This window comes from Lampris incognitus, chromosome 4 (assembly GCF_029633865.1).
Source record: "Lampris incognitus isolate fLamInc1 chromosome 4, fLamInc1.hap2, whole genome shotgun sequence".
In the NCBI taxonomy this organism is placed as follows: Eukaryota; Metazoa; Chordata; class Actinopteri; order Lampriformes; family Lampridae; genus Lampris; species Lampris incognitus.
The window spans coordinates 44,830,448-44,902,536 of NC_079214.1; the positions used below are offsets into that span (position 1 = coordinate 44,830,448).

At 42.4% G+C, this 72,089-nt stretch overlaps 1 protein-coding gene and 2 non-coding genes across 3 annotated transcripts; all 3 read left to right on the forward strand.

Moving 5' to 3' along the window:
- The first annotated feature begins 3,589 nt into the window (after window positions 1-3,589).
- Window positions 3,590-55,325, forward strand: LOC130112044 (cytoskeleton-associated protein 5-like). Its single transcript, XM_056279346.1, has 45 exons — window positions 3,590-3,634; window positions 3,811-4,004; window positions 4,792-4,998; window positions 5,214-5,385; window positions 7,927-8,068; window positions 8,442-8,536; window positions 8,617-8,730; window positions 8,838-8,942; window positions 9,043-9,132; window positions 9,849-10,013; window positions 10,210-10,338; window positions 12,591-12,734; window positions 14,049-14,063; window positions 16,605-16,700; window positions 16,856-16,966; window positions 17,227-17,319; window positions 17,843-18,028; window positions 18,351-18,445; window positions 18,533-18,590; window positions 18,789-18,914; window positions 19,234-19,373; window positions 22,084-22,258; window positions 23,197-23,310; window positions 23,750-23,878; window positions 26,010-26,204; window positions 26,582-26,714; window positions 26,844-26,941; window positions 27,578-27,697; window positions 30,651-30,800; window positions 31,634-31,837; window positions 34,346-34,481; window positions 34,853-35,046; window positions 35,172-35,344; window positions 35,938-36,105; window positions 36,538-36,649; window positions 37,155-37,328; window positions 40,964-41,151; window positions 41,321-41,393; window positions 41,531-41,719; window positions 47,041-47,154; window positions 47,292-47,366; window positions 47,578-47,740; window positions 48,289-48,405; window positions 54,570-54,679; window positions 54,962-55,325. The coding sequence occupies exons 1-45, from the start codon at window positions 3,590-3,592 to the stop codon at window positions 55,169-55,171; spliced, it is 6,036 nt and encodes a 2,011-aa protein (XP_056135321.1). The 3' UTR covers window positions 55,172-55,325.
- On the forward strand, window positions 31,203-31,316 carry LOC130112177 (small nucleolar RNA SNORD67). The gene has a single exon (XR_008810208.1). It is a non-coding gene; the product is annotated as a small nucleolar RNA SNORD67 (small nucleolar RNA).
- LOC130112178 (small nucleolar RNA SNORD67) lies at window positions 34,135-34,248 on the forward strand. Its single transcript, XR_008810209.1, has one exon. It is a non-coding gene; the product is annotated as a small nucleolar RNA SNORD67 (small nucleolar RNA).
- Window positions 55,326-72,089: the final 16,764 nt, after the last annotated feature.

A 72,089-nucleotide genomic window follows, 5' to 3' on the forward strand; every position in this document is an offset into this window, starting at 1 on the left:
ATGCCGATATTTTTACATTCAGTATTTGTCGATAACCCAAACTATCTGTTAAATTAGGTACTTGAAATACAACCCTTACTTAGTATCATACTGTAACCGGTTATTTGCCCGGTGCGGGATTCGATACGGAGAGTACTGCACCACAAGGCGACGTCACTAACCGCTCGGCTAAAGGGTTAGACTCGTTAGCTAGGGGCTAACGTGTCTTATTAGTAGTTTACAATACCAACCAAAGCGTCTCAGCTGAAAAAAACGCTGCGCCTCTGAAGCCCTCTCAAGCGCTCCCAGCTGGGCGTTTTCAGTTTTTTGTCTTCACCATAATAGTTAAAAGAAGAGGCAAGTAGAGATGAGGAAGTGAATTTGTTGTGGTCGGAAACCTGCGAAACAAGCCAATAGAAGGCCCATATCGAGAGATACTAAAACATCAATAGCAAAACCTCAGTGTTTTTGTTCAGCAGTAGAGGAGGCGCTGACACAACTGCACTGAAATGTTTCATTCCACTCTGGGATTTGGAGTAGTCCAACAATACTGTAGTTGCCACAATACCACAAAAGTCCGTTAATCAAATGAAAACGACAAACTAAGGGTGTGTGTCCTATATAGCGTTCTTCTCTGGCAGAAAAGAGCTGGCAGGGCGCTGGCGTGTCCATATACACAAATCCGGGGAAGTACCGGAAGTAAACAAGCCGCCATTACTGCGGTTGCATCTCCCTACAATAGGCACGCGTTTGAATGCAAGCTGTCATAAGAAGTGTACAATTTTCTACTTTTACCCAGTGTCGGGCGTTACTTTCAAAATGTAATGCATTACATACTACTGGTTACTTTCATTTGAAAGTAACGAGTTACTTTACACCATTACTGTCTGTGTGGAGTAATGCGTTACTGATTACACTACCTTTGCGTTACTTTCACCAAAATAACCGCAGAAGTACGACAAGGTATTATAAAATGGGAGAGGGTAATGTTGTTTCATAGCAGGTAATCAAAGCACAGAAACTCAAGTTATTGCAGTTCATTACAAATCCCGTGGTGAGGATATTGTCATAATCATCATCATCATCATACGCGGTCACTCAGGGTCGAGTATGACCGTCCTCCCTCTGGGTCCTCAGGTGGGTGCAGAGGCCGATCCTGGACCCGCATAATGGGAAGACGCCTGCGCGTGACAGCTTACAACGGCAATGTGTACTATTCACAGAAGATTTGGGAATGGTTGCAAACGCCATGTTGTTAAGATGGCGACAGATGTACTCTTAGATTGCTATCATTCCCAAATCTTCTGTGAATATGTCTTTACGCAGGCTCAATAACCAGGTAAGAAAATCAAAGAAAGTTGAATCAGTTCATCTGGATATAACGTTATTGACATATACGTTTAATCATTCATGTGACTTCTTCAGTCTAAACTGACTGCAGGTATCGCCACCCTTATAAACAATACAGTTGCATAATGACCGAAACCAACGACCGGTTTCATATGGGAGTGACCATTAACTAGAGTTTCAATGCTTACAGTTAATTTGTCATTTCAGAAACTCACCATTTAAAGTGAATTTAGATGTTTAAATTGACCCTCATTAAAGTCAAAGAGAACTACTTTGAGTCCACAAATTTTCTTTACCATGTACTATTCGGGTAGATGTTGCTGGGAGCAGATGCTCAAGTAAACCTTCTTCAGATGCCAGATTTTCTCCATTGTCCACTCATGGTTGCACGGCACAGCCACGATAATGTGTTCATTTGAGGTCCATATCAGGAAGTTGTAATTTGCTTTGTTTGCACAATGCATTGCTACTTTGACCAGGTAATGGTAGCCTAAATAGCCTAATCCTGATACAGTTTACCTAAGAACATAGTGTAACTGGTTATTTTCTTGCCCGGTGCGGGATTCGATACGAGGTGAACTGCACCACAAGGCGACATCACTAACCGCTCGGCTACTGGGTCAGACCCGTCAGCTAGAGACTAATGTGTCTTATTAGTAGTTTACAGTCGCCACCCCCCCCTAATATGGAAAGCCATACGGGAAGCATCGCCGTTACCCTTAAATGATCATCAGAGGAGCGCTTTAAAAACTATGTCAGTGAGCAAAAGCTCATTGTAGCGAATTCGGGGGACAACGCAACCACAGGATCTGCCGCGAGCCGGGAAGCGAACCCGTATCGCCCGCGCCGCAGGAGACATCGCTAACCGCTCGACTAAAGGGCCAGACTCGCCAGCCAGCGTGTCTACTAATCCATGCACGTTACACTACCCCCCTCCTTCGGGAAGCACGTCTCCGCCCTTAAGCATATCAGCTTCTTTACGCTTCAGGGCGCATACGCTTCCGATGGCCTTACGGTCGCTCCATCCCACTCCTGACACCAATGTAGCGAATTCGGGGGACAACGCAACCGCAGGAACTGCCGCGGCCGGGAGGCGAACCTGTAATCGCTCGCACCGCAGGAGACATCGCTAACCGCTCGACTAAGGGATCAGACCCGCCAGCCAGCGGCCAGCGTGTCTTCTTATCCATGCACGTTACAGTATTTTGCATATTGCCAACAGGACATGGGGAAAGTGCCTGCTTTGGAGTGTTTCCATGATTGATGGACGAGGACAAGTTTCGACAATTTTACCGTCTCTTAATTATCATCAGCTATGCTTTCTCTCCTTTATCTTTCGGAGCTCTTGAAGAATTACGTCCCTGAAAAAAATAAATGGATAATAACAGCTACACTGGACCAGTCACAGTTGTGCCACTTTATCAACAGCTAATGTTGATTTTAGTTGATATAACTTCCTTGATTATAACCTCCCGCACCAATGAGTTTGAACACACATGCGATTAGAGAAAAAAACACATCGAATAAGAATATTATTATTATTATTATTATTAATATTAGATCGACATAGGACTCTTATTATACGTATCGTGAGCGCCGCAGCGTCCCGTTTGCGTCGCTGACGGAGTCGTTCTTTCGCTTATCATTGGTAGTTAAACCGGAAGAGAGTCTGTCCAATGAATTGCCACCAACGGCATGCAAGTGAACCAATCAGCGGATGATATATTCCAAACGATTTATTTCAAATGAAAGTTAGGAAGTGAGCTGAATCAGTAGTCGCCGGACACCGAAGTGTAAGAAGAAAGGGAAAAAAACACGGTAACTTAAACTTTTATTGTTAAGTTTTCAAATATCGTCCGATTTTGGTAAGGCGACGTTTTGCTGTGTTTCATTGTGCTAAATACGCGTCCAGCTCACTCTGGTTCCTAACGGTAAAAAGTGCGACACTAATAGCCATTTTAGCATGCTAGCGTCTGTTGCTTCAAATTAAATGCATGCTAGTTCCTTTTGATATTTAAAAATATCCATAAGTTTACATTGTTCATGCTATTGTGCATTGCCTCCCAAGCGTTTGTAACTACATAACCGTTATGTAGTTATGATGATAAAACCCAAGCGATCGTCAAGTTAGGGTTAGCTTAACTAGTTTACATGATAGAAATGTTTCTGCACATTGCAATTCACTGTTCTGCATTGTCCTCCTTTGAAAAAACCCGTGTCTTTGCCATTTCAGTCTGACAGGAAATTCACATAGGTAACCATGGAGTGGATGAATTTACCAGTCGAGCAGAAATGTGAGCACAAGGTAACACCGCCCTGCTAATGCCAGTATAAATACCAGTTGTTGATGCAATTAACCAGATTGACGCCTAACCTCCTTATCAGTTTACTGGAATTTATTTAAATGTTTCATTTTTTACAATTAACCTTCTCCAAATTTATTTGAAACAGTGCAGTTACCTTTTTGTTATTCTTTGCTAGATCTGGAAGGCCAGATTATGTGGTTATGAGGAGGCCCTCAAACTGTTTCAGAAAATTGATGATGAAAAGAGCCCAGAATGGGGGAAATTAATTGGGTTCATAAAGAAGTTTGTGACGGAGTCCAACGCAGTTGCCCAACTGAAGGGACTGGAAGCTGCACTGGCTTTTGTAAAAAATGCACATGTAGCCAACAGGTAGGACAAGCATGCTTCACCCCCAACAGATTTGACCAGTTGCGATGACACGGAAGCGCTATAGCACTTCTCAGTTTCTTTTATATTTGTCATTAAAAGATTACCCTAGGGCAATCAGTTTGCTGCAGAAAAGAGTAGAATATAAATAAAATGCCAAGTGTGAACACACCCTGTTCACACTTGGCATTTTATTCAACTTGTATCTGGATATGACTATGCAAATTATATTTACACATATTAAAAATGCATCTCTGGTAGCCGTATAGAATGGATTACACACCTGCAGCCCTTTCTTGTACAATGTGATATCTTTTCATGAATGCAGCCTGTTTTTTTTACCCATCTGGGAGGATTGGAGAGACTATGGGCTATGTGTGAATTGGGTAACTGTAGCTTGAACCCATTTCCAAAGTTTATTTATAACCAGTGGAATTACAGTCCTCCCTGCAATGCGTCTTTTTGGTGTATTAACACCTAGACATTTACTCTAGTAACTTTGATCGGATTGCTATCCAGTCACCCACAATGCATTTTGATGACAGGTGTAAATGCAAATGTTTGTAAATGTAAATCATGATGTACTCTCAATTGATGGATATCCCTGTTAATGTCAATATTACGCATTGCTTGCTCCTCTAAACATTGGCAAACAAAGATGTAGGAAGATGTGAACATGCATACCAGTTGCACACATGAAAAATTTGGAATGAATATTTACAGCCTGAAATGGAAACTTCGTCCCCTTGCCTGTATTGATAAACATTATTTTATCCTGTACCATCCACAGGACAGTGGGAGAAGTGGTGAGTGGCGTAGTGTGTAAAGTATTTAATCAACCCAAGGCTCGGGCCAAGGAGCTGGGGATTGATATTTGCCTCATGTACATCGAGATAGAGAAGGCAGATGTTGTACAGGAAGAACTTATCAAGGGCCTGGACAACAAAAACCCCAAGATCATCCTGGCCTGTGTGGAAACCCTACGAATAGCACTCAGGTGAGAGTTAGACTGCACATGGAGCAACCCCCCCCCCTGCCTCCCCCAAAGGTGATGACTGAAATACCAACCTGACATGGGAGAACACCTAAACATGCTTGCCCCAGGGCCCTGTGGTTGATTAATCTGTTAATGCTTATTTTTGTGTAAAAGTCAGACTGGGTCACACAGGAACAAAGCTCCTCGGTACTGACTTCTGTGACTCTTTTCTACAGTGAATTTGGAGCCAAGACTGTGTCTGTGAAGCCCATAATCAAAGTGTTGCCAAAGCTGTTTGAGTCCAGAGAGAAGGCGGTGAGGGATGAAGCCAAGGTGTTGGCTGTAGAGGTCTACAGATGGATCCGAGATGCATTGAGGCCTTCACTCCAAAATATAAATGCTTTACAGGTTAGCATGGCCTCTTCTTTAACCAGTTAACACATTGTTTGTCTGGGGAGTCAAGCTTTGGCTATCACTAGAACTTTGTTTTACAGTTTGCAGTCATTGAACATTTGTAGCAGTTTTAAAGTAGGGGTGGGCAATATGGGTCACATCTTCTTTTGAGATTTATGGCGGTTGGCAAACAAGGGTCTATTGTCAGTAAATTGCGGGGATACATTGCGTCCTCAATATGTCTGGAGATCCGATCGCTCAAGCCTGGGACGCATTTGTACACATCGCATTTTAAGTGTAAACGAATGTCAGTTGACTCGGCAGTCAACAAAGCCTCCTTTGGGTTTAGAGTTTCTGTGTTTTTTTTTTTCAAAAATAGCATACATACGTTCATACATTATCCCAACCGGGGTCGTGGGAAGCTGGAGCCTATCCCGGCAGTCATTGGGCTACGGGGGGGGGGACACCCTGTACTGGCTGCCAGTCCATCACAGGGCCAAGGGTAACATTCATATAAATTAAATAAACATGCAGCATAAACTGCACTTAACTTATCCTCAGCTTGTAGCAACATTTGACCTCGTTTGTAATTTCTGACACGCTTCAGACCCACAACTAGAAAAGCCTCCGCCCGCTTGCACATTAAAGTTCAAGTTCATTTAACCAGTGCAGAGCTCGACCCGCTGGAATAATTTAAAAATCTGTGCCTGAACAGATGTGATCTGGTTGAGGCTGACAGGGTTCGGGTTGAATATTACAAACTCCAATGTTACGAAATTTTCATTTTCCAACGTAGTTTTAAGAATGAGTTTCAACTCTTGCTGTGTATTTTTTTTTTAGCAGTAAATAAAAGGCAAACATTGGAGCCTGACTCACTTAATTTTCCTCATCAGATATTTGTCTCTATCTGGCATGACATGCATTTGCTGAGTCCATGAAATTTTAATAATGCAAAACTATTTACCCACAATAGACTACCCCCCCCCCCCCCTGTCTCGGTCATTGCTCAACCCCCTCTGCCAATCTGGGGAGGGCTGCAGACTATAATGCCTCCTCCAATACATGTGGAGTCACCATTGTTCATTAATGTAGTTCGAATTCAGTTACTGCACACCATGCCGCCAGTGGCTGTTTTGGAAAGCAGCCTAGATTAGATGTACATTGTGCATACCCAAGAACAGACCAAAGTAGCCTACTTTCATTGTCAATTAATGGCTTAAAACAGAAAGAAAATTGAATATATTTGACACCAAACTGACAAGTTGACAGAATCTTCTTGTTGCACTGATCATGTAGGCCTATTTTTCTTAGATTTTGTTTTTAGTTAGGATACCTGGTGGAATAGTAGTAAGACTGGCAGTCGATGATTAGAGCTGAGAACCAGGGAGAAATTTGCACCACATCAGAAACTGACAAGCAAACATAGTCCCAGCAGATTGTTTATTAAGGTAGCACTGCAGCAAGAATATGACTTCATTACAGAAGAAACCGCCCCGTTGTAAAATGTCACTTAAGAATCGTCAAATTTCAGACTATGAAACTGCTGAATGATGAAAAAAATATATAAGGTGTACCCAAGTGGCCACTGAGTGTGCAACTCCCATAATGCATTCGGTTGTTCGTCTGAGAAGTTGTTTTGAACTTTGACTCCTGTAGATTTTAAAATTGATGGTAAAATTCTGAACCAAACAGCTGTTGCACAAGCGCGATGAACAGTTTAATTTCTTTTATTTATTCTGGAACATATTAGCAAATGTTGCAGTAGGGGTCTGGTGAGAAAGAGGGAGGTGCCCTTTGGTGGAATGGCAAAACCAAATGATGTGCTGAAAAGAAGGGAACTGTTGACTGCAATTGTGATTCAATGTGATCGACAGTACTCTTAATCCTTTCACATTGGTCAGACATTTGCTTCACCTGTTATTAAAAAAACAAAAATGGCTTAACGGGCGTCCGGGTGGCATGGCGGTCTATTCTGTTGCCTACCAACACGGAGATCACCGGATCGAATCCCCATGTTACCTCCGGCTTGGTCGGGCTTCCCTACAGACACAACTGGCTGTGTCTGCGGGTGAGAAGCTGGATGTGAGTGTGTGTGTGCTGGTCGCTGCACTAGTGCCTTCTCTGGTTGGTCCGGGTGCCTGTTTGAGGGGGGGGTAGCGTGATCCTCCCACATGCTACGTACCCCTGGTGAAACTCCTCACTGTCAAGGGAAAAGCAGCTGGCGACTCCACATGCATCAGAGGAGGCATGTGGTAGTCTGTAGCCCTCCCCGGATCGGCAGAGGGAGTGGAGCAGCAACTGGGGCGGCTCGGAAGAGTGGGGTAATTGGCTGGATGCAGTTGGGGTGAAAAAGGGGCAAAAAATAAAAAATTGGCTTAATGTAGCGGTAAACAAGGTGAAGTTTTGCGGTAAACTTCGGTCTTAAGTATTCTTTAGAATCAATTGCAATGGCACTGAATGAATATTTTTTCAGTACTTGGGGTCACTAAATACATTTTAGTTACTGTAATTTAATGTCATTTGTACTAGTTAAACAGAATATTCATTTACTTCCAGCTTAAGGAACTGGAGGAGGACTGGCGTCAGTTGCCACCAGGAGCTCCCAAACAGAGCCGCTTCCTTAGATCCCAGCAGGACCTGCGGGCCAAATATGAGCAGCAGGAAGAACTGGCCGAATCAGAGGCTAACCAAGCCAATGGTATGCAACTCACTTGTTTCTCTTTTGAAACGCTGGGTGAGTCGGATGGCATGTTTTTGAGTGAAGTGCTTCCCATTGTTTGTCTTTTTTCTTGCTTTTTGTACTCATATTGTTCCCTAATTCATACTGTCCTTGCCAAATTTGATATTTCAAGGAATGTCGATACTCCTCCATAGATATTCAAGGAATCATACTTTTCTACTGTAAAAAGTTTTGTTTATGCCCTTCTGTCATTATTTTAACATTTCACCAATTCTTTGTGCAAACTTTTTTGTCAAAAAAACAAAAACAAAACTTGACTGACAAAACATTTATCTTTACATCTGAGCTGAGACATTATGACAAATAACATGCTTGCGCTCTCTCGTTGAAGAAATTGAGGACGCAGCTCAGCAGTTGGATCCCTATGAACTCCTTGAGCCAGTGGAGATTCTCTCAAAACTGCCCAAAGACTTCTATGAGAAAATTGTAAGCTATGCAGATTGTTTAGAAAAGCTTTCCAGCAGGTGCCTGTGGCAATGGGAATTGAAGCTTTTGTCTCTCTGCAGGAAGCAAAGAAATGGCAGGAGAGAAAAGAGGCACTAGATGTGCTGGAGGTGCTTGCTAAAAATCCAAAACTAGAATCAGGAGACTATGGGGATTTGGTGCGAGCACTGAAAAAGGTAATCCAGTCTTTATGCTGCATATAAGTTAACCATTGTACCTGCTTTTTGCTGAACATTTCTTTCTCTTTGCATAATATCTTTGCATGTGTGCATACCTATTCTAGGTCATCGGTAAAGACACCAACGTCAATTTGGTCTCTTTAGCAGCAAAATGCTTAGCAGGATTGGCATCAGGTCTGAGAAAGAAGTTTGGATCATGTGCTGGCCTTGTAAGTTTCCACATGAATCAACAAGTGACAAATCACAAGACAGACTAACAGACATAATGTGACAGATGAGCAGTAGATGACATTTCGTTCCTTTTTCAAGGTGGTGCCAACTATTTTGGAGAAGTTTAAGGAGAAGAAGTCTCAGGTGGTGCAGGCTTTGCAGGAGGCCATTGATGCGGTGTTCCTGACTGTGAGTGTGTTTGACTGAAACTTCATTCGAGTAATTTTTTCCCTTCCAGCATCAATCAAAACTCTGTTTAATGAGCTGCTGTCAAACAACTGCTAAGACCAATTTTCATGTATCTGAATGAAAATTGCGTCTAATTGGCTGGACTATTTCCCTGGATTTTTATCCACAGCCTGGTGCTTTAAGTGTCTGAAAAATCCATGCCCCCCCCCCCCCAACAGTTAATGGTATTTGGTGACACAAAGGAAATTTGCTCTGGGGTTTAATGAATAGGTTTCTCTACATGTTTGAGTTTCCTTTAGAACACGTTTCACAGCTAAGTTTTCAAGGCCACTTGATTAATGGTTAATTAACCTTCTGAGCAAAGAAAATTAAGGGCTAATTAGAAGGGCAATGCATTTCAGCTCCGTGAACTGTTGTCATGTAATAGAAACTGTTTTGTTCCAGGGACCACACTGGCCTATGCCGACAGTCTTGGTCTGCCAGCCAATGTCAGTTAGTTTCTCAGGTCTTTGTTAGTGCTATTGGTTTCAAGTTTGGAGTTTGCAATTTGTAACAGTTACACTCAGTGCAGCCAGTGTAGTGAAATGCTTACTGAAATGCCACTACAATTAAATGTTTGTTCTTGACTATGAGGTAAAAAGAAGTCTAAATGTTAGGCAAAAAAAATATAAAGGATGATTAACATTATTACATCAGTGATTGGTTTTTGTCTCCAGACCACTCTCCAGAACCTGAGTGAAGATGTTCTTGCTGTGATGGACAACAAAAACCCTTCGATAAAGCAGCAGGCTTCCCTGTTCTTGGCACGAAGCATTCGCCTCTCCAGCCCTGCTACCCTGCCAAAGACCCTGATCAAACCCATCTGCTCTGCCATGCTGAAGGTTCGCTGCTCTGATTTCTACAGCTAAACTATTCCTGATATAAATTGGCTTTCATAAGGCGTGCCTTAATCAGTTGCTCCAATTTAGTTGCCTTGGTTGTAATCCATTAAATGTTGTTGTTTCAGAGATACTGTATGAGCTTAATGATGCTTCCTATTAATGTTGTACTCATTCTGTCTCTTTGTCCCTGTGGTAGCTAGTAAATGATTCTGTTCCAGAGGTCCGTGACGCTGCTGTTGAAGCTCTGGCAACCATAATGAAGGTTGTTGGAGAGCGGGCTGTTAACCCCTTCTTGGTTGATCTGGATAAAGCAAAGCTGGATAAGGTGAACTTTGGCTTTTTCTCTTTTTTAAAAAAAATGTCTTTTTCCCTTTTTCTCCCAATTTAGTGGCCAATCACTCACTATTCTAGTTCAATCACCCACCCCCGTACTGCATGCATTCGCCAACTGCATCTCTCCAGCCGGCAGTCTCGAAGGAGACTCCTCGCCACTTCCGTGACAAGGTGAATCCAGGCTGAACCACTGCTTTTTCCGACACACACAGAGACGCATTCATGTGACGAACACAAGCCGACTCCGCCCCCCTCCTGAAGACAGCATTGCCAATTATTGCTACTTCATCGAGTCCGGCCATAGTCGGATCTGACGAGACTGAGGTGCGAACTCTGGTCCCCAGTGGGCAACTGCATCGACACAAAGCCGATGCTTAGACCGCTACACCACTGCTGACCCGAGCTTTGGCTTTTTAATACAAGCTTTCAGAGTTTGCAAATAATTAAAATCATGGAGTACAATCCTAGATTTTGGGGAAACTTGAGAGGCGTTAGATTCCAACCTTAACACTCAAGCATGAAATCCATACTTTTCATAGTCGTATGAGGTATGGTAATTTAATGATCGTGACAGCCCTAGTATTCACAAGCCATTAGGTCCGATTATCAATACTAGACAAACATTTCAGAGATATGTTACTTACAGCTTGGTTTTCTGACTGCTCAACACAGCTCTTTACAGATGGAAGAGCCCCATCTTTAAGCTCCAGCCTAGCCAAAAATTCAGCTTCATACTGGGCTCTGTTGAGGAAAGAGTCCTGTGAAGTGGCGTGAACAGACACGTTGGTATATTGCTGTTGGCCCGAAAAAAAACTATCCAAAGTTGTCTGGTGCTTTCTTTATGAAAAGCAAACAAATCGAAAATCCGGCGTTGAACTGTGCCCATTTTGGGTAGCAGTCCTCTGTCAAATGAAGGGTACACAATTAAAAGTTGGGGTTGTACTGTGTGATAAAAGGAATAGTGATAAAAGGAATTTTAACCACTGAGTCTTCACTTCATCTTCCTTCGGAAGTCCATACAAAGGGAATTTGCCTTCGCACTGAAGAAAATAGCATCTTCCCGACATTGCGATACGCACTAACCAAACTCTTCCCTGCTTCCACTCAACCAAGCTTTGTTTGAGTCCTCCCTGCCCCCACTATACCTACTACCTAACTTTGTTTGAGGGTGGCCCAAACTAGCTGCTAGGTGGGCATTATGAAAATGTGTTACATAGTGACGTAGATAAGTGATGGAAGAAAACGCTGGACTACAAATGAGGCGTTTCAGGCAGTGTTTTCTGCCACAGAGAATAACTCCCTTTGGCGAGGATTTTGGGCTTTAAAACAGCAGACGTTTTACTCGAACCTCCCAGCTACACACTAAAGGAAAGGGGAAAAACCCAAAAACATGATATGACCTCTTTAAAATACCAACTTCCAGTTGAGCCCAGCCCACTTCCGCCCCCCACATTCCAGGTACGGATACAGATAATTTAGTTTGTTGAACAGATACACATAATGTTGTACTTGTTCATCCCTATTATTTAGTAATTATCACTGTTTTATTGTCCAGCATTATACAGTATGATGCATTGTCTGTGTGTATGCCAGAACCAAACTTCATTTTCACATTCAATAAGCCATAAAGGGCTAATATTTTTGAAGTGTGATTTAAAGGGCTGTTCCGTGATATATATGTTCTCCTGAAAGTGTAAATATCAGCAGGGGATAGTGAGTTGCAATATTTTAAAAGTAAATGACTCACAAATTGCACCTTTTTAATGGTATTTACACCATGGTCCGTGAGAATACTTGTTTCTGATTGGCTGGAGGGTGTGCGTTAAAACCGTATAACACACTTAGTTTGGCTAACATTTAATCATTGTTCTAAATTCATGTGCTGGCTGCAAATGTGCTGTGTAACCACCATACCAATACCAACATGCTGATTCAGTAGCAAGCCCAGTAAACATTTAAAGTTGGCTTGGAGGCTATCTTCTGCTTTATAACCTTTTAATTCTGAGTCCAAAACATAAAAAAAAAGTGAATGCTTTTATTTGACTTCCTCAGTAAATGACCATAGTATAAGCAGGATAATCTATGACAAGGTGTGCATGAAAGAATTTTAATGCATGATGCTGAGGCAACCACTCTTTTTTTTCTTTCATTCATCCCCACTTTCCTTCATTTATCCCCACTTTCACACCTTGTTCAACTGCTTTAGTCTTTATTTTGATTTGGTCTGACTTCTTTCTTCCTCAGATAAAAGAGAGCACTGACAAGATGGAGGTTGCAGAAGGGAAGAGAGGAGGGGAAGATAAGGTGAAGACTGCCCCAATAGCACAGCCAGGGCCTAAGCCTCTAGAGAAACCTTCAAGGCCCCCAGAAAAGGCCCCTCTGGCTAAGGTGAGCTTTGAATTTGTAGGCAATTTTTAATGTATATATTTTCTCACATGTTTAAGGGAAAATTCACCAATTTTCAACCTCTGTGTCTGCGACAAGGATTGCATATGAGAAACCCTTGTATTTGTTTCTGATTGTTTTGGCATCGCTGGACCAGCAATGAAAGTTTGTTTTTGTTTTTGTTTTTTTTTTTTACTCCAAGTGACGTATTGTAGCACAGTTTATGGCAATAAAAATTACAGCCTAGCAGGGTTTCTAATACTCTAATCTACACTAAACATGCTGTTTAAAATTAAAAAAAAAAACACGTCTTTATTCCATCAGTTAAGCTACGTTTGCGATGGTGTAAATGATGCCCCACAACACTAACAGAGAGGATTTTATGGATGACGATACAGGGACTTGCACACAATGCCTTGTGGTACATGTAGGTGCTTTGGGAAAGACTTTGTGAGCAGGAGAACACCTTTTTTGTCCTGTCCCACCCCTCCCCATCAGAATTGCTATGTAGGTTTGCACATACATTGAATTTCACTCTGGTTTCGTGGCTCTCTTTGTACTTAGCACAGAATAATAACACAACAATCTTCAGATATATACACAAGGATGGACTATGTACAGGTGAAATAAGAGGTGATAAAGTGCAATGATGCAGAGAATATATCAAGAGAAGCTGAAATAAATAGCGCTAACCACTGGGCGGCATGGTGGTCCAGTGGTTAGCGCTGTCACTTCACAGCAAAAAGGTCCTGGGTTCAAACCCCGGGGTTGTTCAACCTTACGGGTCATCCTCTGTGTGGAGTTAGCATGTTCTCCCCGTGGCTGCGGTGGGTTTTTTCCAGGTGCTCCGGTTTCCCCCGCCATCAAAAGGACATGCATGTTAGGGTTAATACTCCTGTCTGTGCCCCTGACCGAGGCATGGCAAGACGAACTGGAGTTGGTCCCCAGGCACTGCATGGCGGCCGCCCACTGCTCCGAGCTACACAGCTAGGATGGGTTAAATGCAGAGGAAGAATTGCCCTATGGGGATTAATAAAGTAGTAAAAGAAAACAATAAATATTAGCAGGTTACTTACATACATGCCTGAGGTAGATGGACATGACAGAGTGTACCAATATATGTACAGTACAGTTATATACAAAATGGTTAGATTTATTTGACAATGTTAAGCATTCAATTGAATGACAGCCCATGGAAAGAAACTGTTTTTATATCTCGTTCATCTTTGGTACAGTGCTCTGTAGTGCCTACCAGAGGGGGAAGAGTTGAAACAGGTATGATGGGTCTGCATAGATGTTGCCTGCCCATTTCCTGAGTCTGGAGGTGTAGAAGTCCTGAATGGTGGGCAGGATGGCACCAATGGGTGTTTTTTTGTTTTTTATGCATACTTAACTGTCCATTGTTGTCTGTCCCTGTCATGTTTGGTGGCCGATTCCAAACCGGACAGTGATGGATGTTCAGAGGACAGACTGGATTATTGCAGTGTAGAACTGAATCAGCAGTTCCTGAGGCAGGTTGAACTTTCTGAGCTGGTGGAGAAAGTACATCTGCTGCTGGGCCTTTTTGATGATTGTGTCTATGTTGAATGGCCACCTTAGGGCCTGGGAGATTGCGGAACCCAGAAATCTGAAGGTTTTCATTGCAAGACCGTGGGTGCGGGGCGCTCCGCTCCTCTCCTCCTGAAATCCACTGTCATCTCCACTGTTTTGAGCATGTTCAGCTCCATGTTGTTATGGCCGCACCAGAGGACCAGCTGTTCAACCTCCTGTCTACATGCAGATTCGTCACCATTCAGGATAAGGCCAGTGTGATGGTTGTTGTCCGCAAGCTTCAGGAGTTCACCTGAGGTGCAGTCATTTGTGTAGAGGGGAGAGCACACATCTCTGGGGTGGGGGGGTGTTATAATAAATATTTCATGTAATGATAAATATATAATTTTATTATATTCTTATTATAATATAATAAATATAATGTATTATAATAATTATATATTAAATTTATATATATGTATATATACACGTGTGTGTGTGTGTGAGAGAGAGTGTGTGTATGTATATAGTGTATATACACACACACACACACACACACACACACACACACACACACACACAAACAAATATGATTATAAAAAAATTTCAAATAGTGTTGAGATCCCAATTAGGCTAACAGCTTTAACAGCTTGCTTTGGTGTCCCTCCTCCTGACCTGCCATTATCATATAAAGGAGACCTGGTAGCTTTCACAACTCTTCTGGCCAGATGCCTCATTTTATTACGGTGGAAATCACCCACTCCTCCATCTCACTCAGTGTGGCTCAGAGACATTTTGTATTTTATTAAGATGGAGAAAATAAGATGTGTCACAAAGGGTTCAACAACCAGATTTCCTAAAACATGGGCTCCTTTTCTTTTCTTTAAAATTGTTAAGGAACTGCAGTCACTTGACACCTCATAAACTTGGGGTAATCTATTCACATGTGTGGTGATATGGGTGTATCCCTAACTATTTTTTTACCATTATATTGTTTTTCTGTATAATCTGTAATTTCATTTTATAATATTGTTTATTTGTCTTGAGTAAACTGTGTTTTCTCTAATTGGCTAGGCGGCCAGGCTATATAATAGGTTTGTTTGTTTTTGGGGTTCTTTTCTGTTGCAATTTTGTTGCTATTTTTTTCTGGTTTTTTTTCCCTATGTTAATATAAACATTGACTTCATGTATGTATGTACAATATTATGACTGTAAAATTTCAGTAAAAAAAAGTTGTAAAAATTATCAATTATATAAATGTAAATTGTAATATTATTATATATTATAATAAACATATTTTATCTAACAAGAAAAGCGCTATATAAAAATGCAGTCCATCCATCCATCCTTTAATTTTGTGCAGCAATGATCCAGACGTTTTTGGGTTTTTTTTTGTCCCTTATGAGACATTTAACATGCTATCTGTATTTTGACAGTTCGTGGTTGAGGTTTGCTCAGTTAAAATCCCCAAGGATAACAAGTAGGGAGTCTGTATATTTGTGCTCCATGTTTGTAATTTGATCAGCCAGGTGTTTTAATGCCTCTTTAACACAGGCCTGGGGTGGGATATAGACACCGACCAGAATAAATGATGAAAATTCCCGCGGTGAATAGAATGGTTTAGAGAGGGCTGTATGATTTCTTCAACACACAGACAGCCATACACCAACCTTCATTTATATGCCCCCCCCCCCTTATTATTTTCACCTGATAGCTCCGTTTCGCAGTCCGCATGAAAGACTTGGAACTGCAGCAGATGAAGTATACTGTCATTATATGCTTACTAAGCCAGGTTTCAGTGAGACACAATGGCAGATCTGGAAAAGTCAGAGTTTTTTCTTTTTATGAATAGGAGTTTGTCCATCTTGTTGGCCAGAGAGCAGACATTCACCAGGTCGATTGACAGGAGGGCTGTTCTAAGTTCTCAGTGTCGCAGTTTAATGAGCGCTCTGGCTACATAGTCTGCACAGGGCTGTACATACCAATCAAGACCTCGGCAAGACTTGTTAAAACATTCAGTTAAAGTTGGTATAAAAGTCTTCAGTTTGTCCGGTGGACAGTTGGAGGCTTAAAAGTTCTTCCTTGCTGTATGTGATCAATGAGTTGACACTGGAAACAAAAACAAAGAACAAGAGCATGCAGAACCGAGGCTACCGTCCACGATGCCATCTTGATGTATATGTTTTCCATCAATATAGTACGCAATGAGGCTTCAATCCACTACATTACTCATCGGTACTGATTGCACATACAAAATCATCGGTGAAATTTCCCTTTACGTTTAATTTGTAATTTTGACAGCATACCTAAAGGTGTGTGTGTGTGTGTGTGTGTTTTTCCTAGAAAACCAAGCCCAAACCCACCAGCGACCGGCAGTCACATAGGGGACAATGTAGAAAAACAACAGAGACCAAAGAAGTGTCGGAAACTGAGCTGTCTGTGAGTGAGAACTTAAATATTTAATATAGATTGTATAAAATATTTAATATAGATTATATGAGGAAGAATATAGAAAAACTGGCCTGATGTCACATGATAGTTTGGTTTGACTAAGTCAGGTGGTACTTATGTTGACTTGCTTGTTCCTCTTGCAGATGGAAGTGTGTGAGGAGAGAGCTGCTGCTGTTCTCCCTGCCCTTTGTGTCCAGCACCTGGACAGCACCAACTGGAAGGAGAGGCTGGCTAGCATGAATGATTTTCTAAAGGTTTGCTGCTGTGCTCAAGTTACCGCTTTAATTTTGATAACAATTCAGTGTCAGATGAAATTTTTAGATCATGTGTTTGTCTCCTGGGCTTTTTAGCAGCAAATTCATTTACAAATGGTAGGAATTTATCTTGGCGGGATCCTCTTCAAAAAGACCCAAGGACATAAATTCAGTATTTAAAAAGCTAGTATCTAACTAGGTCTATGGAAGACTACCAACATAAGAATATCAAAATAACTAATCCTGCACATTTTGTGTAGGCTGTGGAGCAGATTGACAGTCATCAGATGCCCTGTCAGGCTCTGGTCCGCATGCTGGCCAAGAAACCAGGCTGGAAGGAGACTAACTTTCAGGTACTGTATATTGATGTTTGGTTTGCAAATTAAAGGGCATTTTAGAACTCTGTTATCTTAGCTTTTTATTTTATTTTTATTTTTTTAATACAGATTGAGATGTTATTGGCAATCTAATTCACTGATGGTGGTCAGGCTGGTTTGAAAAGTGGTTTGTACGTTGGTGATCCAAGAGCTGAAGTTCATTCTACACTGGCACTGTATAGGTCTTGGCTAACTGTTTAAAATATAAATGGAATGCGAATAATCGTCATGGTTTCCAAACTTAAATCTGCATGGAGAGGAAGAAAAATCGAGATTGTGATAACAAATTTTATCTTGAAAGTTTTAGTCGAATGAATTGTGGCTACAAGCCTGGTGTCTTTAACTTTTTTTTTTTTAAATTTAAAGCCCCTTTTTTCCCCTGTCAACCAGCCAGGCACATGCACTTAAGGAGTCAATGCCCACTTGCACAGACAATACATTTTTTTTGTTCTTATCGTTGAATAGACAGTTTTATTTTTTCTACTGTTCGCTTTTGTAGGTGATGCAGTTGAAGCTCCAGGTAGTGGCAGTGATTGCTCAAAGGGGTAATTTTTCCAAGACATCTGCCTCTGTGTTGCTGGATGCTCTGGTGGACAAGGCTGGGGATGCCAAGTGTGGACAGAAGGCCAAGGAAGCCCTGACTGCCATCGGGGAGGCCTGCTCTTTACCCTGGACCGCTGAGCAGGTAAGAACAGCCCTGTTTGGATAGGTCAACTTTATTTGTATAGCCCTAATCACTGTTATGATCCCAGAGGGCTTCACATTAAATTCTCAAAAAACAGGTAAATACAGTAAATAACAAGGTTTATTACACCACGTCCTTAGACCCTCTGTTTGGATGAGGGAGATGTTATACAAAAAAGAAGGGTTTCCCCCCCAGGAAAAAGGTGGGAGAAACCTCAAGAGAATCAGAAGGGATCCCTTTTCTAGGACAGATAGGTGTGCGTTGGTGGTAGTCAGTTAATGGATCTTTTTTTGATAAATGCTTCTTTTTTTTTTTTTTAAAGGTTATTTCAATGGCCTTTGCTCAGAAAAACCCGAAGAATCAAGCTGAAACACTGAACTGGCTAATCGACGCCATAAAGGAGTTTGGTTTTGCAGGGTAAGCTGTCAACATCACTTGGCAGTGTCTGCTGTGTCTTATCTTTGCTGAGTGTGACTGAATGAAGCATATCCCTTTTCCCTGCAGGATGAATGTAAAAGCTTTCATGAGCCATGTCAAGATTGCTCTAGGAGCCACCAATCCTGTGAGTGGATCTCCATTTTGAATTCAGCCTCCTATTCTAATCTGAATAGAATATGTTCATCTGTTTTGTGTTATTTGTCTTTGAGCTCAATGGGCTATACTGCTAGTAAGATTTGCTTGTTTTAGAAGTTGAGTATTTAAATACTTTGCCATTGCCTTATTTTCTATAGTAACCTGTGTGCATGTTGTGTGCATGTAGGCTGTGAGAACTGCAGCCATATGCCTGCTTGGTGTAATGTACCTGTACATGGGAGCGCCACTGCGGATGTTCTTTGAGGATGAAAAAGCTGCCTTGCTCTCTCAGATTGACGCAGAGTTTCAGAAGGTAAGTTGGATAGCCTCCTCAAACAGGGTAGCAGAATCCAACAGAACATTTCCCAAGTATTATAAAATGGATACACTGGCGTCCCGGTGGCATACCACATAAGGCTGAGTCCTTACCGCAACGGCCTGGGTTCGAATCTGGCCCGGGCCCTTTGCTGCATGTCATCCCCTCGCTCTCCCCTGCCTTTCATGTCTCTCTCAACTATCACTATCCAATAAAGTCGTAAAATGCCAAAAAAATATCTTGGATAAAATGGATACACTGCTAATGCTTTTTTGACATGAGTGTGAATTACATCTTATCTCTCTTTGTTCCTTAGATGCAGGGCCAGACCCCCCCTGCTCCCACCAGGGGCTCCAAGAAAAAGACAGAGGACCAGGAGAAAGGAGATGAGCTTAAGGAGCAGGAGGAAGAAGGAAACGCTGATGTCATGGATCTGCTTCCCCGCACTGATATCAGGTTACTATGGCAACTTAAATTCATTCATTTAGATTCCACACTCCAGGGTATCACTGATGGTAGTGGTACCAGAACTAGTTTATTTATTTATTCCCCTTTTACACCAAACCATTTTGGACTGCTTTGAATTTGTTTGGACTGATATGGTCCTTGGCTCAAAATGCTGGTAAATCAGTCCTGGGTACAGCATAGCAGTCCTCCTGGGTATTGACACATCATTTTTCCTGATATCATATCGGTCGTCTTCTTACAGAATCTCACCACATTTATTGCTTTAAATGTGCAACCAATGAAAATGCATTGTAGTGTTCCATCGTGGAAGATAGAAACCTGCTGTGCTTTCATGTGGCCGAATATTCCTCCCTATTTTGCTGCACTGTAAAGTTGATGGAATAATTACAACTTCATGTTGTGAAATGAAAGCCTATTAATTTTTTAAAAATCGAGTTACACACGATGGTTCATACTAACGAACGGACGGACTATTTTGCACGATGCTCGAAACACACACACACATATATATATATATATATACACTCACTGGCCACTTTATTAGGTACACCTTGCTAGTACCGGGTTGGACCCCCTTTTGCCTTCAGAACTGCCTTAATCCTTCGTGGCATAGATTCAACAAGGTACTGGAAACATTCCTCAGAGAGTTTGGTCCATATTGACATGATAGCATCACGCAGTTGCTGCAGATTTGTCGGCTGCACATCCATGATGCGAATCTCCTGGTCCACCACATCCCAGAGGTGCTCCATTGGATTGAGATCTGGTGACTGTGGAGGCCATTTGAGTACAGTGAACTCATTGTCATGTTCAAGAAACCAGTCTGAGATGATTCGAGCTTTATGACATGGCGCGTTATCCTGCTGAAAGTAGCCATCAGAAGATGGGAACACTGTGGTCATAAAGGGATGGACATGGTCAGCAACAATACTCAGGTAGGCTGTGGCGTTGACACGATGCTCAGTTGGTACTAAGGGGCCCAAAGTGTGCCAAGAAAATATCCCCCACACCATTACACCACCACCACCAGCCTGAACCGTTGATACAAGGCAGGATGGATCCATGCTTTCATGTTGTTGACGCCAAATTCTGACCCTACCATCCGAATGTCGCAGCAGAAATCGAGACTCATCAGACCAGTCAACGTTTTTCCAATCTTCTATTGTCCAATTTTGGTGAGCCTGTGCAAACTGTAGCCTCAGTTTCCTGTTCTTAGCTGACAGGAGTGGCACCCGGTGTGGTTTTCTGCTGCTGTAGCCCATCTGGCTCAAGGTTCGATGTGTTGTGCATTCAGAGATGCTCTTCTGCATACCTCGGTTGTAATGAGTGGTTATTTGAGTTACTGTTGCCTTTCTTTCAGCTCGAACCAGTCTGGCCATTCTCCTCTGACCTCTTGCATCAACAAGGCATTTTCGCCCACAGAACTGCTGCTCACTGGATATTTTCTCTTTTTCGGACCATTCTCTGTAAACCCTAGAGATGGTTGTGCGTGAAAATCCCAGTAGATCAGCAGTTTCTGAAATACTCGGACCAGCCCGTCCGGCACCAACAACCATGCCATGTTCAAAGTCACTTAAATCACCTTTCTTCCCCATTCTGATGCTCAGTTTGAACTGCAGCAGATCGTCTTGACCATGTCTACATGCCTAAATGCATTGAGTTGCTGCCATGTGATTGACTGATTAGAAATTTGCGTTAACGAGCAGTTGGACAGGTGTGCCTAATAAAGTGGCCGGTGAGTGTATATATACAGATGCAGGAAAAAAAAGTTTAATACATGGCAGTATAAGCCTGTTTCGTGCGTCGCACACTCATCAAAACTTTTTTTCCTGCATCTGTATTGATATTCCGCTCCTCATTAGTTGAGCACTTCTATTAACACCATTGACGGTTTCGGGGGGAAAAAATGCTATATATATATAAAACTTTGTTAAAAGAAACACTCGGTAGAGAAAGTGCTCAACAAATAAGGAGCAAAATAATCCTGGATTATATATATTTATAAAGCCAGTGAGTCAAGTAAATTCTTTATGAGACAGTATAAGCTTGTTTCATGTTATAAGCAATCATCAGTTTATGGCATGAAACAAGCTTGTACTGTCTCATAAAGAATTTACGTAACTCACTGGATTAATTTTGCTCCTTGTTTGTTGAGCACTTTCCCTACCGTTGAATGTTTCTTTTAACAAAGTGATATATATATATATATATATATATATACATGTGTGTGTGTGTGTGTGTGTGTGTGTGTGTGTGTGTGTGTGTGTATTTTTTGAGCACTTTTATCAACACCATTGATGGTTTCTGAAAAAAAATATTATCAAGGTGGATGTAAGAAAAAAAAATGTAATTCATATCAGAACAAGCCTATTTCATGTGCCTACATCTATCTTAATATTCCACTCATTTGTTAAGCACTCTTACCAACACCACTGATGGTTTCAGGGGAAAAAAAACACTATATATATATATATATATATATATATACACACACACACACACACAATGTGTGTGTGTGTATGGCAGCACTCTGATTTAATGAACGGAAATGGGTGTGTGCATCTGAAATCTGGCTTTCCAGGAAAAAGCTTGAATCAACTTGGTCTTATCAACAATCCTAGGATTTTGGTATAACAGAGGTTTTAGTTTTGTGATTGAATATCTGGTTGCTTTTTCCCATTTGACATTTTCATTGCAGTGGCAAGCTCACAGGGGAAATGGCGGCCAAGATCGGGGACAAAAATTGGAAGATTCGGAAGGAAGGTCTGGAAGAGTTGGCAGCGGTCATCTCTCAAGCCAAGTTCATCAAGACCACAGTGGGAGATCTGCCTACCACACTCAAAGCTCGCCTCGGTGACTCAAACAAGATCCTGGTGCGTAGCATGGTTGTCACCACAACTACAAAAGTTAACCAGGATGTAGGTCTACTGAACAAGATGCACTAGAACTGGCACACTTCTATGGATGTCAGATTATATGGTTGTTCATGGTTTTTCAGTTGTCTAAATTTAACTTGATATTTTAATACGTAGTTGTACCTCAAAATATAGAGTTATATGTATATTAATGTTGGCTACACATAAAAAAAGTAAATGAAATGTGGTTACAAGTGCTGCCAATTGCAGAAAATTACTGCAGAGGTCAGTCAAAATCCAGTCTTCTGTTGGTATTCTCTGGTTGAATTATTTCTTTCTCCATTGAAGTTGTAAGGATAAGATTCAAGAAGTTTTGTCTGTCACAATGTCACAGAAATTCTTCTTTGACATGGCTCATACATCAGACAACACAAAACAGACAAATTAAAAACGCACGAGTAAAAAGATGAAATTTTTTTAAATAAGGACAAAGGTTAAAAAGACGTTATTTAGCACTTTGTGGAATCATTAAAGTACTTATTTTGATTTATTTAGGGTTCTTATGGCTTAGGTAATTAAGGCCTTTTTGTGGGTGTTTTTCTTGGCCAGGGGGACTTTTTAACAGCGGCCTGACGGGAGTAACGTGACCTATTCTTTTCCCTGCTGGTTTAAAAGCTTTTTGCACATTGATATTGTTTGTAAGGTATTTGAGCTACACTTGATCCAGCAGACATGATCTTTCAGCTATTTTTAATAGTAATTATTCAAATTCCTTTTCTACGGGAGATGAGCTATAGGCTATTATGCTTAGTAACTTGGACCTCATTTTTGCAGTGCTGCAAATGTAAAATAATCTCACACGAATTCTTCACCATCACAGAAGAGTGGGCAGTAGATGGGTCTTGTACCTCAATTCCTATAAGCACGTGTGCCAGTCTTATTTTTGAACATTTCAGGTCCAGCAGACCCTGTCAATCCTCCAGCAGCTGGCAACGTCCATGGGTCCTGGCCTCAGGCAGCATATCAAGAGTCTGGGCATACCCATCATTACAGTCCTTGGAGACAGCAAGGTACAGGGAACCTGACTGTTTTGACATCTCTTCCCACAAAGCAAGAATAGAATGCATCTGATTTTGTTTTCTCATAAAATTGCAATGTTGATCACTTTCCCTGAAATTGTGTAAATGCTAATAATGTCAGTAGTGGTAGTACTACTACTACCACTACTACTACCTTCGGCTGCTCTTGTTATGGGTCGCCACAGCGGATCATCCGTTTCCGTCTTTCACATTATATAAAAACACATGTATATTAAGTAAAAGACGTTTTGTAGGCCATACTTTGAATAAGAAGGCAAGTCTGTGTCTACAGGGTGAATATAAGCCCTGTTTGTGAGAGGGAGAGTGTGCATGTTCTCCTTGATAATGGATAGCTTTCGTCTTTCATATCCCCGTCCACTATTGGAAGCTTTCTCATTGAGGGATTCCCCTGTTGTACTTTATTCCTCAGAGCATGGTCCGTACCACGGCTCTGGCCACCCTGACTGCCTGGGTAGAGCAGACAGGCATGAAGGAGTGGTTGGAGGGGGATGAGTTTTCTGAGGAGCTGAAGAGAGCGAACCCCTTCCTCAGACAAGAGGTAGGACTATTGGTCCATCTTACCTGTTTCTAGATTAAAAACAATGTGTGAGGTTAGTCGCGGTTGGCAATATTCCTTGTGGTAAATGCCGCTAGAACAATACTGGTGATACTTACTAACTGTTGAAACGGGTGTTTTTATCACTAAATTAAACATATTTCATTTATCCAGCATTTCGCAGATCAGGTTAAATAAATAAAAACATGCTACATTGCACCTTTTGAGCTGATAGCACATCAACAACATTGTTTGAGTTGGTGTCACTGTTTGGCTGCCATCAAACAGTTAATGGGTTTCTCCAGCAGGGGCATTCCAAAAAACAGTCAGAATCCAATATGCTGTGGAGGGATTATCGTGCACTATTAGAAGGGCAAATAAATCAGGATCCCCGCGGACCCTTAAAAAGTTTGTTTGTTTGTTGTTGTTTTTTTTTAGTTTTAAGATTTTAAAATATCTGTAATTTTAGGAATTGAGGCATTAAATTTACTCTTGGGCAGAATGAATGAGTCTGATCTTTTTTTTTCCAGTTTTTGTTTTGTTTCCTATTCCACAACATCCCAACAATTATTGCAAACAATGTACAATGCATTTGCGCTAAATAGCATACACTACATCACCAGGGGCAGTGGGACTCGGACACAGTAGCTAGCAGGCGACAGATGAGGCGGCAAGCAAAAATAAAATGGGCTAATGTAAATGAAATCTGAAATGGTTGAAGGATAACAAATATCGTGGTTGGCTTAAACAGTTCAGCAATTCTTAAGAGGCATGATATGAACTGGAGTTGCAAACATTCAAACTGATGACATCTATCCATTATCCGAACCACTTATTCTGCTCTCAGGGTCACGGGGATGCTGGAGCCTATCCCAGCAGTCATTGGGCGGCAGGCGGGGAGACACCCTGGACAGGCTGCCAGGCCATCACACAGGGCTGACACACACACACGCACACACACATTCATACCTAGGGACAATTTAGTAATGCCAATTCACCTGACCTACATGTCTTTGGACTGTGGGAGGAAACCGGAGCACCCGGAGGAAACCCATGCAGACACGGGGAGAACATGCAAACTCCACACAGGACGGACCCCCAAGGTTGGACTACCCCGGGGCTCGAACCCAGGACCTTCTTGCTGTGAGGAGACTGCGCTAACCACTGCGTCACTGTGCCACCAAACTGACGACAATGGGTTGTAAAGCGCTAGTCTCATGAAATCTGAAAAGCACAAGTGCTATGCTAGCACTCGAGAAAGCACCGTTGCCATCGAGTCATACGTATGTTGCCTGTTGCTAGCTTGACTGCTGATGATAATGTTGGAGCTAATTTGTCTGCTGCAAATATACGTCTGCCTGAGCTACAGGCTCCACAACTACCACTGCTCAGCTGAGCAGTCAACAGACAGCACATTGAAGGCAGTAATAGCATGGGTACTGAGTCTCAAAAAGAAAGCAGACAACTTCACAGAAGTAGCAGAGAATACTGCAGGGATGAAAATGGCAATGCTGATAACAAACTCCAACACACTGAGGAGGCGAGCAAAGGAAATGAGAGCAGTTGCGAGTGCTAGATGGTGAAATTGATAAGATGGCTGATGATGAGCTGCAACATGTCATGAGACAAAGCGTCCATTGACAGAGAGGGTCAAAGACACTTCAGATTCTTTGTGCCAAAGAGGGTCTGAAAAGGAAATACATTTATGTTTGGTTATGTTAACTTTTCACCTGTCTTTATATTGCTTTTACATTCATATTCAATAAAACTCAACAACAGTGTATACTGTCTAGTTTGTAGGTTTTTTTTTTTTTGGTCATGGAAACGGTATTTTTTTTTCCATTTAGAGGTATTAAAAATGTCTTAAAAGTCATTAAATTTGTACTTTAAAAGTGTGCAGATACCCTGAATCGCTTGAGTGGTGAAAGGCAGTAATAGTTATAAACTCTGTTGTTAGCAGCACAACTGTAAAAATGGATCCGCTATGACAAGTCTAGAATGTATTGGTGTTTATGTAAATGCACCCCAGTACTGTTTCTCCCTGCCATTTCTACCTCTGTTTTGTTTTTCAAAATGAGTCTCTAAAACTATTTAATGTCATTTTATTTTTGTTTTTTTTTTTTTCAACCCTCAGTTGCTTGGTTGGCTGGCAGAGCGGTTGGCCACTGTTCGCTCAGTGCCCTCTGACTTGCAGCTCTGTGTGGCTCCACTGTATGCCTGCCTGGAAGACCGCAATATAGATGTGAGGAAGAAAGCCCAGGACGCCCTTCCCATCTTTATAACACACCTGGGCTTTGATAAGATGAACAAAGCTGCAGCAAAGCTTGCGGTGGGTAGTATGACCGAGATAAGGGCCAATGCTTAGTTTTATGAATACAGACGCCATTGTTTTGAACAAATTTATCACTTCACATTTATCATTTATCATTCACATGAGTATTTGTCTCTATTCTGTGGTGGAAGGGTAGGTATTGCATCCCGTTTTTTCTAGTTTGTGGTAACAAATAGCACACAAGATGTATGATTAAGTCAGGGAATATGAACTGTTGAAAGGGAGCAGCTACCCTCTGACAAATGTTGCTCAAATTAGTCCTTTTTTTCAAGGTGTAACTTGAATGTATTGCATGTTTATTGCAGTTCAGTGGTCAATGTTTTTTTTTTTTAAATCTTTTTCCTAAATTCCTATAATGACTCTTCATTGTGTAGCCTGCATCTAAGGACCAAGTGGTGGCTTTGCTGGAAAAAGCCAGATCCTCTGTGCCAGCTAAACAGGCCGCTCCTGCCAAAGCTGCCCTCGCCAAAGCGCCTGCCACTGGCTCTGCTGCCAAACCTACTACAGGTGGGATAATTTAACATCTGCTAAAGATGGAAATGTGTCCTTTTCAGTAGATTGCACCAGCTGAATGGTCTGTGTCCAACTGCAAGGAACTTTATGATCAATATTTCATCCTTCATCTTCCCATTGTAGCAGCAAATGAGGCAGATCCAGTCGTCTTGGATTCAGAGGTCAGCGAGGAGAAATCTCACTCCAAGAATGCCAAGACAGGGTCTGCACCAGCAGGAAAAGTAAGTTTTCAACTAGTGTTGGTGTTTGAAAAATTACTTTTTCAGTTTGTGACAGTTGGTCTTGGGGAAATGTTTATTGGCTATCATGACAACCAGTGGGTTTTTTTTTTTGAAAGGTTGTTGTGTTGACTTTGTTTTTGGCTAACAGAGGTCTCAGAAGGTAAACTACAGCTTCGGAAGGAGTATGAAATATAGTGTGGAGAAAGAGGCTGGTGTCAGCAATTATCTAAGCTCCTCCAAAGGAAAGAACTGCAGACTGGTACTATAAGCCTGCATCTTATGCAATACACAGGAATTGGCACACATTGGAATTAACTTCATGGAAATCCATCACTTACTCTTTCACTTTCCTACTGGTCTTTGTTCCTCTCCCTATCCTGTTATCAACTTAGGGACACTCGGGCTGTTAGTATGCGTGTGGGTTAGTTTCTCTGTCCTCGATCTGGTTTTCAACTCTGCATCTCTAAATGGCAGCCTTGGAAGATGCACTGAATTGGTTGATCCTCCTCGCATGTCATAACTGTCTTTTGATATTTCAGTAGCTGCACTTCAGGACACTTCTGTATTAGTCTGTTTTTGGTTTCAGTATGAGTCTGAAGATTCTCCTGCCTGCTCTCCTCCCCCTTTCATCTCTAGAGTGCACTACCTGGAAAGAAGCCTTCTGGAAAGGCTAACGATGAGGTCAAGTCTGGCCCCCTCTTCATTCTTGTCCCCAATAAGAAAGAACTTCGTGTCAAAGAGGAGAAAAGCTTGAAGGTAAGTAACTGAAACTTTTTAAAGGATTTTTAAGTTTTTTGTTTTTTTTGGGGGGAGGGGGGGCACTGTTCCTTCAAACACTACCATATCACAATCTCTGATTCAAAAAAAAAAGAAAAAAGGACTGGTTGTTAAAATCCCTAGTGTTTGTACTGCAACAGATTCAGTGGAGATTAAACTGGAGATGTCTGCCAAGGTGACATTGCCACCACCAGGACACATCATCAGTTGTGTACCTCAGCATCACAGGGTGTTTCGGCCTTTTATCACAAGACACCCTCCGCTGAGGCAGGCCCACCACAGGTTGATCGGTCCTGGGTGTGTGACCTGTGGTTAGCTGTTCACCCTGGCAGCCCAGACGGCGTCTCTCCTTTTGATCCAGATCCAGTGGCTAGTCCTCTCAGCAGTGTTGGCTAGCTCTTTGATCACTCTCCTGTGGGCCTGCCCCCTGACTCCTAGTTCCCTCAGGAGTTTTGCTGTGGAGCTGGCAACAAAGCCCCTACAACCCACCTCCACAGGGCGCACCTTCGCCTTCCAGCCTCTGTCCCCTGCTTCGGCTGCTAGGTTGGCGTACTGCAGCTTCTTACGCTCGTACGCTCGTACGCTTCATCGACTGCATCCTCCCAGGGGACTGTCAGCTCAATAATGTAAGCGAGCTGATTAGAATTGGACCAGAGGACGAGGTCTGGTCGCAAGGTGGTTGTTGCAATCTCTGTCAGGAAGATGAGCTTCTGGCCTAAGTCCCCTCGCATTTCCCAATCCCTGGCTGAGTTTAGTGAGCCTAAGTTGGGAAGTGAAGGGTTGGCCTTCAGTTTATCCCCCTCCCGAACGAAAGCTGGAAATCGCCGGGGCCCTTCCTGGTTGTTGAAGGGTTGGGCATTGATGGAAACCCTCTTGCAATCGAGTTCAGCTGCCAAGAACCTGAGCACCTGATTGTGTCGCCAGGTGTATCTGCCTTGGGTAAGGCTGGTCTTGCAGCCAACCAAGATGTGCTTGAGGGTTGCTGGGGCTGTACACAGGGAGTAAGATAGATTCTCTCCAAACCAGAGATTTAGATTTATGGGAGAGGGCAGGACGTCATATGTGGCCTTGATGATGAAACTCAGCCTGTTTGATTCCATGCTCTAGAGCTCACTCCATGTGAGTTTCCTCTTTTCAACACCCTCCCACCTCATCCAGCGGCCCTGTTTGGCTTGTGCTAGGGCTTTAGCACATCTGGCTGCTTCTTCCTGTCGGCGAACCTCCTCAACCACCATAGTTCGCCGTTCGGTAGTAGTCGCCTTTTGCCAGGTAGGTGTTTTTATTCCCAGGCCAAGGCCGCCTCTGCCTTGTTGAACATGGCCTACTACGTCTCGGTGGCAGAGGGCAGATTTCGCCTCCAGTACAGCTTCAGCCGGGGTCCATTTCTTCCCTGTTGCTAGGGTTGGAGCAACTCCTCTCACTACCGGGTCTCGGGATTCTGTGAGGGACATGTCCAGCCTCACTTTGGCACATTTGAATTCCTCAACCAGACTGGAAATTGGCAGTGTGAGGGCTCCATTGCCGTAGAGGCCAACACTGCTGAGGCACCTTGGCAGTCCAAGCCACTTCCTCACCTGCGAGTTCACTAGCCTCTCCAAGCAATTGGCTTGAGATAGTGAGACTTCGTACATGGTTATTGGCCACATGAGTTGGGGTAGCAGCCCAAACTGAAAGCACCAAAGCTTCAACTTCCCGGGCAGTGCAGTGTTGTTGATTTGCCTGAGGCCACTGATTGTATCCTGGCAAAGTTGCTCCAGTTGCTGGGTGTCTTTTGAGGTCTGCATTGTACCACTGTCCGAGGCTCTTGATGGGCTTCTCCCGGACCGTGGGGATTGGTTGATCACTAATGCAGAACCGTTCATCTGCTAGTTGGCCTTTGACAATGGAGATGCCGCGAGATTTACTTGGTTTAAACTCCATTCGTGCCCACTTGATGTTCTCCTGGAGTTTCTGCAGCAGGCGCCTGGTGCATGGTTTTGTTGTTGCTATGGTGGTCAAGTCATCCATGTACGCCCGGATTGGTGGAAGACGCAGGCCATTCCTGGACCTTTCGCCTCCCACCACCCATCGAGATGCACGGATGACGAGCTCCATTGCCATGGTGAACGCCAGAGGGGAAATAGTGCAGCCCGCCATAATGCCTATTTCCAGATGTTGCCAAGTGGTGGTGGTGTTCTGTGTTGTGACACAGAACTGGAGATCCTGAAAATGGGTCTTGACCAACTCTGTGATATCTACTCATATTTACTAGTCATTTTATGCTTTTGGAAAGTAGAAATGTTACACCCAGCCTCACTGATGACGAAGTGGATCAATAACCATCTCGTAGATGGATGCCAACAGTAAAATTTGATGATTGATGGTCAAAGATTTATGGCTCTCTATTTAGACATTACAATCGACATCAGACATTTTTTGGTGTAGTAATGTAATGGCTCTGTCATGCGTCAGGGTCAAAACATTTATTTGACTAGGCAGATGTTGGAGATGACAGTATTATTTACAACATCAGGTATGAGTTGGAATTTTTTAATATTGAATGGAGCAATGTCTCTATGAAGCTCTGATATGACTTTTGAAGATGTGACTCAAAAGCTCAAAGGAAATTCCAAAATATCAGAACTTCCTAGACAGTGCAAAAGTTTAAGCCTCTTGATATATGGAAAGCTTAATTTGTCAATAAAGTTATGCGACAGAAACCACATTTACAAATTTCTCCAATAACTTATTTTCATTAGCCTTTTTTTTTTTAGAAATCTTTGTTAGACGTGGTCCTGCATATAGGAATATATTAATTAAAGGAGACACCTGATTTACATTTGAATGGCTTTTTTTTTTCACTTTTCAAAAGTTTCCAAAATTTCTCTTAATATTTGGGCAGATTTACTAAGATCTATATTATCGCATGACATGTTTGCTGTTGGTGTTTCAGGTGCTGAAGTGGAACTTCACCTCTCCCCGTGACGAATATGTGGAGCAGCTCCAGACTCAGATGGCCCCCTGTGTCGCCAAGTGGCTGCAGGAGGAGCTCTTCCATCATGACTTCCAGCACCACATCAAAGCCATCAATGCCATGATGGAGGTAAGACCTAACGATACAGGTCGTCAGTACAAGAGATGCATCAAAATTTAAGCAGTCTGCGAGTATTGTCCAAAGTGAGCACCAGCTGAGGAAAACTTAAACCAATGATAACTTGGATATTTTCTTTATATTTTGCCGGGATTACTTGGTTTAACTTGATTTAGTGTGGGCTTTCTACCGCATTCTGAGTAAGCTTATGTCACATGACATGATGCATCTCTCTAATGGCAACAAAAATGGCAGAATTATGGAGCTGTTTATAAAATGGTAAAAATTTGGAAATGTGGGGAAAAAAGCATTGGATATTTGGGGGAGTCCTCAATATCTGTATTTGTTTTTTTTTTCTCGATGCAACACCAACTAGTAAAGTACAGTACACTTCACTGAAGAAGGAGGAGGGTGTGTGAGAGTGATGAGTTGCACTGTCTAGTCGGAACATTGGTTGCAGTGGCACCAATGTCCCGATCTGACCCTTGTTGGGGACACACCATGTGCACAGGGGCCATCTGACCCACCACACTCCCCTTCCTAAATTTGAGTGTTTTTTTATTTTCATGCGCAACATGACGTGAGCTTGTCTTACATCGTGTGTGTGTGTGTGTGTGTGTATATATTTTTTTTTTAGTAAGGTGTTTATGGTGGATTTATTTCTACCCAGAAGAATTGTAAAAGTGGTGAATCTGGTAGCTCAGCCAAATAACTGCTGTATATTCTTTTCTTTAGCTTTTTCCCTACTTCATCCTTCATGCACATCATAAAGCTGTATAATTCTGAGTAGACTTGTGTAAATGCTGACTTGTGACATCCCTAACCATAATGTGTGACCGGTGCAGAATCTGGAAGCAGAGAGGGATGCTGTGGTGGCCTGCCTGGACCTGGTCCTCAAGTGGTTTACGTTGCGGTTTTTTGACAAAAACACCACTGTGCTGATGAAGGCCCTGGACTTCCTTAAGATTCTCTTCCTTTCCCTCAGCAAACAAGACTACTGCCTCAGTGATATGGAGGCCAATGCCTTCATTCCCTACCTCATCCTCAAGGTCTGTGTCTGGCTCTGCCTCTCTAACTTTCTATGGGTTATGTACTACGCATTAGTTTGAAAGTTGTGGTTATCATTTCCCCCATATATTATGTAAAGACCTAAACCCCATTTACGCATTGCATTTTATGCAAATTTTATCCTGATTGTGTCCGTTTTTATTCACAATTTCATTTACTGATTTTATCAAGATAGTGTCTCTGGAAAATGGATAGAAACTGATTGTACTCAAAAGTACTTTTTTCCTATCACTTTGAAATTCTTCTTGCATGTTGCCTACTTTTATTTATCTATCATCTTCCAAAGAATTGAGTGATGGAAAGAGCACATTGTAGGAAGAGTGGAAAAAATTATGTATGGGATTCTCAGAAACTCTTCCATTTACACTTGGCAAAACTGGTGAAATTTGATCAGCGCAGTCAGCTTGATCTTTGAGCAACCACGAAGCAATATAATGTCATGTGTAAATGGATTTCATCATAGGTCTTTTGAAATGGCATCCAGTTATTCATCATCTTTGGTCAGTCGAGAACTGCACCTCCTGTTTTGGGTTGTGCTTATAAGACAATTTTTTTGTCTTATCCATACGGCACTGAACAAATAAAATATCCTCCGTGTCGTATAATCTATTTGTAATCATCTTAGTTTACCATTTTTGTCATTTTCCATGTGTCCAATTGTATATCAGCTTTTCATACCCCTTTTCCACCAAATTAGCTCTGGTTCTTGATTCTTGGAACCTTCGTGCTATCTAGTCAACCAGCCCACATTTTCAACAGTTTTGTAAATAAACGATGCGTCATAAACGGAGGGTTAGGGTTAGTTAGGGTGCACAATGCGCGCAGTTTATTTTAATGTCGCCATCAAACTGATGTAAAAATCACACACCCAAGGAGTTTTTTTTAATATGCTTTTTTATTTGAAAAGACTGACACATTTAATATGCTTCTTTATTTAAAAAGACTTGCGTGTTTTCAAAAGACCTCCTTGGTTAAGCAATTCTTACATCAGTTTGGTGGCGATTTCAAAATATGATTTATTTTAACTAGCACCCCATCCCCCAAACAGTTTTTGTTTTGCCTACATCTTTTTTTGGATCCCCCCCCCCTTTTTTTTTTTTTCCCCTCCTCAGTTGTACTTGGCCAATCACCCCACTCCGAGCTGTCCCGGTCGCTGCTCCACCCCCTCTGCTGATCCAGGGAGGGCTGCAGGCTACCACATGCCTCGTCCGATACATGTGGCGTCACCAGCCGCTTCTTTTCACCTGACAGGGAGGAGTTTCACCAGGGGGACGTAGCATGTGGGAGGATCACGTTATTCCCCCCAGTCCCCCGCCCCCAACAGGTGCCCCAACTGACCAGAGGAGGCGCTAGTGCAGCGACCAGGACACATACCCACATCCGGCTTCCAACCTGAAGACACGGCCAATTGTGTCTGTAGGGATTCCCGACCAAGCCAGAGGTAACACGGGGATTCGAAATGGCAATCCCGGTGTTAGTAGGCAACAGAATAGACTGCTACGCTACCCAGGCATCCTGTTGTGCTTACATCTAAAAAAAATTTGTGGTTTATTTGTTCTTGTGTTCGAGTGTCCCCAGCCTTGGCCAAATCTTTGAATAGTTTAGCATATAGCTTACTCTCTCATGCTGCTTTGTAGTTTTTCTTGAAACTTGGGAGATGACGAAATCGTTACCAAGAATTGCGTTTTGTCAGCAGACCACTGGACACTTTATCCGACGATTTCTCACTTGACTTCTCCATTGTTGCCTTCTCCATTTCTTTCCAACCAAGAATATGACATGCCAACAGATGGTCGTCACAGTTCTCATTTCACGTCTTTCTTTTTTTCTTTTTTTTAATTTCCAGCTGGAAACCAGCTTTTTGGGTTCTGAACCAATTTATTTTTGGTCGAAATGCTCTGAACAGTTCAAAATTAGGTGAGCAGAACCTGTTCCATGTTGATGGAAAAGGGGTACAAGTTGTAGAAGCTGATCTGTGGCAAAGCAGAGTGCATCAAAAATGGTGGGGAATGCTTGTATATTTAGTTATAAGTAGTTGTAACTGTGGCATTTTTGTCTCTTGTACATTTCCTTGAATGGATGAAAGCCTGATAATTGCCATAAAAGCTAGCTTGCTAGCAATTGTCTAACTACTAAATTCTGATCTCTGACCAAGGATTATTGGGTCATGGATAATTGCATTTTATTGACAGCACAAGGGGTGTTTATGTTGAATCTTTGTCTGAAAATTGAATTTGTTTCTTTAATTGTTGCACCATTTCAAGGAGCACAGGTATAATGTGACAATGATGAGTTGCACTCTTGGTCGGCGTTACTGGTTGCAGTGGTACCAGAACCCCGTCCCGATCCTCTATGGTGACACTTAATGTGCACAGGGGCCATCTGAGTCACATCCCTGCTTGGCAGAAAGATACTTTTCTGTTTTAAGGAACTTGTGTGTCATTACTTTACCTAAATTATTTTCATTTGTATTCCTGCTGGATTTGAAGATGGGAGAGTCAAAGGATGTGGTGAGAAAGGATGTGCGTGCCATCATGGGCATGCTGTGTAAGGTCTACCCTGCCAGCAAAATCTTTCCATTCATCATGGAGGGACTCAAGTCTAAGAACTCTAAGCAGAGAGCCGGTAAGAGCTGCAAGCATCATGTAAGGAACAGTATTCAGTGTCTTTAAGTTAACTCGTACTGGTCTTGTTCAATGAAGACATTTGACTAACAATAACTTGGAGAGGTACCCAACATCTTAGGGCTAAATTTTCAAGGAATGGGCAAATTTAAGGTATGGTCACCATAGAGCAAGTGTGTAAGTACCTTGCGCATGAACACAATGGTGGTTGTAAAATAGCAGATTGTCTTATTCTCTATCATTCTGGGAATTTGAGCTGACGATCTTCCCATTTATACTATTTTAACTATTTTTCCTAAACTTTTACAGTGAAAATTATTTGAAGGAAAAAAAAAGGATCACATTTGTTCCTTATATTTTCCCTGTGTGCAGTGTGTTTGGAGGAGCTTGGCTGTCTGATTGCACTGTGTGGCATGTCCGTGTGCCAGCCGACACCTGCCAAAGCACTCAAGGAGATCGCTGTGCACATCGGTGACAGAGATACATCTGTGCGCAATGCTGCTCTAAACACTATAGTGGCAGTGTATAACGTGTGTGGAGACCAAGTCTACAAACTCATTGGCAATGTATGCAACACCTTTAAAGGCCTTTCATGTTTTCAACCCCCCCCTTTTTTTCTTTTTTCTTTTTTTGGTGTTTCCCTTCTTGTATCTTGACTGTTTTTTTGTTTGTTTTTTTTCCCCCAATCTAGCTGTCAGAGAAGGATATGAGTATGCTGGAGGAGAGGATTAAGCGTTTAGCAAAGGAGGTGGCCGCCCCTTCTAAATGTGTTGAGGAGAAAATAACCAGAGCTCCTGCTTCACAAACCAATGCGAGCTCGCAGCAGAAACAGCCCATTGATGAACAAGCACACACCATGCTCCCGTAAGCTTCAAGCATTCATCTCTGTGGAAGGTCTCCCATACATGCCACTAACCTCATAGCTGATAGAAACGTCAGTGGTTGTTCTTGAAACCTGATTCTATTTTATTTTAATGCACCATATTAATCCACTAAAGGGAGAATTCCGTTTATTGTCTGGTTAAGGTGCAGCAGTAGCCATCTTGTGCAGCGCTGTTGGAGCCAGGTAGTAATTAAATTGTCATGCTTACTGGTTCCACCTTGAAGGCCCAAACCCAGACTCTGAAACATTAGATAGTTTATTTTATAACAGTTGCACAATTTTTTTTATCCTTTTAATTTATTTTGTTATAGCTTCTAGAGGTTAGTTTGGAGGCTCAAAAGCCAAGATAACGAATAACCTCACAAATCATGTCATGGTGTCCACCTTCATACTGCTCATTAATATCTTAAACAGAGGTTTGTTTACTTTTTTTTTTTAGGGTGTTAACTCAAAGACTAATTTCCATAGGTTTTCTCCTGCCTTTTGCTGATCAAATTTTGATTAAATCACAGGGAACAGATGTGGATCGGGGAACATTTTTATGTTTATCTCTATCTTCATTTCACCTTGGCAGTCAGCTGGCCCAAGGAGCCCAGCATATAGAAGAACCAACTACTGGCACTCCAGATTTTTGTCTGGATCTGGATTTCTTAAAGAAGGATCCCTTGTCCATCTGCAAGCTTCCTGACCTGGTGGAGCACAACCTGGATGACTTGGAGCCTTTGGATATCCCTGCACCACGGTAAAAGACGTTTAGAATATTCCCATCTTCAAAGTATATGGTGGAATAACTCATCCTTAAGTATTCTATAACGTTGTAATCACGGCATTTGCTTCTTAAACCAAAGTCATGGCACCTAGCAAATTAAACTGGAGGTTTAATTTGCAAATTAATTTGCTAAGTCTCCAGGTGTTTTTCCAAAGTGGGGGATGTTTTCTGTTTTTACAGATGATGGCTCTGAACTTATTCTTGCGCTCATACATTTCCCAGTGTGAAATCTGTCACACACCAATGGCCTTCCTGCAATTTAGTGGTCCTTCAGGGTCCCTTGATTTGCCCCTCTTTTAGCGCTACAATCAGCTGATCCATAATCCTTTGTTTACCGTTTATCCAGGCCGGAACCACTGGCTTGTTCTTCCATGCCTTCATTCATATTGTATTCTCCCTTTGTAGACAATGTTCAGTTCCTGCCTTCTTTGAGGCATGTCCCGCTTCCACCATCAACCTGGTGATATCCAAGATCGCCTCTGGGGACCTTAATGACAGCTTACAGGCCCTCATTCAGGTAATTGTGACTATGCACCAGCTTGGCATACCTTGTACACATGCTTACACTCTTTGTTAACCACTTATTGACATTTTGGTTGGGTACATAGAAACCTTAATCGTAAAAGACAGTGTTAAGAAAAGTTCTTTGTCTTTGGAGCACCCGGTGGCCCACCTGGTAGAGCACGCACCACATAAAATCTGGAAATCTGATTTACACAGCAAAATGTTAATATGAACCTGAAACCTCCTGAATAAGTTGTGACCATGAAATATTTTTTTAAACTACCATGGCTCAAATTGGTAACTATATTTGAGTGAAAAACATGGAATCGGGTTAATCAGGTTATTTAAGGGCAGTTCAGACAGCACCTTTAAAACATCGTATTTACACTATTGTGCATATGTAAAATGACATCATTGTCTTTATGTGGACCATCTGACAACGACAAACTCCCAAGAGAATATGTACTTAATTGACCCATGTTAACACTTCCCCACTATTCCCTCCCTGTGTTGTACAGATGGATGAGGTATTCAGGCAGCATGGCAAGTATGCTGTGATGGTGAATGTCGACCAGTTCCTCACCGCCCTCCTGCTCCAGCTGCGGCTGATCCACAGCAGACACATGGCCAACCCACACGTACTCACAGATGTTTCCAAGCTGTACAGCTGTATCCTCGGCAGCATTATGACTGTAAGTGAAGATGGCAAACTGCACATTCCATTCATACAACAAACTATCATTTGTATCCATGCTGATATCCACACATATATATATCATGATTATAGAAGTAGAGTTGTCAGGATGACAGCAAAGAAGGTCCATAGACCAGCAGTTCGCAATTTCCTGCTCTGTGGTTCAAATGTTACATTAGTATTGAGTGACTTTACATTATTGTCATTTTCAGAAGTGGGCATATTAGATCATAGCATTTTTGTTGATTGCACTTGACATCATGCTTTTGTTTGCACAGTTAAATTGACAAATGAACAGTTTTTGTTGACATGCTGCTTGCACTACATGGTTGGTGTAGACCTTGTCGTGGGGTCAGTGCAATAAAATAGAAGGGGGAGCGGGGCAGGTTCAGTAGAGGCTGTTTTGTACAGGGTAGAGAGTGGTGTTGGAGGGCGCATGGGAAAACTACACTAAATCAGGACTACAGTCCTTTGTGATCACCTTGCATCACCACAGGGTCCCCGGCAAACCCTCATATTGAGTCTCTGCATCGTCTCTGCTCAATGCTTGTCTTTTGTCAGTTAGAGATTGGCCTCAGGTTAGATGAATGTGCACATTTGATGGATATTTTTTTTTTTTTTTGGACGAAGCCGATCCCTACCAAAGCAAGGCTTCAGAGATGTTATTTATTCATTTACATTTGAGAGCTCACTGTTCTGTTTCTTTTCTTTTTCTTTTTATTAAAGGTCTGGTGTAGTGAAAGGGCATTTTTTTTTCTGCAATTGGTAACTGTTAAATGGCAATTTGGGGTAAGAATAATACGCTAGGGTCATAGATATATTCGTAATGTTAAGTTTTCATTCTGGACTCGGAAACAAAATACCTCCTGAATTCTCACCCTATCAAAAGATTGTGGGTTATGTAGGAAAGATCAGTGGGATTTCAATTGGTTGGCTGGAGTTTTTGTTGTAGTTATACTATGGCGACATAGTGATACTATGACATCTGTTGCTTGCTACTGCTAGAATCTATTACAGCCCATCCTACATAACATAATGCAACAGAAGCAATTGTTTTGTTTTCTTGTTGTTTTTTCTTATTACATTCAGTACTTTTAATTCGTCCTTGCCAGCTTTGCGATAGTGAACAGGGTAAGTGATGTTTCGCTTAGTTGTGACTCTATTTGAAGACATATTTCCTGACTTGCTACAATGGAAATGATGGTGGAAACAAAATTAATGCCTGCTCTGCAAAATGACTGGTTCCCGTTTTTTTGAATCTGTGACACTATCGGACATTTTGAGTGAACTCAACAGGCGTTCACTTGCTCGCATTACATTAGGAACCAGTGTTAATGACAGTTTGTTGCACTAGCCAGCTAATAGATTCAACTGAACGTAAACATGACTGATCATAACAAACTGGTGTTTTTTTGGGCAAGTATATAGACAACTGAACTGTCAGCAGTGGAACCTCCTTGCATATATATAAACAAAGCAGAGGAATAATAAGAAGATAACTTTCAGACATTGTTTACCGTAACCAGCTACCTAATAACATTGGTGACATATTTTGACATCCATTTACATGCAGAAGAGGTTTTACTAGATGACTGTTTTATGTTTTATTTTAATTAAAAATTGGCAAATATACTTTACATTGCCTTGTAGTTGATGGTTTACCATTTACACCGTGCACCTCCAAGGAAGTTGCCATTGTTGTGATGTCAGACAACTACTTCCCCATAGGGTAGATGGATTTGATTAGATCAGGGTAGATGGATTTGCCCCAAGTTTACTATAATAATAATAATGGATTACATTTATATAGCGCTTTAACTTGATACCCAAAGCGCTTCAGTGAAGGGGGGGGGGGGGGACTCACCTCAACCACCACGTGTAGCACCCACCAGGGTGATGCACGGCAGCCATTTTCCATCAGAACACTCGCCACAAATCAGCTTGAGGTGGAGGGAATCATTGAGCGAATTACATGGGGGGGGGGTAAATTAGGTGGTCAGATGGAGAGAGCCAGTTAGGGAATTTTGCCAGGACACTGGGGAACCCCCTACTCTTTATGATAAGTGCCATGGGATCTTTAATGACTACAATGAGTCAGGACCTCGGTTTAACGTCTCATCTGAAGGGCGGCATCTCCTACAACACAGGGCCCCCGTCACTGCACTGGGGCATTGGGATTTGTTTTAATAGGACGAGGGAATACTGCCACCTACTGGCCCACCAACACCACTTCCAGCAGCAGCTTAATTTTCCCAAGATGTCTACCATCCAGGTAGTAGCCAAGCCCATACCTGCTTAGCTTCTGTCATTCATTAGAACCAGGGTACATGTTGGTATGGCTGCTGGTGTGCCACAAGCAGGAACTCCGACTTTGAGTGGCATTCCATTGTACTTTCTCTGGTAGGTCAAAAAGTCTCGACTTCCGAGTTGTCTGGAATGCAGCATTAGACAATGAAATACATTTGGGCATCTAAACAGAAAGTGCAAAGTATATTGAATACAAATGTACAGAGGTATTATGGACTGTCAATAAATATGAATGTACAATATCTAATGAATAATGTACAGCATTTAAATCCACAGTAGTGCAATTGTGTATAAAAATAAGGTAATGCTATTGAAGTGGGAATCAATAAATACAGAGTAAAAAAAACAGTATTATACAGTGTATACAGATTATTATACAGTGTACGTAAAGTTTGTGTCCAGTGTAACAGACAACATTTGGGCAGCGCAAAAACATATGCGTATGGTTTGAGTCCTAGTTGGGGGTTGGTGTTATGTCCTTGGTGAAGGGAGAGGGGGTGGTAATGCAGTGAGCCAGAATTCAGGAGAGGGTAACAGCAATAGTAAAGAAGATGTTTCTGAGCCTGCTAGTGCAGGAGCGGAAACTCCTGTAGCACCTTCCAGATGGGAGGGATGGTAAACAGTCTGGTTTGAGTTAGAGGTGTCCTAGATGTTGCCTCGTGCCCTCAATCGACTGAATCTTTTGTGAATTATGCCAATTTACCGTTCACTAATGTCCTGCAGTTCTGAAATTGGAGGCTGATAAACTGTTTGTATTCTGGGTCCAAATCTGGCTCATTTTGATACTGAATAGCTTCATCGCCATATTTCAAAAAATGCCAGCTAACGCATATTAACATTCCAGTAGGTGAACCCATGCTGATGTGTATTCTTTGTCTGTTAATCAAAATTTGAATAGGAGGGTCTCGTAACTTTGGACATGCCCACTAGTCAAACAGAGTTTTTGGCATTTCTGTGAAAGTTGGGTGTAAAAAATATGTTTCAGTGTATTCTTACTAAATTTTAGTGCAAGTAAATGAATTGCCATTAGAAAACATCACTGCATCAGTGTTTAGTCGGGTTTATCATATTCTAAGCCGCTATACCAGACCTTTAAACACTGACCATATATTGCAGCACTGAGGTGGTGCCTCATTATCAAAATTTCTGTTACGTTGGTCTGCGGTCTGCTCTGCTATCTGTTGCAATATTTATGAGCTACAGCTGGAGAAAGTTGAACTGTTTGATATTTAACTTCCTTCTACATCAAAGTGATGTCATAGAGTTTCAGTGCAAGATATACTCTGGTATGTTTTGTCATGTTCTACCAATCCTTCACCCTCCCAGATGCTAGGACTTGAGACGCTGGCCCGTGAGGCCTCAGTGGATGTGCTGAAGGACGTGGTTGAGGGCCTGCTTACCATAATGTTAGACTCCAGGGTGGAGGAGCTGAATGGTGGAAAGCGAATCATCTCCACTGTCAATATCCTTCTGGGGAGACTCTTCGAGAGGGCAGATGAAACCAATATACTCAGGTGTGCGAGAGGGAGAGGGCCAATGTTAAGTGTCACTATGCTTGAAATATTTCTGTATTTGGAATTGGTAACAATTTTTTTTTCTTCTTGCAAATCAAGTGCGAACTTGTCCTAACAATCATGGCAAATAGTTTGAATATTTTCACTGTGCTATTCCTTTCCTCTGCAGTTCTCTACTGATGCTGCTGCAGGAGGTCCTTTCATCCTCAGCATCTTCCAAGTTCTGTGATCTTGTCTTGAAGGTACGCACATCTTTGCATATACCAAGAGGTTCTGGAGTTGATTATCTCAAGCTTTATGCTCTTATTTCTGCTGTTTTGAATAAAATAGTTCCTAGTGTCTGATATCATTATTAACCTATCAATGTTGGTTTCCTCAGTGTCTTTGGAGGATAATAAAATTCCTCCCTGACAACATTGCATCGGTGAACCTGGACAGGATCCTGCTCGACATCCACAACTTCATGAAGGTTTTCCCCAAAGAGAGGCTCAACCAGCTGCCAAATGACCTGGTGCACCGCACCCTCAAGACTCTGCTGCTTACGCTGTGTCGACTCACTGGACCAACGGTCAGTGCATACACACTTAGTCCTCAGATTTGATGCCGCTAATTGCATCACTCACATTCCGAAAAAGATTTGTTTTGGTGTATAAACTCTATGCAGGCATATGAGTATCCATTAGCCGGTAATTAGTTTTTTCAGGTCAAAACTCTCAAAATCTGACAAAATATAATCTACCCAAGCTATGGCTTTTGGCAATAATTCTGCCCAAGAAATGGAAAGTTTCATGAAAATAAAAACATATCAATAGACCCTTTTATCAAAAATGTAGCTCTTCATAAATAGGTAGTGTTGGTCCTCGTTTTGTCATTTAGGCCTCTGGTGCTCACCCTCTTGGATAGGCCTACGCAAGCTGGTGTTGCTCAACAGCCATACAAGTCGAGTATGACAGCAGATGGAAATTTTAGAAGAGTCCTCTTCAACACTATTTACCAGTTTTTTTTTTGGTGTAGCCACAAGCTGCAAATGGCTTTCCTTTTACTTTGCATTTCTGATGTTTATAGAATTGGGCTACATTCATTTTTAAATATGCACACGAGTCAACTCATGTCTTAATTTTGAAATTTTTTTTAGATTGCAAGGAATGTTTCATTAAAATGCCATTTCAAATCTGTGTGCATCGATGCTTTGTTATTCGTATGCAAGGCACAGAAAATCTGAGGAATTTTGGACCAGCACCAAATTTTCCTAGTGGTAACTCTGGTCAGCAGCCCACTGCTCCTAGCTACACAGCTAGGATGGGTTAAATGCAGAGGAAGAATTTCCCCATGGGGATCAATAAAGTAATGAAAAATAAATAAATAAATGTTGATCCGATTTATATAATGTAACAAAATCAAGGTTAAACTTGGACAAAAAAAGTTCGTTTTTATGAACTGAACATAGCCTGATTGTATATTAATGTCTGAGGTTCATTTTTGAGGCCAGCTGTAAATGACATGAGGTGGAGACGTGCTCGTGTTGTGAAGTTGAACAAAGGTTTCTTAAGAGTTTGACTTTAATAGGAAAATAAAGGTTTTCACAACTCAGCATGGATCTTTGCATGCTTTACGTATTTGATTAGAGAGATAACCAATGAAATAAAAGAATTAATAGCCTCTTCAACGTGCCTTATTGTTGCACTCGCATAAATATAATGTAAGTGCTTGTAGTAATTCAGCCAAGTCATTTAATTGTATGACAAAATAGTTTAAAGTAATATTGTATATCTTGGTCCCCCCCCCCATCAACCTGCCCAAGGATTACAGATGAAAATTAGCCCTAATTGTGAAGTCTTGCACATTAACATAATATTAATGTACATTGTCCCCCTTTTTCTTTTTTTATAAGAGGTAAACTTCCACCTAAATGAAATCGGACAAAGCCATAAATTTGATGCTATAACCCAGGGGTCGGGAACCTTTTTGACTGGGAGAGCCATAAAAGCCAAATATTTCTAAATATATTTCATTGAGAGCCATATAGTATTTTTAACGTATAATAAATTAAATATGTCTTACTTTTAATGCGACTTCTGGTGCTGCATGGTTTTGCTGATGGCCTTGTAGTCTGGTTCATACGTGGTGAGGTTGAGCTTCATGCAGGCGTTGAGGCTTCCATCAGTTAAACGTGAGCGTAGGTTGGTCTTAATGTTCCTCATATGCGAGAAAGACTGTTCACATGCATATGTAGAGCCAAACATGGTCAATACGGCAATACTCACACGCTGCATTGTGTGGTATGTCACAGGAAGCTCGTTCCAAGTTTTAAGAATCAGCTGGTCTTCAGGTTGAAGATTTTTAATTTCTGTCCACTTGTGTTCCCTCGCCAGCTCTGCTCGCTGTCGCGCAAGACTTTCCAACTCTCCATTAAGTGACTTGAACTTACTCATCCACATGTCTGATGCCTTCAGGTCAGCAACTTCCAGCTCAAAGTCTCCGATAGAGACCCCGGGGATGCATGTCAGGTCGATTTTGTCCACTGCACACTCATGTGGATGAGTGATGAACTTGAAAAGACCAGTGCGCGCACGAAATTCTCCAAAACGTGCTTTGAATGACTGCAGGAGATTGAACGTAAAGCCAGCTAGCTGCTGGAGATCCAGATGTTGAGTGGAGTCACTTGCTAAGCATGCATCTCTAAATTGTTGCAGTCTTTCAAAGTGCAGAAGACGACCTGTTTCAATGTCCCTGAGAAAGACTTCCAGCTTGCTTTCAAATGCAAACACTGCTTGTTGAAGGGATGAGATTGTATTTCCAATACCTTGCATTTTCACATTGAGCTGGTTCAGATGGCCAGTTATGTCCACGAGATAGTGAAACTGCAGGAGCCAGTCAGTGTTGTCTAGCTCAGGATGCTTGACGCCTTTCATTTCAAGAAAAGTCCGGATTTCACTCAGGCAAGCTGCAAAACGGCTGAGCACCTTCCCCCTTGACAACCAACGCACGTTGCTGTGTAAAAGCAGACCGGGATAATGATTCCCAACTTCTTCTAACAGAGCTTTAAACTGGCGATCATTTAAAGCTCGGGCAACAATAAAGTTGACCACTCGAATGACCAGAGACATCACCTCGCCAAGCTCCTGGCCACACGTCTGAGCGCAAAGCGCCTCCTGGTGCAGGATGCAATGAAAACTTAGGATGGCTCTCTTTTCATGTTCACGGAGAAGCGCTACAAATCCTTTGTTCTTCCCCAACATACAGGGTGCACCATCAGTACAGACAGAAATAAGTTTATCCATCGGTAGTTTTTTTTCTTTAGCAAACTCCATGAAAGACATGAATAAATCCTCTCCTCTTGTTGTCCCTTTCATTGGCAAAACAGCCAAGCTTTCCTCACGCAGTGTGTCACCTGCAGCATACCTGGCAATGATACTGCACTGAGATAGATGGCTAACGTCTGTTGACTCATCTAACGCGAGAGAAAAGTATGTCCCGGCGTTTATGTCCTTAATTTGTGTTTCCTCGACTTGATTTGCCATCATGATGCTACGATCGTGCACAGTTCTTGCTGACAGGGGCATGTCTTTTATTCGTTTGATTATCTTGTCTTTATTTGGGAAGTCATCAAACAGTTCATTGGCCACATCAAGCATGAATGTTTTGGCATACTCGCCATCTGTGAATGACTTTCCATTCCTTACTATTGCCAAAGCCCCCGCAAAGCTAGCGGAATTCCCGTCACCTTGCTTGGTCCACACACGTAGTTGCTGCTGACTCGTCTGCACTCTCCGCTGTAGCTCCTCGCATGCCCTTTTCCTGCTGTCCCCCGCTGGATATTTCGATGCAAATGAAGCATGGTGCGTATCGAAGTGCCGCTTTATATTTGACCGTTTCATCGATGCAATTTTATCATTGCATATTAGACATACCGCAGATCCTGCTCTCTCCACAAATGCAAATTCCTCTGTCCACGCAGCCTGGAATGCACGGTAATCATCGTCTTTTTTTCTTTTCGCCATCTTTTCCGTTACAAGGGTTGAAGCGGATAAACTAGTTGGCTATCTGATAAAATTGATTTCTTCACCTTTACAATGACCCGGACATGCTCGCGAGCCATTGGTTCCCGACCCACGGGTGACCCGTGAAATTTATCTTCAAAACTAATTTCTGTTTACTTTAAAATGACACAGTATTATTAAGAAATATCACAAGTATTTTAAAATCAGTTCCAAACTGATTTTTTTGAAAAAAAAATAATTTTCAACTCAAAATTGTCTGGGAGCCATATGCCGTCACCGGAAGAGCCATATATGGCTCGCGAGCCATAGGTTCCCGACCGCTGCTATAACCGAATTTTGGATTGAGTTGTGCTTTAACAAATAAATAAATAAGTAAAAAAAATGATGCTGACAGTTGTTCGGATGTCCTTTTTTAGTCATGTGTAGATGGTAAGCCGAGGGAAAACGACATATTTAGATATTGGAAAATATAGGTTACCAAATGTTAGCGACTAAACATCCCAAGGCAATAGATAACCCAAACATAATTTGTAGTTACAAGGTATACAACGTTGGCTACATGCTTTGGTACAAAATGTAATTGTTAAATTACACAAGGAGAAATCTTATTTAAACAGTTCGTTCCAACGATTTGCTTTCTTGAATTCAGTCTATGAACTGATTTCAAGACGTTTCCCTGGTTTTCCTTTCACAGCAACTGCTAATTTTTCCATGGCCAGATGACTATAAATGTTTCCACCTGTTGACTATTTTTGGAACATTAATTTTCCTTCATTGGATGGCTGTTGTGTGTTTGGCTTGGAGAAGGCTTAGACCAGTGGTACTCACTAATTTTCTTAGGAGAGCCACTTATGAGTAAGACCATTCCTCAAAGAGCCACAGAGCTTGCAAAACATTTCCCAAATACAAAGCTACACACATAGGCTATACATCTACCCATGATCCCACGCTGTTACGTAGCCTACGTTCTTTGACGTATCTTCAGTATTCTGCCATCTGCTGGATAATTCATTTCAATGTGCTAAAACAGGACACAAACGGATCCTATAGAAGTAAGTTATAGCTATGTTCTTATTGTTATCAGTGGATCTATATGAGGCGCAAAACAAAGGGCTCTTGAGAAATCTTCAAGATTGGGAAGCAGTGGACAAAAGGATATTCTGAAAATCTAGAATTTGACAGATTACTTTGTTCTAAACTGTTTGATTTTTGGGCTTTTCCATAAGCAATGAATCAAGTACTTATTTCTCAGCCACATCGTAAAGCGCTCGAGTAGTGTTATCCAAGCGATACAGAAGGAAGTAATATGTGTATAATCCACTTAGTATATTGAAGGAGTTTAAGCCTCACAGCATATCTTTTCCAATTCCCATTTAAAATGTCTGTATTTGGGCACCATGAAAGTCTACATTTGTCAGATTTATCCATAAAAGTAACAAATTAGGATTCTAAAACATTTGACAAGGGGCTGAATAATCTATGGCAGTGGAGTTTCCTCATATTGAAATATTCAAACAATGGTTTCAGAATTTCCACTCCTTTAATATAAATTGCCCTAAAAATTGCATTCTTCAAATGGATATAATAATCAACAGACCACACTGTATAGCAACACATTTGCACTACCATTTCCACTAAAATTGTGCGGTAGTAGTTTCTCCGTAAATGCATGCTGCTAGCATGAAGGCTGTGGGATCTTTGTATATGTTTGGAAAATATTACCCTGGCATCGTGAGCTATATATATTGAATATATATATCATATAGTTGTTGTTTGAGATATCACAAATGAAGAAACATTTGCTCTGACAGCATCATAGCTTTGCTTCCTCAAACAGGCCCCTCTCTCCCAGAGTGCCTCAAGTTGATGTGTTTGTTTGACTGTATAGATCCTCGACCACCTGATTATGGTAGAGAACAGGAAGGAGTCTGAACTGGAGTCTCATCTTAAAAGAGTGGTGAAGTCAATGGTGTCTAAAATCAGCAGAGACCAAAAGAATCTGGTATTTAAACATACAGTATACCTTTTAATAAAGAAACCTTTATAGATAAGTGAAATATCAATTGAATTTTTGAAAGTAGATCTTTATCCCCTCAAGTATTTATTGATCATGCTGACTCCCCCCCCCCCCCCATAAAGGTGCTTAAAACTAATGCAAGAGCAGAGCTGTTGGAAATCTTCAAGAAGATCTCACTCAAAGAAAATGAGAAAGAGGTCAGTTCACTAAATCCTTTTTTTTTTTAAATATATATATTCCAATTTCATAATGCATAACACCAGTGGGGCTCAGGCAACAAATTATCCTCTTTTAAGACATTTTAACTATTTTGTATAGTTAGGCTTTTTTGTAAGCCTACACTTTCTAAAGTCCTTGTTCTTCTTCCTTTTCCTCCTCGTCTGTGTGTCTCTTCTTCTCTCCATTTAGGGTCTAGTGGACCTGTGGGAGTACAAACAGAAACATCCTGAGGTAGACCTCAGTCCTCACTTAAGGAAGATGTCTCAAACCACCCAGTCCTTAATATTCCGCAGTCTCATTGAAATCAGTGCAGAGAGAGGGAACCGGGCCAAGACACAGCCCCTCACTGCAGGTACACAAGCAGGCACACACACCCTCTGCTAGCACATCTTGGAACACCTGATTGATAGTTATATATCTGTACATTTACGAGTGTGTGTGGTTCATTGAAGCCAAGCTTGGTATGAGTATTCGCGTATACACACGAGCAAAGAGCTTGTTGTGTTTACTTCGGTTATACATCTTTTTTAGTTTATTTTATTTAATCAGTTCTTTGTGGTGCGATGTCTGCTACTTGGGTTGTGATGTCACTCTACCAGATATCCTTCCTTGTTAGTGGAGTTTTTCCTTCTCCAAATTGAGGGTTAAAGGAGAGGGAGGGTATAAAGCCCCCTGTGACCAAATTATTATATAAATTGACTCACTCGACAAATCGGGGCCCACAGACATGGTTGATACACAAGTTTAAATGTTTTTTCTCTGAGACTTTTTGAGCTATGTTAACCTAGAGACCCCTTCTCTGTGATGCTAAGCAGAAGCATGCTCTGACCTTATGACTAGACAACTGTGCCTCCAAGTCTACTATACTTTGAATAAATTATTTTCTTTCTTTCTTCCCAGGGTTGTCTGCTACCTCACCCTCCAGCTCAGAGGAGTTCAGACCTTTTGTCTACATGGAGAGACTCAAGGCACTCCGTCAGCTCAGTGGTCTGGATAAAAACACACCTGCCAGCACAGGTGTGTTTGTGTACTGCATTTCTTTATCAGTCAATGACAGCTTTAGAAAATCCACTGAAATTGATTTGCGATGGATCAGAGCCAGGTGTACGTTATCGTTTGAAATTTTTCGATACAGATAGTTAGTTCAATACAATACGTTTTTGATACACACTCCTCACCTTGTGTGTATCAAAGGTGAGGAGTGTGGCCGCTCTGGTGGCCGAGCGGAATAAACTGCCGTTCTTGCAATCCGCTCGTCATGTGGCTGGGAGGTTCGTATCCCAGACTCACCGTAACCGGTCACGGCCAGAGCGTCCACGGGGTAAGGCATTCATTAGGCCACCCTTACCCGAGGGATAGTGGGTGTAGATCGGTGTAGTGTTCGGGGACTCGTCATTCTCCAGCGACCCCTCTGGCCCACCCGGGCGCCTGCAGCCAAGCAACTGAAAGCATTCTCCCTACGCCTCCTTCGCGGCTTGAAGGTGGTGCCATCCATGCGAGGCTTCAGCATGTAAAATAGCGAGAGCAGCCGACACGAGTTTGAAGGAAGCTGGTGTTACGCCTATCTCCTTCCTGTGGAAACGTGAGCCAGGGGAGTTATTCGACAAGAGTTCCGGCCATATGCCATTGGGTTAATCGGGTGGGATAAGGGGAAAGTGAGGAGTGTGTCCGTTTTGGGAACCTCAGAATTGCAGATGATGTGGTTTTGTTGGCTTCATCAGAATGCGACCTCCGGCGTGCACTGGAGCTGTTTGCAGCTGAGTGTGAAATGGCCGGGATGAGAGTCAACACCTCCAAGTCTGAGGACATGGTTCTCTACCTGAAAATGGTGGATTGCTCCCTCCGGGTTGGAGATGAGTTGTTGCCCCAAGTGAAGGAGTTCAAGTATTTTGGGCTCTTGTTCACGAGTGAGGGTAGGATGGAGCGGGAGATTGACAGACGGATTGGTCAACGTCAGCAGTAATGTTGACGTTGTACCAGACCATTGTGGTGAAGAGGGAGCTGAGCCGGAAGGCAAAGCTCTCAATTTACCAGTCAATCTTCGTTCCAATCCTCACCTATGGTCATGAGCTTTGGGTGAGATCGTGGATACAAACGGCTGAAATGAGTTTCCTCCCTAGGGTATCTGGGCTCACCCTTAGAGATAGGGTGAGGAGCTCAGACATCCGAAGGGAGCCTGGAGTAGAGCCGCTGCTCCTTTGCATCGAAAGGAGCCAGTTGAGATGGTTCGGGCATCTGATTAGGATGCCTCCTGGGCGCCTTCCTTTGGAGGTTTACCAGGCATGGCCAACTGGGAGGAGACCCCGGGGTAGACCCAGAACTCGTTGGAGGGACTACATGTCCAATCTGGCCTGGGAACGCCTTGGGATCCCCCAGGAGGAGCTGGAGGGCATTGTTAGGGAGAGGGACGTCTGGAGTGCCCTACTTAGCTTGCTGCCACCGCGACCCGACCCAGGGAAAGCGGCTGAAGATGAGATGAGATGAGACTTTTTTGATTCTTTATATGATGTCTGTGAATGTTCTCATTCTACTTTCATCATACTTTATATGATGAAAACCTTATAGAATTATCAGTCAGCTACTTTTTAAAAAAAAAAATCATCCCAGTTGTATCCAGCCAATTACCCCCAATCTCTGCGCCAATCCGGGGAGGGCTGCAGACTACCACATACCCCCTCCGATATATGTGGAGTTGCCAGCCGCTTCTTTTCACCTGACAGTGAGGAGTTTCACCAGGGGGACATAGCGCATGGGAGGATCATGCTGCGACCAGGACACATCTGACGTCACACACACATGTCCAATTGTGTCTGTGGGGACGCTCGACCAAGCCGGAGTTAACATGGGGAATCGAACCGGCGATCCCTGTGTTGATAAGCAACGGAATAGACTGCTACGCTACCCGGACGCCTGGGGCCAGCTACTTTTCTATAAATGATTATACAGTGAGCACCATAATTCGTTGGACGGTGACACATTGTTTTATTTTGGTTCCGTACTCTAGCACTTTGAGATTGAAAGGATACAATGACAATGAAGTCAATGTGCAGGCTGACAGCTTTAATGTTGATTATGTTTTGAGAGGACCCTCTCACGCCAATACATGAGTTACAGTAACTGGTATCTGTCCATTCAGTTAGAATTCTTATGAAGGAAGATAATCATATCTACCTTTTTATGGGAGGAGACGAGCCCTTTCCACACTGTGTCCCCAGATGTTGAGAGAATGCACTCAACTGGAGTGGAGGATGCTTGGGGACAAGTACCTAGCACTAAGGTCAAACAAGATTGACAAAGTCTCCTTTCCCTCCAACCACCAGATTATGATATGTGTTGAGTCAACACATCAGGCTTCTATACAGCTCCAACCCCTTTCTTTGTCGTCTGTGTGTCAGTGCTGGTACCCTCCACATTACTGCTGATGGTTAAGGCCCGGTCTTCTTCTACAAATAGTTAACTGAGTGGAGTCAGGGGTCCCTCTATTTTGTGGTGGAATCTGAAAAAAAAAAAGATGAAAACACTCATACATGGGACAGTGGTGTGGCACTGAGATTATCATACACAATTTTTCCTTGGTCTTTACATAATCCACACCATCATCCTCATTTTCTTCCAGTGCTGCTGCTTCTTTCTCCTCTGCCTGGCAGATTGATGTTCCTTTATAAATGTAAAGAGATATGTTTACAATTACTTCCATACACAAGTGTCTATACAATTGTACTACTACTTTCGGCTGCTCCCATTAGGGGTCGCCACAGCGGATCATCCGTTTCCATCTCTTCCTGTTCTCTGCATCTTCCTGTCACACCAGTGACCTGCATGTCCTCTCTTGCCACATCCATAAACTCCCTCTTCCCTGGCAGCTCCATATTCAGCATCCTTCTCCCAATATACCCAGCATCTCTCCTTCCATGTCCAAGCCATCTCAATCTGGCCTCTCTTGATTTGTCTCCAAACTGTCCAACCTGAGCTGTCCCTCCTTTATACTCGTTCCTAATCCTGTCCTCCTTCGTCACTCCCAGTGAAAATCTTAGCATCTTCAACTCTGATGCCTCCTGTCTTTTTGTCAGTACCACTGTCTCCAAACCATATATAAAAAAAAGCTGGTCTCACAACCATTTTGTAAACCTGCCTTTCAGTCACAAATCACTCCTGACACTCTTCTTCACCTCTCTTCTGCACTCCACTTTACTTTGTATAGTTGACCCCAAGTATTTAAAGTTGTATTCCTTCGTCACCTCCACTCCTTGCACCCTCACCATTCCACTGTCCTCCTTCTCATTCACGCATATGTATTCCATCTTGCTCCTACTGACTTTCATTCCTCTTCTGTCCAGTGCATACCTCCCTCTCCAGGCTCTCCTCAACCTGCAACCTACTCTCGCTACAGATCACAATGTCATCTGCAAACATCATAGTCAGGAAGACTCCTGCCTGATCTAGTACGTCAACCTGTCCATCACCATTGCAAACAAGAAAGGGCTCAGAGCCAATCCTTGATGTAATCCCACCTTGAACCCATCTGTCTTTCGAATCGCACACCTCACCACTGTCACACTTCCCTCATACATGTCCTGCACCACTCCTACATACTTCTCTGCAACTCCCGACTTCCTCATACAATACCACACCTCCTCTCTCGGCCCAGTCATATGCTTTTTCTAAAATCTCAATCAAAATTCTCAAACATCGCGTCTGTAGTGCTCATTCGTCGCATGAAACCATGCTGCTGCGCGCTAATCATTACCTCTTCTCTTACTCTTTCCCATATCTTCATGTTGTGGCTGATCAACATTATACCTCTGTAGTTGCTACAATTCTGCACATTGCCCTTATTCTTGAAATTGGTACCAGTATACTTCTCCATTCCTCAGGCATCCTCTCACTTTCTCAGATTGTGTTAAACAATCTAGTTCAAAACTCCACTGCCATCTCTCCTAAACATCTCCATGCCTCCACAGGTATGTCATCTGGGCCAACTGCCTTTCCACTCTTCATCCTCTTCATAGCTGCCCTCACTTCCTCCTTCCTGATTCACTATCCCCACGTCATCCAACCTTCTCGCGCTCATTTCCTTCATTCATCAGCCCCTCAAAGTACCCCTTCAACCTTCTCAACACACACTCCTCACTTGTCAGCACATTTCCATCTCTATCCTTGATCGCCCTTACTTGCTACACATCCTTCCCAGCTTGGTCCCTCTGCCTAGCCAATCGATACAAGTACTTTTCTCCTTCCTTAGTGTCTAACCTCTCATACAGCTCACCATACGCCTTTGCTACCTCTCCCTTTGCTTTACGCTGCATCTCGTTGTACTCCTGTCTACATTCTTCATCTTTCTGCCTATACCACTTATTTGCAAACCTCTTCCTCTGTATACTTTGCTGTACTTCCTCATTCCACCACCAAGTCTCCTTGTCTTCCTTCCTCTGTCCTGATGACACACCAAGTACCTTCCTAGCTGTCTCCCTCACTATTTCTGCAGTGGTTTTCCAGCCATCTGGCTACTCTTCACTACCACCCAGTGCCTGTCTTAACCCCGCCCTGAACTCCACACAACAGTCTTCCTTCTTCAACTTCCACCATTTGATCCTTGGCTCTGCCTTCACGCTCTTCCTCTAAAGTCATCCCACAGACCACCATCCGATGCTGCCTAGCTACGTTCTCCCCTGTCACCACCTTGCAGTCTTCAATCCCTTTCAGATCAAGCCTTCTACATAAGATATAGTCCACCTGTGTGCGCTTTCCTCCTCTTATACATTACCCTGTGTACTTCCTCAGTCCAGATGACACACCAAGAAGTTTCCTGCAGTAGTTGCCCAGCCATCTGGCAACTCTTAACGACCACCCAGTGCCTGTGTTAACTCCTCCCTGAATTCCACACAACAGTCTTACTTGTTCAACTTCCACCATTTGATCCTTAGCTCTGTTTTCACTTCTTGATCTCCAAAGTTGTCGATGCTATCTAGCTACATTCTCCCCGTCACCATCTTGCAGTTGCCAATCTCTTTCAGATTGCACCTACTACATAAGATATAGTACATCTGTGTGCACCTTCCTCTACTCTAATGCATCACCCGGTGTTCCCCCCTCTTTGCAAAATCCACCACCATCTCTCCTTCCACATTCCTCTCTTTGACACCTTTTTTTTTTTATACCTACCCAACACCTCTTCATCACCTTTGTTCCCTTCAAAGTATGCTCCAGCCAACCACTCTCTCCTCCTTGGGTACACTCTCCACCACTTCATCCAACTCGCTCCAGAATTCTTCTTTGAACTTATAGGGCATATGCGCTGACAACATTCACCATCATACCTTCGATTTTCAGGTTCATACTCATCACTCTGTCTGACGCAGTCTTCGCCTCCAACACTCTTGACATGCTCTTCCTTCAAGATTACCCCTACCCCATTTCTCCTCCAATCCACACCATGGTAGAAGAGTTTTAACACACCTCAGATGCTCCTTTTCTTACTCCCCTTCCACCCGGTGTCTTGCATACAAAGTATATCTACATTTCTTCTTTCCATTATATCCGCTATATAAAAATGCAACTCCACTATATAAAATGCAACTTGACTGATATCAGCAAGCTCTCTCCCTTTACCAGTCATAGTGCCAACATTCAAAGTTCTGACTCTCACCTCTACAATCCTCTCCCACTGCCTCTGGACATGCCTCCCCCCTCTCCTTCACCCTACAGTAGCATAGTTTCCACTGGCACCCTGATGGCCAACAGCGGTGGTCATTGGTAACCTGGGCCTCAACCGATCTGGTATGGAAATCTGATTTATACCACAACGGTTTTACACGAGATGCCCTTCCTGATGCAATGCTCCCCATTGATTCAGGCTTGTGAATCCCCAAGCTGGGTTTGGTATATTTTATCTTTGAGACTCAAAAAGCCATCACTCTGATCTGCTTTCTTTATTTGTATAATTTTAAAATTCATTATATAGACTTTCAAACCTGATTTGGCCATTTTTTCCACCCATCAGTTACTGATGAAAAATAGGCAACACAGTCTTCATTTAAATATGTTGGATTTACATTATCATTATAGAAGCAGCTAAGTGCCACTAATGTGCTGCTTATAAGTTGTGACCAGCATAGACTGAGAATGGAGCATAACTGTTACAAGAATACTGAAGTACACACTGGGCTTGTGCTCCCTAAAAGGTTTGCTTGGTTCAAGTACGATCCATGAGAAGCGGCATTTGGAACCATTGGCGTACCAGGGGAAACTCAAGAGGCTCTCACCAATCCGTGCCCTGGAAAACACAATGAAGGTAAGCTGGGGGGTGTTTCGTTATATTGTATGGGGAAGTGCAATCCAATTCTTGTCCTGCTTCTGTAGATGGGTTTGTGATAACATGAAAAGGTAGTGTGGTTCAATTATCTGGATATCCTCTAGAGTAGCACCCAGAAGTCTAATGAAATGCTAAGAGTTTGTTTACAGTGAAGATTTCGTGGTGCTCCTTGCACAGATGAACTTTTTTTTTTCCTCACAAAACAACTGCAGAGCAGCAAAGACCAAATGTTTATGAGCTTTTTTCCTTACCCCCCAACAGCATGAAGGGACAACAGAACAGCCCACTCGGTCCCCGCTGCTGTTAATGCCATGCAACCCTCCCTCCTCCACTGATGTAGTCCACAATAAACCTTCCCATCTGCTCAATAACCAGCAAGAACCATCCCGACTGGTTGACCCCAGCCCTGCCTCGATCACAACTCTGGATGACTTGAGGAAAAGACTTGAGAAGATCAAGAGCAGTTGCTAAAAAAGGCTGAGCATTTAATGCTGCCTATTCCTGCAAAAAAAAAAAACTTGCTCATGCTTTATTTTAGCCAATTTGCACAATTTATATTTTACTCTATCCATTTTCTCCATGGTTTTTGCCCAGTTGTTATTTCCTTTTATCCAGTGTTTTAACTGTCTTTAATTTCCATGATTAATAAAATCTTTTTAAGAGTGGGTTTTTTTTTTCCAGGACACTTTCTGTTACATTGGGCTGCACATTTCTCACTACTTTTACTAGAGTTGAGTCCGATCCAATACTGACTCATAACAATCCAGATTCCATTATCCAAACCTCTTATCCTGCTCTCAGGGTCACGGGGATGCTGGAGCCTATCCCAGCAGTCATTGGGCGGCAGGCCACTAGTGCATCACAGGGCCCACACACACCTAACCTACATTTAATGTCTTTGGACTGTGGGAGGAAACCCACGCAGTCATGGAGAGAACGACCCCCAAGGTTGGACTAATAGTCTGATATTTTTATGAATTATAAATATTTAGCAAATATGCAATTTTAAGCCCATAGCCAAAATGGTATATATATAAGTTCAGATAGTATGAAGTGTTTTGAGTGCAGGGATATGGGACACAACCGCTTTGCTTGCCCAAATAGAAAGTGGGAAGCAGAGGATGCAGAAGCTGACATCTAGGTGGCTGAAGCGGGGGAGGGAGAACCAGGCCACTGGAAACCCCACAAAATGTAAATCTGGAGTATCCTAAACTCCATAGTAATTCGTAGAAAGATAAAATGGCCATAGATGACGTAACTATTAAAGGGACCCAGTTTCGCTGCTGCGCATGTAACCTCCCTGGTGGCTCCTGCAACCGAGCCCATGCAGGAGGTGCAGAGTGACGCGGAGGAAGTGGCGGCGGACCAGCCTGTCACAGAGAGTGAGGATTATGTTATCCTCCTTTTCCTGGCTCTCGGTGACAAGTGAAAAACCACATTTACAATCTTCCATCACTTCATCCAGGTTATTGTCACAATTCGATTTAATTGATGCTTGCAGAGTAAAAAATTAGAACATCAGACAGTACACATGGCTAGCAGTGTTACAGTAAGTCATCAAGATGGTAGCCTCAGTTCTGGGCACTCAAACTTGTTTTATTTGTTTAGTTTCCAGCGCCCACTCTGATCACATACAGCAGGGAAGAAATTTAAGTCTTCCACTGTCCACTTGACAAACTGAACAGATACTTTTACCGACTTTAACGAAAGTCTTGATTGGTACAGCCCTGTGCAGACCACCACGAAGGGGTAAGCGAGCCGGAGCGCTCGTTAAACAGACCGCAGGGATTTATAACTGCACTCCCATCAATCCACCTCGTGAATGTCTGCCCTCTGGCCAACAAGATGGATGAACTCTTACTTATAAACAGAAAATAACTTGGACTTTTCCAGATCTGCCGCCCTGTGTCTCACTGACACCTGGCTTAGTGAGCATATAACAGACTGCACTTCATCCGCCGCAGTTCCAACTGCTCCAGGCGGACCGCGAAACAGAGCTATCGGGAAAATATGGCGTGGCGGCATATGCCTCTACATAAACGAAGGTTGGTGCCAGTGTGGAAGACATCTTCCACACTGGCAGAAGACTAAACCATTTTATCCACTGCAGCAATTTCCGTCATTTATTCTGGTTGGTGTCCAGGCCTGTGATAAAGAGGTATTAAAACACCTGGCTGATCAAATATACAGACTCCCTACTTGTTATCCTCAGGGATTTTAACTGAGCAAACAACTACGAACTGTCAAAATACAGGCAGCATGGTGGCGCAGTGGTTAATGAGGTCACCTCACAGCAAGGTCCTGGGTTCGAGCCCTGGGGTAGTCCAACCTTGGGGGTCGTCCTCTATGTGGAATTTGCATGTGTATAGCACAATATCACAAATTACAAATTAGCCTCAAGGCTTTACAGCAACACAACATCCTGTGCCTGTCCTTAGACCCTCGCATCGGATAAGGAATAACTCCCTAAAAGTGAAAGAAAAAAAAAGCGATAGGTGTCCTATTGCTCTGTCCCCCATGCAGCCCTGGGCCTCTGATCACTGTCTGATTCATCTTATCCCAACTAGCAGTAACTAAAATCTGCTAAGCCTGTGGTAAAAATTTTGAAGAGATGGACCAGTGAGTCAACTGGGGCTCCAGGCCTGCCTCGACTGCACTGACTTTGTGATATCTTACATAAGCTTTTGTGAGGACATGCGTGTGGCCACCAAAATTTCCTGTACCTTCAACAATAAGCCCTGGTTCACAGAAAAACTCAGGCAGCTTCGTCAGGCCAAAGAGGATGCCTACAGAAGTAGATATAGGATCCGGTACAACAAAGTCAGAAATACAGAGTGGCAAAAAGGTTCTACTCTGAAAAATTGAAAAACAGGTTTTCTGCCAACGACCCAGCATCAGACTGGAGAAGTTTGAAAGACACCAACTACAGGAGACCCTCCCACACACACACACACACACACACACACACACACACACACACACACACACTGCAGGGAACCATCGACTGGCTGATGACCTAAATGGGTTTTACTGCAGGTTTGAAACGCCAACTTTCACACCCCTCCCCAGCCACAACCAACTGCACTCCCTGCCAGCCACTCCTCCCCTCCCCACCAACCCCCCACCTGCACTCAGAATCTGTGTTAAGGATGTGCGTCAGCTCTTCCAGAGACAGAAGACCAGGAAGGCACCAAGCCTGGATGGTGTGTTACCCTCTGGTCTGAAAGTCTGTGCTGACCGCCCCATCTTCACACTGATCTTCAACAGATCACTGGAGCTGTGTGAAGTCCTGCTTCAAGAGCTCCACTATCAATCCCAGTCTCCAAGAAACTCCATATCACAGGATTAAATGACTACAGGCCCATTGGCCTAATATCTGGTCATAAAATCCTTCAAGAGACTGGTGTTGGCCCACCTGAAGGCAATTCAGCAAAGCAAATTTCCTTCAGGTGAAAATCCAAAATGGTCAAAATGACACCCTTGGTCGACTATTCTTTCTTTTTGAAGGACTCATGTGTTAACGTTTTTTTGCACTTTCACATTGACATAATAAATTGCATCTAATGAAGTTACTCACTACTTGAGCAGTTTTTTCACAAGACACCTTTTTACTATTACTCAAGTAGTTATTTTTTGAGTACTTTTACTTGTACAAGTAAAAGTACTTCTACTTGTAGAAGTAAATATACAGACCTGCTGCCCCCTCCTCTTGGAACTCCCTCCCCAAGCACATCAGACACTGCTGCGATCTGCCCACATTCAAGTCATTAATCAGGACTCACCTCTTCAGACCTGCTTTCATCTGTGATTTATGATGTTTGTTTTTCTTCCCTTTTTGTATCTATCTAAATCGGAGTACTGCTGGCATCGTGTGTGGCTGCCACTTCTCCCTCTCGTAGCCCCCCTTCCCATCCACCCCGTATGTCTGTGTTATGTTCATCTGTTCTCGTTTCACCCCGTTTATTGTAAAGCGACTCGGAGTGTTAGAAAAGATCCGTATATGTTTATTATTATTATTATTATTATTACTATTATTACTTGAGTCAACGTTATTTTAAAGTAAAAAAAGTAAAATATGTTTTTGTTTAATCTACCCACCACTGGTTGTTATAAGGGCATGTATATCAAATAAAATGTGAATCATGTCTTGAGTTGATATTTAATATTTACTCCACTCTATCCATCTTCTCTATGGTTTGTACTTCTACTACTACCACTACTTTTGATTGCTCCCACTAGGGGTCTCCACAGCGATCATCCATTTCCATCTCTTCCTGTCCTCTGTATCTTCCTCTGTCTCACCCGCCACCTGCATGTCCTCTCTCACTACTTCATTTCCTCTTATTCAGTGTTTTTTAATTTCCACCATTAAAAAATCTTGATCCATGGGGTCCGCGGTGGTGTAGCGGTCTAAGCATCGGCTTTGTGTCGATGCAGTTGCCCACTGGGGACTGGGGTTCGCGCCCCGGTCTCGTCAGATCCGATTATGGCCGGACCCGATGAAGCAGCAATCATTGGCAAACGCTGTCTTCGGGAGGGGGGCGGAGTCGGCTTGTGTTCGTCACGTGAATGCGTCTCTGGTGTGTCGGAAAAAAGCAGTGGTTCAGCCTGGAGTCGCCTTGTCACGAAAGTGGGGAGGCGACTCCTTCGAGACTGCCGGCCGGAGAGATGCAGTTGGCGAACGCATGCAGTACGAGGGTGGGTGTTTGAATTAAAATAGGGATCGATTGGCCACTAAATAGGGAGAAATCAGAAATAAATTTTAAAAAAAAAATCTTGATCCATTTGTCTCGTGCACATTATATACGTTTGATATACATTGTGATAAGGGCATATATATCAAATAAAATGGGAATCTCAAGTCTTGAGTTGATTGTATAACTTTTGATCGAATAGTGGGTTAGACTTACATTTGAGGGAACCAAATTTAGAATAAAAAGGAAGAGGGAAATCGATGTTGACACAGCTACAGACCATAAAAAGTGTAATCATGAAAACTAGTCTGTTCCGACTCCTTTTTCAGTCTGGAAACGCAAAATGTCACTTTTCTGTGGTTTACACACAACACTTGCCCATCAACATCTTTGCAAAAATGTCTGGCGTGGTTCACGCTGCTGTCTGCTGCATCTATTTGTGATATACCATTTACCCCAGCAGGGGGCAGTTGAATATCAACCTTCCTTCAGTTCGTCCGACTCACTCTGCGGACAGATTGAAGACCACATTCGGCTCAATGGATATTTCCCCAGTCGGCATGCAAAGCACATGGGCCTGCTTCAAAAGGAGATGCAGTTTAATTCCTTGACATTCCTGTTTTGCCTCACATTAAAATGGACTTTTCGATATAAATGTGTTGCATGTATTCCTGCATATCATTTACACTATTTTAACCTTGGAGATCTCATTCAAGAACACAATGGTGTATGGTAACAGCCCACTTGATATTATCTTATTGTGCAATATAATTGACTAAACCTGGTACAGACTAGGTCATAGGTAAGTACTGCTATACTACTGCCATTGCACTCAAATAATAGCATGGTGTAATCAAATCCATCAAGCTGCATTATTAACATAACCAAAGAAATAATTTAAATACCAAGGTGCTTTTGGGGACAGGCACATGAAAAGTCACAACTGCAAAATATATACTCAGAACCTTTCAACTTCATTATACAAGCTGACTGATATGAACAGCTCAGAGTGGCGATCTTATTCAGCATCAAATACAGACGTGTTCATTTCTATTCAGCATACTCATGGCAAATGGCAAAATATTTTTGGTTGAACCTCATTTTTAACTGTTAATGTTGTGGTATTACTTGCTCTGCCGTTTCCGCTTGCGCCATTTCTGTTGTGATGGTTAACAACCACCAGATATCACAACTTTGCTTCTTCTTGTTGCTGCCTGACAGGTTCTTTCGCATTGTGTTTCTATGGTTAGGTAATATAATGTTAGGCACCCTGTCAAGTTCCCAAGAAAGACCTAACACAGTTATCATTAAAATGAGCAACTACGAAAGTGTTTGCTATTTGAATGGTTGTGGATTAATCACACCAGCATATATATATATATATATATCCATCCATCCATTGTCTTAACCGCTTATCCTGCTCTCAGAGTCGTGGGGGTGCTGGAGCCTATTCCAGCAGTCATTGTGCGGCAGGTAGGGAGACACCCTGGACATACAGTGCATCTGGAAAGTATTCACACCCCTTCATTTTCCACACATTTTGTTATGTTACAGCCTTATTCCAAAATGGATTAAATTCCTTTTTTTCTCATCAATCTACACAAAATACCCTATAATGATAAAGTGAAAAAGGTTTTGTAGAAATTTTTGCAAATTTATTAAAAATAAAAAACTGAAATATTGCATGTACATAAGTATTCACACCCTTTACTCAGTACTTGGTTGAGGCACCCTTGGCAGCAATTACAGCCTCAAGTCTTCTTGGGTATGAAGCTACAAGCTTGGCACACCTATATTTGGGGTATTTCTCCCATTCTTCTCTGCAGATCCTCTCGAGCTCTGTAAGGTTAGATGGGGAGCGTCGCTGCACAGCTATTTTCAGGTCTTTCCAGAGATGTTCAATGGGGTTCAAGTCTGGGCTCTGGCTGGGCCACTCAAGGACATTCACATTTCACAGACTTGTCCCGAAGTCACTCCTTCGTTGTCTTGGCTGTGTGCTTAGGGTCCTTGTCGTGTTGAAAGGTAAACCTTTGCCCCAGCCTGAGGTCCTGAGTGCTCTGGAGCAGGTTTTCATCAAGGATCTCTCTGTACTTTGCTCCATTCATCTTTCCCTCGATCCTGACTAGTCTCCCAGTTCCTGCCGCTGAAAAACATCCCCACAGCATGATGCTGCCACCACCATGCTTGACTGTAGGGATGGTATTAGCAAGGTGATGAGAGGTACCTGGTTTCCTCCAGACGTGACGTTTGGCATTCAGGCCAAAGAGTTCAATCTTGGTTTCATCAGACCAGAGAATCTTGTTTCTCATGGTCTGAGAGTCCTTTAGGTGCTTTCTGGCAAACTCCAAGCAGGCTGTCATGTGCCTTTTACTGAGCAGAGGCTTCTGTCTGGCCACTCTACCATAAAGGCCTGATTGGTGGAGTGCTGCAGAGATTGTTGTCCTTCTGGAAGGTTCTCCTTTCTCACAGAGGAACGCTGGAGCTCTGTCAGAGTGACCATCGGGTTCTTGGTCACCTCCCTGACCAAGGCCTTTCTCCCCAGATTACTATTTGTCTGGGCGGCCAGCTCTAGGAAGAGTCCTGGTGGATCCAAACTTCTTCCATTTATGAATGATGGAGACCACTGTGCTCTTCGGGACCTTCAAAGCTGTAGAAATTTTTTTGTACCCTTCCCCAGATCTGTGCCTCGATACAATCCTGTCTCAGAGGTCCACAGACAATTCCTTTGACTTCATGGCTTGGTTTCTGCTCTGACATGCACTGTCAACAGTGGGACCTTATATAGACAGGTGTGTGCCTTTCCAAATCATGTCCAATCAATTGAATTTACTACGGCTGGACTCCAGTCAAGATGTAGAAACATCTCAAGGATGATCAGTGGAAACAGGATGAACCTGAGCTCAATTTTGAGTGTCATAGCAAAGGGTGTGAATACTTATGTACGTGCAATATTTCAGTTTTTTGTTTTTAATAAATTTGCAAAAACTTCTACAAAACCTTTCACTTTGTCATTATGGGGTATTGTGTGTAGATTGATGGAAAAAAAGGAATTTAATCCATTTTGGAATAAGGCTGTAACATAAAAAAAAATGTGGGGAAAGTGAAGGGGTGTGAATACTTTCCGGATGCACTGTGTATATATATATATATTGTTCTTGAATCCCCAGGCGCTGCACGGCAACTGTCCACTGCTCCTAGCTACACAGCCAGGATGGGTTGAATGCAGAGGAAGAATTTCCTCACGGGGATCAATAAAGTAATAAAAAAAAATATATATATATATATACACTACCGTTCAAAAGTTTGGGATCACCCAAACAATTTTGTGTTTTCCATGAAAAGTCACACTTATTCACCACCATATGTTGTGAAATGAATAGAAAATAGAGTCAAGACATTGACAAGGTTAGAAATAATGATTTGTATTTGAAATAAGATTTTTTTTACATCAAACTTTGCTTTCGTCAAAGAATCCTCCATTTGCAGCAATTACAGCATTGCAGACCTTTGGCATTCTAGCTGTTAATTTGTTGAGGTAATCTGGAGAAATTGCACCCCACGCTTCCAGAAGCAGCTCCCACAAGTTGGATTGGTTGGATGGGCACTTCTTTGAGCAGATTGAGTTTCTGGAGCATCACATTTGTGGGGTCAATTAAACGCTCAAAATGGCCAGAAAAAGAGAACTTTCATCTGAAACTCGACAGTCTATTCTTGTTCTTAGAAATGAAGGCTATTCCATGCGAGAAATTGCTAAGAAATTGAAGATTTCCTACACCGGTGTGTACTACTCCCTTCAGAGGACAGCACAAACAGGCTCTAACCAGAGTAGAAAAAGAAGTGGGAGGCCGCGTTGCACAACTGAGCAAGAAGATAAGTACATTAGAGTCTCTAGTTTGAGAAACAGACGCCTCACAGGTCCCCAACTGGCATCTTCATTAAATAGTACCTGTTAGAGCCTGTTTGTGCTGTCCTCTGAAGGGAGTAGTACACACCGGTGTAGGAAATCTTCAATTTCTTAGCAATTTCTCGCATGGAATAGCCTTCATTTCTAAGAACAAGAATAGACTGTCGAGTTTCAGATGACAGTTCTCTTTTTCTGGCCATTTTGAGCGTTTAATTGACCCCACAAATGTGATGCTCCAGAAACTCAATCTGCTCAAAGAAGTGCCCATCCAACCAATCCAACTTGTGGGAGCTGCTTCTGGAAGCGTGGGGTGCAATTTCTCCAGATTACCTCAACAAATTAACAGCTAGAATGCCAAAGGTCTGCAATGCTGTAATTGCTGCAAATGGAGGATTCTTTGACGAAAGCAAAGTTTGATGTAAAAAAAATCTTATTTCAAATACAAATCATTATTTCTAACCTTGTCAATGTCTTGACTCTATTTTCTATTCATTTCACAACATATGGTGGTGAATAAGTGTGACTTTTCATGGAAAACACGAAATTGTTTGGGTGATCCCAAACTTTTGAACGGTAGTGTATATATATGTGTGTGTGTGTGTGTGTGTGTGTGTGTGTGTGTGTGTGTGTGTGTGTGTGTGTGTGTGTGTGTGTGTGTGTGTGTGTGTGTGTGTGTGTGTGTGTGACCCACTCTTGGGATGCGCAATGCTTTAGGTTCGGGAGGAGCTAAGGGCAGAGTGTAATAACCACACACGCACAATCTGAACTGCACCTTTAGTGTGCTGGAAAATACAAATACAATTTACAATTCAATGAAAATAATAAACTGGGCCCCTAAAATAAAGAAATAGTCCTTAAGTGTGACTTTCTACACGTCAATGAATCAATGACTAGTCAGAGTTAATTGTCAGTTAATTGTCAGAGTGCACTTTGTTTTTTTTTTCCAAAGGATACCAGTCTGAGTGACGGGCACAACTTGCCACACTGGATGGTAAGTAGAGTTGTCCTGCCGAGGTTCAGATCCGCTTCTTACTGCTACTCTGGTGGCTCGCCATCTATCAGCTCTCAATGACTTCTCAGGATTCCGATCATAACAAAAAAACCTGACCAAGACACGTGGGACGCGATAACCTCGTTAAAACGGCACTCTTCACAGCCCGTGGCTCGTGCAAGCTCACACACGTTGCGAAGCAATTATGCTTGATAAGTTGCTCGCAGAGTCCACACTCTCGTCTCATATGTCACTGCCCCTCCCTTCTCTATTCACACAGACACGCCCTCTATCCTAGACTCGATCAATCGAGGCAGGTAAGAATGGAGCCGATAGAGGTTACCGATTTTAACGAGGTAATAAATCATAACTATAATATGAAATAAAATAAAACATGAACTTAAAACAAATTAATGTTTATAACTTATATAGTTTTTAAATAAGTTTCTTTTTCTTTAACCCATTATTTCTGGCTGGGTTACGTATATATAGCCCCCCCCCCCCCCGAAATCGTCAATGGTATTGTAAGTGCTCAACTAATGAGGAGCGGAATATCAACATGGATACTGGAAAAAAAACAGTTTTAATGCATTGCTGTGCATTAAAACTTTTTTTCCCTGTATCCGTGTTGATATATATATCTATCATCATCATCAGCTGCTTGTCTGGGGTCAGTCGTGGTGGCAGCAAGCCAAGAAGGGCACTCCATACGTCCTTCGCCCCAGCAACACCTCACAAGGCGTTCCCAGGCCAGATTAGACATGTAATCCCTCCAGTGAGTTCTGGGTCTACCCTGGGGTCTCCTCCCAGTTGGACATGCCTGGAAAACCTCCAAAGAAAGGCGCCTAGGAGGCATTCCAATCAGATGGCTTAACCACCTCAACTGGCTCCTTTCAACGTGAAGGAGCAGCGGTTCTACTCTGAGCTCCCTCTGGATGTCCGAGCTCCTCACCCTATCTCCAAGGCTGAGCCCAGACACCCTATGGAGGAAACTCATTTCAGGCGCTTGTATCCACGATCTCACCCTTTCGGTCACTACTCAAAGCTCATGACCATAGGTGAGGTTTGGAATGAAGATTGACTAGGTTGGGGATGAGTTGTTGCTTCAAGTGAAGGAGTTCAAGTATCTCGGGGTCTTGTTCACAAGTGAGGGTAGCATGGAGTGGGAGATTGACAGGCGGATTGGTGCAGCATCAGCAGTAATGTGGACGTTGGACCGGACCGTTGTGGTGACAAGGGAGCTGAGCCAGAAGGCAAAGCTCTCGATTTACCAGCCAATCTTCGTTCCAACCCTCACCTATGATTATATATATATATATATATATATATATATATATATATATATATATATATATATATATATACACTAGAAGAACCCCACTACAATGTAGCGATTTGATTATCCACCCGTCTAAATCTCTCTCCTCTTCCTCCTGCCAGCTAACCGCCTTCCCCCTGCCCCTAAACCCCCCCACTCCAACTCCCACCCCCAAATGCTCAGAATCATCGGAAATGCCGAGAAAAGTGGTTTAACCCCCCCACTCAAACTCCCTCCCCCAAATGCTCAGAATCATCTGAAATGCCAAGAAAAGTGGTTTTTAGCCATTTTTAGAAAATGCATATTTTGCATAATTATTATAATTATTTTAATTTTCTGCTATTTTTCTGGTCCTCTCTGGAACAATACCTACCACCTCCAAAAAAAATTAGGATCATAAGTGCATTTTTGCAAAAATGCATATTTTGCATAATACCAAAACATTTCAAAGTCCCAGAAAAAAATGTTTATACATGTGAAAAAAATCAAAGATGCTCAGAATCATCTGAAATGCCGAGAAAAGTGGTTTTTAGCCATTTTTAGAAAAATGCATATTTATGCATAATTATGCATAATTTTAATTTTCTGGGATTTTTCCCTTACTCTCTGAGACAATACCTACCACCTCCAAAAAGAATTAGGATCATAAGTGCTTTAGTTTTCGGTCCCGCTATCTACACTAACTAACACACACACACACACACACACACACACACACTACGAAAATATACAAGTAGACGTTCACAGCAACCAATAGCAGGCCACATAACATATCACCTGATATGTCCAGAGCCAATCACAGCAGAGCATTTTAATTGCTTTCTACCTGTCACTAACTGTGCCCTAACTGCCCCCTTGAGGCCAATAGTTGTTCCACCAAAGCATATTTCACATACATGACATTGCATACACAATAACATTAAAGGGGGAGAGGGTCACATTTTCCAGGTTGGGGGGGGGGGGATTTTAGGTGAAAAAATCCAAAATGCTTAGAATCATCTGAAATGCCGAGAAAGGTGGTTTTTAGCCATTTTTAGAAAAATGCATATTTTGCATATTTATGCATAATTATGCACAATTTTAATTTTTTGGGATTTTTCCCTTACTCTCTGAGACAATACCTACCACCTCGCAAAAATAATTAGGATCATAAGTGCTTTAGTTTTCGGTCCCGCTATCTACACTAACACACACACACACACACACACACATTCGAAAATATATGAGTAGATATGCATTTTTGCAAAAATGCACTTATGATCCTAATTTTTTTTGGAGGTGGTAGGTATTGTTCCAGAGAGGACCAGAAAAATAGCAGAAAATTAAAATAATTATAATAATTATGCATAATTGTGCAAAATATGCATTTTCTACAAATGGCTAAAAACCACTTTTCTCGGCATTTCATATGATTCTGAGCATTTGGGGGGAGGGAGTTGGAGTGGGGGGGTTAAACCACTTTTCTCGGCATTTCAGATGATTCTGAGCATTTGGGGGGGAGGGAGTTGGAGTGGGGGGGGTTTAGGGGCAGGGGGAAGACGGTTAGCTGGCAGGATGAGGAGGAGGGAGATTTAGACGGGTGGATAACCAAACCGCTACATTGTAGCGGGGTTCTTCTAGTGTATATAGTGACTTTTTTGCATGTAAAACTTAAGAATCTTTACTTTTTAAATGATAATTTATTTAATAAACAAATTTAGATAGGATCAAATAAATTGAGCATCCGTTGCCTAAGAAATTGGATGAGCAGGGAAAATATGCTGCATGTAACAGACATTCAGAATTGTGCCATTCTGTTAACCGTGATAAACAGATTATTGGTAGACGAGCTGCAGACCACTTGTCAACATTTTTACTAGTTGTGCCAGTGGAAAAAAATCTTTGTAGCACAAGACATTTTTGTTGCTATCCAGCCCTGTTTTCAGGACTAATTTTCTATCTTGAGATAACAAAATTTGTTTTCTCAAGATAACACCTTTAATTTTTCTGTTATCACTGATTACCAACTTTATTATTCTTCTTTCAGCTTGTTCCCTATGAGGGCATAGCACTGGCAATGGCGGCCATTGCCAACCCGGGCCTTGACCAGTCTGGCATGGTCTTATCAATCTGCATAATGATTTGGCAAAATTTTACATCGGATGCCCTTCTTAACACAACCACCAACCCTATGGACGGGGGCACAGGTAAAGTGCTGGATGCCATTCCAGTTTTCATGGACTTGCTCCCATGCCTGTCGCTGATTACGAAGTTTAATTTCTCAAAATTATGCATTATCTTCAAGTGAAATAAAATTTTACTTATCAGATGTGCAAAGGTTTCACTTTTCTTTTTTCTTTTTTTTTTTAATCAAAGTCAACACTGGAATAGACTCATGCTATGACATGATGCATAATGTCCACATTAATATCCATAATTTAAGAAGATGGGTAGCCAGGCTCCAACCTGACTGATTTAATCTAAGTGAGGCCTGTCAGTAGCACGGCAAGTGCCTCCATAATTCTCATATGTTACAAGAACGGCACGGTGCAAACAACTAGCTACCATCACAATTAAAAACAGGAAGACGAACTGAAAATTAAATGATCAGCTGAGTTAATGTATGCACTGCTGTACTGGTGTAGGGCTGCAGCCCTACACCAGTACAGCCCAGTGACATTGTGAATTACATCACTGACCAGAAGAAAACAAGGTATGTTTTCCCCAAGATAAGAGAAACAATGTGTTATTTCAAGACAACAAAGCTGAATACATTTGTGAAAAAAAAGGTATTTCTCGTCTTTCGTAGACACTAATTTCCGAGGATCTCTTAATTGTTTCAGTAGTATTAAGTACCTGTTGCACAACCATCTTTTCACCGAGATGACCTGCTGGCTCTCGCAGTGTAAGACAGGATGTAGCATTTATTGAGCATTATTTTCCACAAAATGCTAGCAAAAAGTTTAAACACATCTCCCATAATGCATTCAATTCAATTATACTCAATTCAATTTATTGTCATTAAAAACTATGTGCAGGCACATGTTAAAAATGAAATGAGGGCTGTGGCTTCACCAAACAGTGCAAGACAGACACAGACAAACACAGCAAATACAGTATAAGATATACACACATGAAGATCAAAAGCTAAAAATAAGTTAAAAAAGAGCAAGAGTGCAAATATTTAAAAATATCTACAGACATTCAGTGGCCAGGTTCAGGCGGGCAACAGCCCGGGAAAGAAGCTGTTTTTGAGCCTGGTAGTGCGGGCTCTGAGGCTCCTGTAGCAGAGTGCAGGGGGGAGAACAGTCCATGGTTGGGGTGGGGGGGGGTCTCTGCCGATGCTGAGACCCCTTCAAAGGCAGCGTTTGTGATAAATGTCTTTTATGGCTGGGAGCTGGGTACCGGTGATATGCTGGGCCGCCGTGATGACCAGCTGCAGAGCTTTCTGGACTACCGAGGTGCAGTTGCCGTACCACACTGAGATGCAGATGGTCAGGATGCTCTCTATGGTGCAGTGGTAGAAGTTGGTGAGACTTTTGGGGGATAGACGGGCGCTCCTCAGTCTCCTCAGGTGTTGTCGGGCCTTTTTCACAATGGCCTGGGTGTTTAATGTCCAAGAAGGTTCCTTGCTGATGTGGACTCCAAGGAATCTAAAGCTGGAAACACGCTCCACTTCCACCCCACTGATGTGTATGGGGGAGTGGCTGCAGCTTCTAGACCTCCTGAAGTCCACAATCAGCTCCTTCATCTTCTGCACATTGAGGACAAGAATGTTGATAGTACACCATGATGTGAGGTGCTGAATCTCGTCCCTGTAGGCCATCTCGTCATTGTTGGTGATACGGCCAATGACTGTTATGTCATCTACAAACTTAACTATAACATTCCCGGAGGACCTGACCCAGTATGCCATCTGGTCCGGCAGCCTTCCGTGTGTTCACTCTGCGTAGTGATTCTCTGACCTCTGCGATCGATAGAATGAGCACCTGGTTTTCTGGGTGGCTGGGGATTTTTGTGGCTGGGTCAGTATTGTCCTTGTCGAAGTGGGCATAGAAATGATTTAGCTTGTCTGGCAGGGAGGCATCATGGACAGTGGGACCGCTATTGGAGCTTTTGTAGTCTGTGATAGACTGAATGTCTTGCCACATTCGCTGGAGATCGGAGTTATTGTGAAAGTGGTCCTCTAGTCATAGGGAATATTTATGTTTGGCTGTTCTGATGCCCTTTTTGAGGTTGGATCTGGCTGTGCTGTAGGCCTCACAGTTACCTGACTTGAATGCTGCATCCCGGACTTTCAGCAGCTGCCGGACCTCACTGGTCATCCAGGGTTTCTGATTTGGAAAGGCGCAGATTGATTTTTTTTGTTGTGACACTCTCAGTGCAAAAGTTAATGTAGGCTAGTATGGCAGATGTCTGTTCATGAATGTCTATATGAGAGCCATGGGTAGCTGAATGTGCAAAAATACTCCAGTCTGTGTTGTCAAAACAGTCCTGGAGTTCAGAGACTGCTCCTTCTGGCCAGACAGTGACTGTCTTTACTGCTGGCTTGACCTGTTTTATTAGGGGTTTGTAGGCTGGGACCAGGAACAGGCAGAGGTGGTCAGAATGCCCCAGGTGGGGGCATTCAGTTAGTCATCTGAGAAGTTGTGTTGATCCTTCTTTTAATCTGCAGATTAAACATTTACAATAATAAGTCTCAAAAATCAAACTAACTTGCATGGGTGCATTAGGAATTTTGAATTTTAGCATAGTGTGTTTTTTTATTGCAACTGTAACAATAATGTCACACCGTACATACAGCCGTGATAGGAGGTCAAAGGTCCTCTTGCCTAAAATATCCCGTGATCTGAATAAAAAGCCCTAACTCTTCACGTAGAGAGGTTACACCCATGTCAAAGTGTACTTGCTGGCTCTTTGGAGGCTAAACTATAATGGCTGGAGATTTATCTCTGGATAGAGAGCTCAGTTACAAGCAGTTATCCCAAAGGAGCAAGCCCTTAATGAGAAGGTAGGGGACAAGGTAAAGGAGTGTATGGCTTAAAGATGCAAGCAAAATAAACAAAGCTCCATTCATACTGTTTTAAAGTGACTCGTGTTGAGATTACAGGTCACATCAGAATCAGGTTTAGCAGAGTAGTGGCTACCTATAAATACACCAGAACAACACAGCTTTGCCTCCTCAAATTGATATCCTCTCTCCTTTGAGACATACGAGGACATGGGTTTAGCAAGCACATTCACAGAAAATCGGTTCATTTCAAGTCAAGCATGACCAATAAAGATGACCTTTGATTTGGTGAGCCGGTTTGACTATTTTCATTTCATTGATTCAACCAGAGAACCAGCACAATGATTCGTGGAATGGGCCACTCAACTCAGTTCGATTTCGGGACGAACTGAATCCTGTGTCTTTTACTCACTTATGGAGTCAGGTTGGTCTACCTAGGTCCAGGGAATCACCCAGCACATAGCACAAACACATAAAATAAAGAGGCCAACAACAACCTAAAGATGTCTTGATGCACGCTCAATAATCCAGGTAATAAAATCAAAGAACGTTGAATCATCTGGATACAATGTTTATTGAAAGAAACGTTTCATCACTCAACTAAGTGACATCTTCAGTCTAAACTGATTGCAGGTATCCCCACAGCCTACAGTCAAGTCAAGTCCATTTTATTTGTATAGCCCAATACCCCAAATTACAAATTTGCCTCAAGGGGCTTTATAGCAACACAACATCCTGTCCTTAGACCCTCACATCGCACCCTCTGTTGTCTCCTGACGACTTTAACAGGATTACCGCGAGGAGGTTGTGGCTCTTCACCATGCACAGATGGTCATTCATCATGGCTATATTTTGTGTTTCACATGATGCTGGGGTGTATGGAGACCAGCCTAGGATGCCACAAAAGGCCATCTAGGAAAGGTACTGATTCCTATACTTAATCCCTTAACCCAAAACAAAGTCATTAATATTGTTGCAAAATAATAAGATAAAGGTGCTCAGGACTGTAAAGAGTGTGATGAAAAATTAACTGTCCTGATAGTAACTACCATTCTTATTTAGGCAATTACTATATAGTTAATGACATCTGTAAGCCACAAAGTGTCAATACAATTGGAGCTTCATCATTCAAATACATTTCAGAGTGGCAAGATATTGGCTATAAGAGGTGTATTGTAAATTAACTCAAGCAAAGTTTTTCATTGTCAATTACTGCAATTCATGTGCTTCCAAGTCACACTGTCTTCCCCTTAAAGTGTTTATTCCTGAAAGGTTACAACATTTCAGTTCAGAAGGATTTTTTTTTTGTCTCAGTGTGATGAGTTAGCTGGGCAGAGTGGGTCCCTGTCAGAAGCACAACAAGTCTTAGACTCTGAGACTGATGCAGCAGAGAAAGAGACGATAGGGAGTGTTGTAAATGATCATCCTGCTACAACAGAGAAAGTTGAAGCAATGCACAAGGAGCTTAGTTCAGCTGTATCAAAGATAGATG

Coding starts and splice junctions, on each gene's coding strand:
- LOC130112044 (XM_056279346.1), top strand. CDS start 3,590: ATGGAGTGGATGAATTTACCAGTCGAGCAGAAATGTGAGCACAAG. Junction 3,635..3,810: donor AGCAGAAATGTGAGCACAAG/GTAACACCGCCC, acceptor ATTCTTTGCTAG/ATCTGGAAGGCCAGATTATG. Junction 41,152..41,320: donor GATGAAACCAATATACTCAG/GTGTGCGAGAGG, acceptor TTTCCTCTGCAG/TTCTCTACTGATGCTGCTGC.